This window comes from Scleropages formosus, chromosome 4 (genome assembly GCF_900964775.1).
Source record: "Scleropages formosus chromosome 4, fSclFor1.1, whole genome shotgun sequence".
Lineage (NCBI taxonomy): Eukaryota > Metazoa > Chordata > Actinopteri > Osteoglossiformes > Osteoglossidae > Scleropages > Scleropages formosus.
The window spans coordinates 11,087,931-11,160,019 of record NC_041809.1 but is presented as its reverse complement, the minus strand read 5'-3'; the positions used below and the strand labels follow the sequence as shown (position 1 = coordinate 11,160,019).

Genomic DNA, 72,089 nt, shown 5'->3' with positions numbered 1-72,089 from the left:
GAGTTTAAAGGGCCTGTTTCTGTCATAAAAAGAGGCCACAGTATTCCTATGAGTAAGGCCTTAAAAAGAGAGGTTGAAAACACCATGGCACTGATCCTGAGCATTACTGGATGGGGTTACTATGAAAATGTAAGGCAGTTCACATGTTTAATGCAGCCCTGAGTATGTAGTAGAGCTGCATAACACTTTAGCGTGCTATTTAATACTTGCGGGAATCAATTCCAACTGAAAATGACCTTACAATTTTCATGTTCGTAAAATACAGGTGGTCTCTGATTTACGATGGGGTTACGTTCTGCGAAACCCATCATAAGTTGAAAATATTGTAAGATGAAAACGTATTGAATACACCTAATACACACCTCTGCATGACAGACTGGGAGATGCAGATCGCTGTTGCTGCCTAGCATTGCGAGAGAGTATCCCTCTGTATATTGCTTGTCCAGGAAAAAATCAAAATTCAAAATTTAAAGTGCGGTTTCTACTGAATGTCTCTTACCAGCTCACCATCGAAAAGTCGAAAAAATCAGAAGTCGAACCATCGTAAATTGGGGACCACCTGTAAATGGTTTTATTGTATCGATTCCACCACTATCTGTGTAACTGATGTCAGTAGTCTTGACTTGATACATAGGCATTCCAGATATCTTTCTTTGCGTCTGTAAGTTTTAGAGGAGCTTCACCAAGCATCCCCTTGGCATAGAGGAACCGCTAAATTACTGCTCAATTTTTGGCTTTGAAGATAAAACCTGGGTTTCATACAACAGATGCAGGGCGTCAATGGTCATTCACCACTGATAAAAATTTGTGTATTACAGCAGAGCAAGTAAGACTTGTACTCAGAGGCCCTAGGTTTGAATCCCACCTCCTGATGTAGTACTTTTGAACCAAGGCATTTACCCTGAAATGTTCCAATAAAATTTACCCAGCTGTATAAATGGGCAAATAATTGTAAGTAGCTTAACACTATCTGTCCCTTTAGAGAAAAGGATCAGCTGGACAAAGCTAAGAAAAATGTGCCAAAAGGAGGTGTAGAACGCCCCCTGGAGGAACTTCTTTACATGGCTAGTTAGCACTGGAAAGGTTTGCAAATATGTCAGGACCCTCTTTTTTAACACACACACACAGCATATATTGATATTCTGATGTTGTTAATAAAACTATAGTATACCACATTTTAAAACAGGCTCTTTTTTCTGTGCAGTTATGGGGAATGCATGAATACTTTATTCATTGTTCTTGGCAGAACACATTGAGAAATGTACTTTAGCCTTGAGGACATCGCTCAGCTATGCTAAGTGGTAAATCGTAATGCATCAAAACTTGAAGAAATCTTGGATCCATAGGACACGGATGCTAGCAGTTCGGCTAACAATTCATTTTGTCATATCATGCAACGATATGGCATTTTCTCACAGTAAATAAATAAGCAGAAGAACCAAACTAAGTTTGAAGATCACTGAAAATTGCTGAAAACTGTATGCGAAATGCTAACTGAAAACAACAGATGTCCTCTTTATTTATTGAACATGAGAGTTTGATTTTATTAAATGTATAGTGCTTTTCAAAGAGTTTGCTTTCATGCTATGGGCAGCTGGTAGGATAGTAGTGATTGCTGTTGTCTTAGAATCTGAAGGTTGCAGGTTCAGATCTCATGTACTACTGCAGTATTCACAATCAAGGTACTTACACTAAACTCTGGTTCAAACTTCTCAGCTATATAAAAGGGTAAATTATTATAGGTAGCTTAACACTGTAAGCCTTTTTGGCAAAAAATGGTCAGATAAATGTAAATATAGGGACTGGCACTTGACCCTCGGAAAGCAGTGTGATTTGCAGATTTTAGTTAAACTCAGTTTTTTTTTGCTGAAATATTTACTTTTGTTAAACAGCACTATTATTAGTTTTATTACAGCATAACTTTATGACTGGCGAAGGTTCTGCTTTTCAAGGGAGGTATTTGTGGAATCACATCAAATAAGAATATACTGAGGACTGTAATTTGCCATTACTTTGCTGGTGAATGAGTGCCTAACACAGCTGTGATGGAATGGAGTCCCACCCATAGTGTATTCTGCCTGATGACCTATTCTTCTAGGGTAGGTTAAAATGTGACCATGAGCTGGACAAGTGGCTACTGATGATAATGATGATTGATTATTGATGATAATTATGATTTCAGCCTGGCAAACAGACTCTTGGCTTATAAGGACTTCACACAATCAGGCTGCTCCAGACTACAGAACCTTTTGAGGGGAACTTTTACCCCAGTGCAATGTGAGATGGTAAGAAAAACTAGGATTTTGCATATGTGCACTACATGTGATTCATGAAAATATACCAATAATGAGCCCTGCATGGGTACTTAAGGGAGATATAACAACTCTGAAGGGTTCACAGCATTTCAGAGGGATTTACTTCAGTCTTAGGAAACTTTCTTAATTTCGGTCTCACCCACTCCAACAAGCACATAGCCAAACACACATAAACACACTTCTGACTTGTGCTGCAACTTCCATCATCTCCATTTATCTTATAATACCATATCACTTTGGAATAATGCATATTTTAATGTGGTGTCTACTCATTTTATATAATATGGATTTGGGTTTACACAACTAGAAAACAGGACAATAAAACAGGAGAAAAGTAAGTCAAATTTTGTAAACCTCTGTACATATGACAGTACACACTTGCTGAAACCTGTTGCAATGTAAATCTTTTATGTATGCACTAAAATGACCAAAGATGATGCTGGATATACTCCAAGAAAAGTGTTGTATTTGTAGTTTCTAAGCATTTTCAGCAATTAAAGACATTGTATTTTGCAACAAGGTAATTTACTGAAGGGAAAGGCCACATGAAAAGCTGTATTACTGTAACTAAGAGAATGATACCTGATTGTAGCACAAGGTGGTACTGTTGCTTTACTGATACACACTGCCCCTTAAAACATACAGTACTCAATAAAAACTCAGACAGTTCACTTAATGGCACTGGGTTAGACATACTATAGTCTATTTCAGAAAAAAAAAAAAACTGTATATAAAAAAGGTTCAATGCACATAGCCTAGATTTAGGACTGTGCCCTCAGAGTCTCAGATATCATAGGCTTCTCTATTGTCAACCAATAAAACAATAAAGAAAGTAAAATTGAATATTAATCACACTATATTTAGCCTAGTTGGGGCGCGGTGGTGCAGTGGGTTGGACCGGGTCCTGCTCTCTGGTAGGTCTGGGGTTTGAGTCCCACTTGGGGTGCCTTGCGATGGACTGGCGTCCCGTCCTGGGTGTGGTGTCTCCTCCCCCTCCAGCCTTATGCCCTGAGTTGCTGGGTTAGGCTCCGGTTCTCCGCAACCCCGTATGGGACAAGTGGTTCAGAAAATGTGTGTGTGTGTGTGTGTGTGTGTGTGTGTGTGTGTGTGTGTGTGTGTGTGTATTTAGCCTGTAAATACAGCTACTATGAATATTAAAATATTAACTTAAGGAATTTCATAGTAAAGTAAATCAACAGAGGGGGGTGCGGTGGCGCAGTGGGTTGGACCACAGTCCTGCTCTCTGGTGAGTCTAGGGTTCGAGTCCTGCTTGGGGTGCCTTGTGATGGACTGGCGTCCCTTCCTGGGTGTGTCCCCTCCCCCTCCGGCCTTACGCCCTGTGTTGCCGGGTAGGCTCTGGTTCCCCGTGACCCAGTATGGGACAAGCGGTTCTGAAAATGTGTGTGTAAATCAACAGACAGTTTGGCTTGCTGAGACATTTTTTTTAAGCTCATTGTTTCAGCTTAGAGGGATGCGGTGGCGCAGTGGGTTGGACCGGGTCCTACTCTCTGGTGGGTCTGGGGTTCGAGTCCCGCTTGGGGTGCCTTGCGGTGGACTGGCATCCCGTCCTGGGTGTGTCCCCTCCCCCTCTGGCCTTACGCCCTGTGTTGCCGGGTAGGCTCCGGTTCCCCCGTGACCCTGTGTGGGACGAGCGATTCAGAAAATGTGTGTGTGTGTGTGTTTCGGCTTAACAACTAAAAGCTGTTGATGAAACAGAATGTACCATGAATGCTTCATGATGCTGTTTTGACAGAGAATAGCTAAGTCAATATCATATTTATTAATCCAGTTTTAAAAAAGACCAATTAAGGATTTGTTATTGTTTAGATTTAAAATTCAAATGACAAGAACATTTCATTTCACACACATTTTCAGAACCGCTCGTCCCATACGGGGTCACGGGGAACCAGAGCCTACCTGGCAACACAGGACGTAAGGCCAGAGGGGGAGAGGACACACCCAGGACGGGACGCCAGTCCATCGCAAGGCACCCCAAGCAGGACTCAAACCCCTGACCCACCGAAGAGCAGGACTGTGGTCCAACCCGCTGCGCCACCGCGCCCCCTTGACAAGAACGTACTGTATATATTAAAAGCTCACCTTACCTTTGTTCTGTAACTCTTGGAAAGAAGCAGAGTGGTCAGTGATATCTCTTAAACTGCCTAGGTGTAGGTGTGGGTAGGGTGTCGATGTTAGACATATGAGGTCATCGTTCATACTTAATAAAAATGCATTCTGAAAAATCCAGCTTTCGGTTCCTAGACGTACGGTAAAACAATAAATCAAAAGAGAAAATTGTAAAAAAAAAAAAAAAAACAGTTGAAATTTAAAAAAAAAAAACACAGTGTGCAGTCAGCTAAATGAATCACCCACACACAACATACAAACTCCACACACACTAAGTAGGGATGAAACCCATGTTCTCTTGCACCACCCTGGTGCTGTAAGACAACCACACTACTCACTGTGCTACCATTCTGCCCATGCCTATTTACTTATGTACACAGGTGGGTAATTTCATTTAAGCAATTTAAGGTGAGTACCTTGCTCAAGGGTACTACAGTTAGAGGTAAGGCCCACACCTGCAGCCTCTGGGTGTAAAGGCTTCAGTTCTAACCACTGTGCTACCAGCTGTCCCCAGTTGCTTTACAGCAGAACACAAGGACCAGTTTTCTGTCCTGGCTTCGTTGATGAGCAGGTCCAACTGGATTGATATAAAGTTTACTTACCTCTAGTTACCTCCAGCAGTGTGTTCTCATTAGAAGTCAGACCTGCCAGGCATTGTCCAAATTGCCTGTTTCGCTTTCAGGTGCACAGTGACAGTGATGGATAATCTCCTCCTCCCTTTATATTCAGCACACCTTGTGCAAAACAGTGAGGCTTCCTAGAGTAAATTCTGAGCAGGACGAGCCCCAAGCATACATAATATAGATGAGCCACTTTGCTGTCTGGGCTGCTGAAATGTCACAGTGCTTCGATTCGTGGAGATCCCCTGGTGGCAGGGATAAGAAAATGACAGGAAACCTTGAACCCAGAACAGAGAGATCCTCTTGATCTGTCCTTCCCTGGAATACATACAGTACATAGATGATTTGCATGATTTTACAAATGTGCTTCACAGGCACTGCTCACAACATGCCGTGTTACAAAGGCAATTACAAAAACACTTGTCATCAAGGTGAGAACAAAACTGTTCCAAAACACAGATTCAAACCAAATTAGAGACTTACATGAATCTGATGCTTTCTCCAAAGACTATTATACGACGTAACAAAAATTCTTCTGTTGATTTTTTTTTTCCATTTCCCATTCAGTTTTGTTACATTAATCATACTTTTGACATTAGTTCATACTATGTCTCAGTTTGTAGTAAAATATTCCACCTTCTTGAAATCTGAAAATTATGGCAAATTTTGGCACAGAGTTCCAAGCATCTAATATTCTAGTACCTCTTAGGATCTGATTCTTTCTAGAATGTTATGGTACCTTCCAGAATCTTCCAATGGCTGCACAGTACCAAGCTACAACTGCCACTCCAGAATACCTAGTGTTATTTTTGAAATCAGTAAACTTGAATCAATCATAATCAAAGCAAGAATTGACTTGACTAAGAACTCTGAACATTTTTGTTACCTTGTGTTGTTTACCCATTTATACAGCTGGGTAATCTGACAATAATTTGACAATTAATTCAGCACATGACTGATTCTACCTCTATGCTCTCGCGTTTTGTTTTGCTCAATGTCAGTTTGGATGCGTCATGTTCTGTTGTTTTAACTTGAGACTAATGACACATGAGCTTGCTGATGGTATTAGGGTTTTAGGACTAACATAACACGACCAGTGTTGTGAAAGAAAATCTGGGCTCATGTGCCAAAGCTGGTATGGGCAAAAAAAATAAATAAATACAAAATAAAGCTTGTGACACAGTGTCTGGCAGTACTAGTTTAGGCATTTGATGAGAATGCAGTGTGGCTGGCTCATACATGCACACAACTGGGCTGTATATTTTTTTATTTTTAGAGCCACATCTGTGACTATTGCACAGTTTGCCCTGGCCTCCATGAATATACATATTTGCATTTATTCACTGAGCTGACTCTTTTCTTCAAAGCAACTACAATGTTGTGCTACTTAGAATTTTTTACTTATTTATACAGCTGTGTAATTTACTTGAGTAATTTAGGGTAAGGACCTTGCTCAAGGGTACTACAGTGGGGGTGATTTGAATCGACAGCCTTTTGAGTCCAAAGGCAGCAGCTCTAACCACTATGCTACCAGCTGCCCCATTTACAACTCTGGCTTTGTTTTTTACAGCTCCCTCCGCAATTGATAGGTCCGCTGAATGTTGGGTTGTTTGCAAGTGCTTGAATTCCATCCCCAGTGTGTTGATACCCACCTTCTGGAGATGCATGTGTCTCTCTCCATACTTGTTGCGAGATGTGCTATTCCAAGGGATAGTAATTGCTCAGTCTGGTATCATTAGTACCTGGATTCATTCCTATTTCCTACTGTAAACATACCATTGGAACTGTCTTATAAACAACAAATGGGTAAATAAATAAATATGTTTGCGAGATGTTCCCCATATTTAGAATACATTTTTTTCTTTGATGGAACACATATTGTACCTAACATGAGCTTACAGCATGAGCAACATATGTGTCTAAGGCAATGAAAAAAGGATTAAAGACCACAGAGTATTTTCTTTGCATTTCCACCATCTTGGCCAAAAGACTGGAATCCCTGAGCTCAGGCTGGAGCTTAAATTTGCCCAAAATATGCTAATACAGTTTTATACTGTCATTGCTTTTTTAAAGTCTGTTATTACTCTCATGAAGGCCTTTTTTGGAGAGGGTATTTTCCAGAAAAACAAAGATGACTGACTCACAAGACACTTAGGAAATACTATTACAGTCACAATAATTAAAATGAGGTGCTATTATAATGCAGCATCAGCACTACAAATTGAACAGCACAGTGATAATAATAACATCGAAGTCACCACCTCTGACAATAGGAATACAATGTAGCTCCCATGTTTCTTTGCATACATCTTAAAAAAGGAGGAAGGGATTATTATCTGAAAAATCAGCTTTGCCTTATTCACTAACCCTTCCCATTCCTTCATATTCCAACTATAAGCACTCTACTGGTTATGTATATACAATTTCCATAGTACCCAGATACACTTGGACCTTGTATTGCAAACATCCAAGCTATAAATTTTCAAAGACACGTACTTTATTCAGAGTTTTCCATTGCATTCTATTTCCCAGGATGTCTTTGTTGTTGTGCAAAAATTTCCCGATATTCAGTTTTCTACCTTTAGTCTGCAGTAAAATGCACCCAGAAGGACCAGAGGAGGGGGGATTGGGTTATGGTTAGGCTTAACAGATTTTCCAAATGGGTTACGGTGAAAGTATTTTATGAATCGTATCTCTATCCAAAATGAAATCCAAAAAAAAAAAAAAACCCATTGATTAAACAGAGGCACTTGAAAGTGAACAAAACTGAAAGTGAGCAAATGCTGACAAACATATTTAGTTGATGTCTTGAAGCCAGTAAAATACATTTCTGATTACAGGTGGTCCCCGGTTTACAATGGGGTTACGTTCCGCAAAACCCATCATAAGTCGAAAATATTGTAATTTGAAAATAATACACATCTCTTAATACACCTAATACACACCTCTGCATGACAGACTGGGAGATACAGATCTCTGCATTGTCCAGCATCCCAAGAGAATCTTGCTCTGCATATCACTTGCCTGGGAAAAAATCAAAATTCAAAATCTAAAGTATAATTTCTACTGAATGCCTATCGCCAGTTCCCCATCATAAAGTTGAAAAATCATAAGTCAAACCATTGTAAATTGAGGACCACCTGTGTAAGAATTTTTAAGGTTTTAAAGTGAATTTTAAGTAAAAGTGAATTTTTGATTTCTTGCAACAGTACCTGATGTTTTTTTTTTTTTTTTTTTTCGGAACCTAACCAGTGAATAAATTAAGGAATTAAGCAATTTAATGAGTGTGACATAGTTGGTGAATTTGCATAGAATTGGGCAATTGTTTAATTGTGTAAGTTGTACCTTGCTGAAATGCATACTTCAGCAACCTTTGAATTAAAATATTTTTCTTTATTAAATCTTATTGATACATTGATATTATCAGAGCAGCACTTGGCATGATGGTCTGTGAAGGTATGGAGTTTCGGTTCTTACTTCTGCTGTAGTACACTTGAGCAATGCACTTACCCAGATTTGCTCGATTATAGCACACTGGAAAATGTCTTAACAGTTTTATAAGTGTTCAGATATAACATTGTAAGTCTCCTTGGACAAGATGTCAGGCAAAAAATATTTTCCAATTGTGACAAAATAAACTGTTCTTCTATCTGCATTAGTGTCACATACAACCATTATAATCTACTGACATAAATGCAATGAAGCCCATCAGTTAAGCACAAGAGAACTTAAACATTTGTTAAATGCTTGTTGGGTTTTAATGAAAATGATAATAAAATAAATGTTTTAAATGAACATTTAAAATCAGTGGAGGATGCTTTAATAAGCAACACCGATGTTGTCCTTAGCTGGTAAAATAATACCTATACCTATAGGGTTAGTCTCATTTGCATAAACTGTGGAGCTCAGTTTAGAACAGGTAATTTGGTGTTGGCGGGTGTCCTTAGTCCTTTTCAGTTTCATATGTTGCTGTCTGTCGTTGACTGACTCCCACAAGCAGCTAAAATGGCGGGCAGAGTGCACCGGTGGAGGGAGATGCCTGGTTGCCAAGAAAAGGGTTTCCCTCCCCCTCCACATACTCGGCAGGGCTAATGCAGGGAGACAGGAATTCAAACTGAGCAATATTTGCCAGGGTCAGCACAGCTTAGCCAGGCACTAGGTCCACTGTGGGTGTGAGTCATATCTCGCCAGCAAAACAGAGTCAGGAGCCAGTGCTGAGCTCGATGGAGGAGAAGAGAGTGAAACCTGAAAAACAAAGAAAGAAAGAAAGAAAGAAAGAAAGAAAGAAAGAAAGAAAGAAAGAAAAAAAAAAAGACAGGAAACATAACTGCAAAATCGTGTGATAACGTTTGCAATTTTTTTTAAGCCCTCTTCATTTCAACCATTTGAAATAATCTTCAAAGTGCCACTTTAACAAATACACAGACAACTTGTAAATCATATAATCCAGTCCGTGTGTCTGGACCTCGGCAGATAGACTGTAAAATCCACAAGAAAGTGAGCACACTATGGCACAGAGAATGACTCAGTGCTCCCTAGAGACCCCTCCTGCTGAGCTGTTCTTCTAATCACATTTTATCATAAAAAGTTAAAAACAAACTAACAGAAACTTTTAATGGTTAACAAGGAAACAAAGGTAGACAAGGAAACAAAGACTTCTGGTTTATTTATTTATTCTTTTAGCTACTCTAATCAGTTATAATTGTATATATTAAATACTATTATGCAAAAGAAGGGATATTTAAATACTTATATACTTATATTTCATATGACATCCTTCACCAGTATTTTTGTATGTAACAAATATCTTGATTTGTCTGTGATATGTTATACCCCCATTATGTTTTGACATTAAGCAAACTAAAGCAACTCATTAAATATTTTAGACTGCTTGTAATGCCAAACCTATCATACAAATGTGTAAGACAAATTTGGGTGGTATAAATAAAAACATTTTTGTGCCATTTAATTATTTGCTTTTTTTTTAACAATGTTAATGTGTAACTCTTTTCTACTTTAACAGTGCTATTGGGCAGGCAGTGGAATAACAGCCATTCTTCTATGACAATTTATGATCTGAATGTGAAATTACCTTCCATTTAACTATGGAGAATTATTCTCAGACAATTGAGACAACAGTCTAAAAAGCTACTAGCACAAGCAGACATTTCTGTTAATGTCCATTTGCTTTATAATTGAACAGATTTGTGCTTGTATTTATATCCTTGGGTAATATTAGCAATAACATACTTATGATAGGTTTTTCTAAACTTGACAGAAGTTGAAAGGAAAAATCACATTTGGCATACTGACTTCTGGGGACACACTTTGATTCATGTGAAAAAAAGGTGTAGTGTAGTGTAGAATATATATAAATGTTTATAAAGTCTAATTTAAGGAAGTTTAGAGATGGTGCCTGTCTTTCAAAGTCTCTAGTAGTCTTTCAGGACGTGGAAATTATTAGACATCATTGACTTCTACCAGGTATGGTTCAAGTGCTCCATAACTGAATGAGTCATCAGTTCCCCTGATGAACACGAAAGTACACTGGACAGAGCATATACATTAGGCAGTCTAGTATTTACGGAACAACCAAGGTGTATTACACTGGATGCATCTGTGCGAGTGCACTGATTGTGTGAGCATCTGGGCACGAGAGAAAGAGTAACACTGTGCAAGAACGGATGTGTCTTGGTAGATGGGGTAAGGCATGGGACTGGAAGCTGCACTAACGTGGGCAAACAGCTTCAGGTGGCGCAGATTATTGTGGTTACTTCACTGCGTCCAGACGTTGTGTTATATTCTAAGGGTGAGCAGACTCGGGAACTTTGTAGAGTTAGCAGCATGTCTGAGGATGCTTTTGGAGAGGCATATGAGTGGAAAATCTTAAAGTATGCAGATTTGGTGGTGGAGGCAAGAGAGCGTGGGTGGCGGGCTCATGTGAGAAGAGTTGAGGTAGGTGTTAGGGGGTTTGTGGTTAAATCAGTTACATCGTTGCTGGGGGAATCTGATGTTAGAATCCATTCGTTAAAGGTGGCAGTGAAGGATCTGTCTAAGACTGCTGAGAAGGTGAGTCAGTGGTTAAGGTTGAGAAGATATCAGGGTAGTTAGGGTTGCAGCTTGGATTGTTGGTATGTAAGGAGCTGTGGTTTTGTTAATTGTGATGGTTTAAGTTTGAAGAGTGGTGCATTTGCAGCTTCTGTTGGTGTGTATGGTAGTGTGGGATTATTGAATTTGGATGAGTTTGTGGAGTTGCTGCATTTGCTAGGTGTGGGTCTGGGAGGCTAGACTGCACTGTTGCCCCTTCCTGAGGTGTTGTGGACCTAATTCAACAAAACACAGATGAAGGCAGATGCCCACTTGACAATATTAGTGAAATACCCATGTTGGCACCCTGTGGTTGATGTGGTGGTTGGGGGAGGAAATTAAGCTTCTCCCTCTTGAGTCATGGAGGTGTATGATGGCAATGCTGGATGTTTGTCTCTGTGGCCTCATGGTAAAGTCAATTGGACTGGATCCTTGTGTACAGCCATTGCAATATATGCATGAGATATAACATTTTATCCTCTCTGTGTTGATTGAATGGCATTTCATCCAGTAGGATCCCCATCCTTTTCTTCTTGGAGTAGATTCCTGTCTGTTGCAACTCAGCAGGAACACTTTTTGAGTGATTGGTTACATAAATGACAATATAAAATGGAATTCCTCAATGTAGGAATAATCAAAGGCCATAAAATTTTCTAAAAAGGCCCCTCAAGGTTTCATTAGCAGATAATAAAAGTGTGTCTGAGTGGAAAGTATGTAGTTTAGGTCTCATGGTTTATCAGATGTCAGGCACATGGTGTTAAATTCACTTGCGTATTGTGATATTCCTAATGTTTGGGCCAGCAAAGGAAGCCAAGCTTGTACTGGAGAGATTAATAAACAGTGGATGATCTCCATGGAAACAGTAATACAGCAGGTGAACCAAGCTAGTACTGGAACCTCCCCCCTCGCATGACCCAAATTACACGAAACACACACACACACACACACACACACACACACACACACACACACACACACACACACACACACAGTTACAACAGCTTTACTCTAGAACTTCAGGAAACATCACAGAAGAGATGCAAAATGTTTAATATATTTAATGAAATGTTAATTTTCACAACATTAACTACATGGGAGAGCTGGATTTGTAAAGGACTGGAATTGTCTGGAAACTGAAGGATTCTACCAAAGAGAGTTAACAAAAAATGCAGCTGTCGGTCCTGTTTCCCATTTTCCAGCCATATTCACCGTGCAGAGGTAACGGGCTTATTTACAGAGCTTACTAATTGCAGCCCTGCTGAGAGCATGAATCCCTGAGAACAGCTTTCTATGACAGGTTGGCATCTTCTTGGAAGCTGAAAGTGAGTTCTCTTCCCCCCGTTTTTTTTTTGTCTCGCTGGAATGACATTTCTTGCTCATTGGTGCCAACGTGGCTAATTTGGACATTCTGATTAACGGTGAACACAGCATAACAGCACTGGGACCTGCCAGCCTATCCTCCTGTGATTATCAAGTGCTTTGCAAATAAACTTACATCTCCTATCTATATTTGGATGTAGGGTTATTTCTGAATCAAGTAATTACACACTGCATTTCCAATGGTTGCAACATAGTCATTGTCACCAGTGTTCCTTTGGTTGTGCATCCTTAATCAGAGATACAGAAACTTCTTTCCTCTATATAGTCTGTTTTGACATTTAAATGCAGAATCCTGTCATTCTCAGTTTTACCCATATGATTTGAAAATATTCAGCTAAGTCAATGCACATTTTAAGTGCATGTTTTTGAGAAAGGTGGGAATGCGATAAAGTGTTGATTTATTTTCATAAAATATTTTGCAGTTTTCTGTTGCAATTGCTACAACTGCATGTTCCAAGAGGGGCTGTGGTGAGTTGGAGAGTACCCGATAACACAGGGTGTAAGGTTGAAGGGGCATCCCCTGGACAGGACACCAGTCAGCTCCAAGACACCTCACACAGAGCTCAAACCGCCAGACTTGCCACATACCAGGCACAGACTAAACTCGCCACACTACCATGCCCCTCATTAAATATTTAATTCCTATGAAGGTATTGCACTCATTACACTCATTGTTCACACAACAAAAGTTTTTTTTTTTGTTTTTTTTTTTAAAATCACAGCGAAATCCGATTGTTAAAGTTCAAATTACTCAGTTAATATAAAAGAGAATTTGCATATTTTAAGCATTTTGATTTAAAGTTATATTTCTAGTTTTTTTTATGATTTTCAATATTATTCTGGCTGGATCACCCAGGTGATAAAGAGGAAGGACACAGTCAAGCATATGAAGCAAATTCAGATTTTTTTTTTTTTTTTGTTCTCAAATAAAACTAAGCACTGAGGAGATGTGTAGGTGTTTGTATCTGGTTGAAACAGCATTCAGGGTGTGTACACTGGGTTGAGCAACATTCAGTTCAATTTATTTTTATAGTGTGCTCTTCTCACATGGTGACAGAGGGCTGAACAAAGCAACAAGAAATATAACAGTAATGAGTAGAAGGTGCACTTATTTATATACATTAGACAGTATACAGTACGTTAAATTACAACAAGAACTATGCTAAATATTAAAGCCATTCTATAAAGTCATCCAGCTGCTCACAGAAAAAAAGAAAACAAAAAAGGACAAAATGTAGTTCCAAGTACCAGTGGCTTCTCAACCATCATAGGCATTCTAGATGTTCCCTCTTCTTCTGTCTCTCCTTCCCTCCCTCCCTCCCTCCCTTCTTCTCTACACCTGTTGCTCTGCAAAGAGGTAAAAAGGCACCACTGTAAATACCCCACCTTGCTCCTCCCACCCACACAAACTAGGCGTGCCATAGTTATATTTTCATAAATTCATTCATGCATTAACTACTGTGGACTGTAACTGGCAAGCATAGGGTCTTACAAAACATTTACCTTCTACTAAGAAATTCTGATAATTTTGCCCATGGATGTTTTTCATATAAAGACATAAGGATCACAGGATCATAGCATTTGTCTTTCACACTGTAAAGCTCAGGGTAATTATACCCTTAGCAGTGCTGTGTAGTGGTTAGAGCTGCTGCCTTTAGCTCGAACATTTGAGGTTGAAATTCCACATTGTGCTGTAGGCATGGCATTAAACTGTAACTTGCTCCAAAAATTGCTCATCTGTTTAAGTGGATAAATAACTTTTTCTGGTTTCACACTGTAAGTGACTTTTGAGAAAAGCATCAAGTCAATGCATTGATAGTAGTACCAAAGTTGCTATTCCACTTGTTTGTGACTGTTGAATGTCAGTAAAACATGAAGTAGGACGTCATTCTCTCATGTTGGCTTGTGCTAAGCTCAATAAAATTGATGAAAATAGTTTAATAAACGTATTATGTAATTTTCTTAAATGTTTCCATCCACAGAATGACTGTGTAATAAGCATAAAATAGTATTCTACTGAATCATAAGCCTGTTGTATGAAAAACTTGAATACATTTTTACATGCTGTTGTATGGGACTCTGACATATGAGGACTGAGTGTATATGTTTGTGTATTCTGTGAAAAAGTACAGAAGTCTGCTATACTGATTTTTGCACAAATGTTAACGTGTTTGTCTGAAAACAATGCTTCCAGATGTCTCTAAAGGATTCTTTAGAATCTTGCCACTTGACCATAGTTAAACATAACTTCAAGTCTTTGTATGTCTTCTGACATAGGGCGTCGCTATCAAATACAGAGACATATTGGTTTTCTATAGGCTTTTTCTTTTTTTTTTTTTATCTAATTGCCATGATCAGCTCTAAAACTAAAAATGTGGGAAATCTGAAATATTTCCAGAAGTAAGCAAAACCTACAGTATATTGCACCTGTATTACATTTCATTCACAACTTATAAAATTTCTAACTAAGAACAGTTTGTCCAGGTATTTTCATCAAGGTTTTTTTATTCGTTGTTATTTTTTATGGACTGACATCATTACTGCCTGCAGTCTTTATAGTGATTTCAAAGACCTCAAGTTGTGGTCTCTCAAGGTGTGTGTGTGTTCGTAGGAATAAGCAATGAACCACAGAACAAGAATTCTCTGTTTTTTTTTATTACAGGCCATTTTATACCATCCCTTCCTACTGAACAGGTGCTACTGGTACCATGCCATTACCTGGGCTTTCAAGCAAACAGCAGTTACAAATTATGTTTCAAAGAAGATGACTTCTATTTTGTCAAAGTCTCACAGGTGCTGAAAATAGCCTTCAAATGCATGGTCATATATACTTGTGTTTTAATTTTGCCTGGTGGAAGTGTACAAGAACAATTTTCTGTAAGCTCGTGGTTACAAAGTGGTCTTTTTGGCATTGTTATTATAATCTGCCTTCTATGAAATTTCGTTTTCTTCTAAATTTGGAGCAGCATTTCAAATCCTAGCAATAAACTAAATGTAGGATTTCTGCCTTCTGTGTGCTAGTATCAATGTACTCTGAGGTCATTTGTTACTGAGAATTTTAAGAAAAGGTTTTAATAGAACGGGGGACGCAGTGGCACAGTGGGTTGGACCAGGTCCTGCTCTCTGGTGGGTCTGGGGTTGGAGTCCCACTTTGGGTGCCTTGTGACGGACTGGCGTCCTGTCCTAGGTGTCCCCCCTCCCCCTCCAGCTTTATGCCCTGTGTTGCTGGGTTAGGCTCTGGGTCCCTGCATCCCCATATGGGACAAGCAGTTCAGACTGTGTGTGTGTGTGTGTGTTCTTTAATAAAATGTAGCTGTCATTGATGACGTCTTCACTGAGAGCTTTGCAGAAAAAAGTGGAAATTTCCAAAGCTTCTCTTGTGTTTTCTTTTTTTTCTGAACCGCTTGTCCCACACAGGGTCATGGGGGAACCGGAGCCTACCCGGCAACACAGGGCGTAAGGCCAGAGGGGGAGGGGACACACCCAGGACGGGACGCCAGTCCGCCGCAAGGCACCCCAAGCGGGACTCGAACCCCAGACCCACCTGAGAGGAGGACCTGGTCCAACCCACTGCACCACCTCGTCCCCTCTTCTCTTGTGTTTTTCTCCCAAATTCTTTCTTTGTCTTGGTGTCCATTGTCTTATGCCTGAAGTAATTTTTTTTGGAGAATTCTGTTCATATCTTTCATTGCAGGTCAAAGTCAAGTTTGAAGTCTCTTATTTCTGACATTCTCTTTTATTGCACAGACATAATCACAAATGGTTATCGTGTCTTTGGTAATTCTGTTATAGAAGACATATTTCAAGGAAGCTTACTGCACAACTACCTGTCCAGGCCATGGTGACATCTCGCCTGGACTACTACAATTCTCTCCTGTCTGGCGTTCCTGCTACTGCCATCAGACCTCTGCAGCTGATACAGAATGCTGCTGCCCGAGTTGTGTTTGACATGCTGAAGCATTCCTATGAATCTCCTCTACTTGTTCTTCTGTACTGGCTTCCCATAACTGCCCGGATCAAATTTAAGACCCTGGTTATGGCCTACAAATCATCAGTAGAACTGCTCCCACCTATTTACAAGACTTGATCATTCGCTACACCCCAACCAGACTGCTATGCTCTTCCACATCTGCCCGCTCCAATGCACAACAGGTAAAGCACGGAGGTCCTCGGTTCTGGCTCCGTTGTGGTGGAACGACCTCCCCCTCTCACTCAGAACTGCTGAATTTCTGTCCACATTTAAAAAGGGTCTGAAAACTCACCTCTTCCAGATTCACTTCACTTCACTTGATCTCTTAAGTTCATGTAATGTGTACATTTTCATACACTGTAACTTTAAGATCATGCCCGGATAAATCTTTACATTACTACTCCTGTAATGTAATGTACATGTTTATATATTTCAAAAAGAAAAACAAATAAATAAAATAAAAATTACAAGGAAGGTTATCAGGAATCGTCGATATTCAGATACAGTTTTATGCAGCTACTCATGTGATGAAAATTGGTTCATATGGTGGAAAGAAACAAACTAATTGCACTTAAGAATTACACATCTGCATCTAAGTCTCTCTTGGTGGTGCTTCTTTTGTACTTGCCCTTAACTGTGCACAGGTGTGCCAACCTTTTCCACTAGGGTATGGTCCAGAGCATAACACATCTGTGTTTTTCTTCATATTTTATGTCATTATCAGAAAACAACTTTTACCTCGTCAGGAAACATACCAATATGAACCTGTTTACCTGTAAATTTAAAACGGGTCTACCTGGCCGAGAGGGGCTGGCCTCTTAGGTAACTGCGAACCAGTAACTGGCAGGAAAGAGGGTTTTGCTTCTTTTTGTGGACTTCACATGAATATGTTTAGCCTCACATTAGCAATGGCAGCAGAGTCTCTCCAGTGAAAATAAACTTGTGATCAGCGACAAAGAAACAACTGCTGGTTGTTCAATACACAACCGACCTCACTGTTTTGCCAGACTTCATAAAATGCTGTGACTAAGCATTTATGCTAGTGTACCATGAGTCCCTCAGCTTATAGCAAAGCATTTTATTTTTATTGTCTTTGCACATTAAGGCTGAGTGAGAAAGGCGCAACTATAAAAAAACCTGACAAACTAACCTTTCTCTGCAAACAAAATTCAATTAGTGTGTGCCAGTCATTTTTATCTGAAAAGGAAAGGTTGCAGAAACAAAGCATGGTACAAATGTGTCTTCAGCATCACCTTTTCAAGAGGCATTCATTATGATGCTGTCGAGACGATACTTTGTCGTCTAACCCCAATTCACATATGCATCCAAAATTCTTATTTTAAAACATAAAATTGATAAAGGTATACACTATTTTTTGCTTTTATTTTTACTGTTTAGGTGTTGCTGAAAACATATTTATAATATGAGAATCCATTATGTTACCATGTTATCATTTAGCCGGTACCTTTGTCCAAGGTCACTGACAATTTTAGGTTTGTATCTAAGATGCTTCCAATTATTTACCCATTTATAGAGCTGAAGCAATTCACAATAATAACTTTTCGCAGGGGAACTACAGAAGGAGCAAGACTCAGACCATTTCTGGGCATAGTTCTTGTCACTATGCAACCAACAGCACATGTTTAGCACACACACACACACACACACACACACACACACACACACACACACACACACACACACAGTCCAAAACCACTTGTCCCAAGTGGGGTTACAGCAAACCAGAGTTCTCCGGCAACACAGGGGCAGGGCTGGAGGAGGAGGGGACACACCCAGGACGGGACGCCAGTCCATTGCAAGGCACCCCAAGCAGGACTCAAACCCCAGACCCGCCAGAGAATGGGACCTGGCCAAGCCTGCTGTGCCACCACACCCCCATGTTCACTTTGATAATGTGGCTACAATATTCCAAGTTAAAAATGCAACTATTTGTTGCCGTAGACAGAGTTAAATGAAATGACAGCTGGTAGTGTAGTGGTTAGGGCTGCTGCCTTTAACTTAAAGGGTGCAGGTTTGATCCCCACCTTGAGCAATGTACTTATCTGAAATTGCTTTAGGAAGGTTACCAAGCTGTGTAAATGGGTAAGTAATTTTATGCTTGTAGTAGCTGTAACTGTCACCGGGGGGCATGGTGGCGCAGTGGGTTGGACCGGGTCCTGCTTTTTGGTGGATCTGGGGTTCAAGTCCGGCTTGGGGTGGACTGGCGTCCCGTCCTGGGTGTGTCCCCTCCCCCTCTGGCCTTACACCCTGTGTTGTCGGGTAGGCTCCGGTTCCCCACGACTCCGTATGGGACAAGCGGTTCAGAAAATATGTGTGTGTAACTGTAACTTCAATATTGTAAGTTCCTTTGGAGAAAAGTGTCAGCTAAACGAATAAATGTAATGAAGATCAGTTTCCATGAAGTTCTTTTCTTAGTGAAGAAGATGGAAGTAATTCATATTCAACAGGACCACGCCCATTTACTAACTGTCACACTTTTTGACCTTACCTGCTTTTCATTGCTGTAATTTTCTTTCTCTGAAATGCTCATTGCAACGCATTGTGTACTGTGGCTGTCTGGTGTGTTGTCAACCATATAGAAAAAGTGCAGAAGCTGTAAAAATGGAATGCAATGGTGACGGTTAAAAGAAAAATGGGCCCCCCTCCTGTGAAAATATTATTGACTTGTGATATGCTTAGCCCTCCTCCCACCCCCAATAAGTACTCATTTTGGTTCTTTTACCTGATAATACACACACACATTTTCTGAACCGCTTGTCCCATACAGGGTCGCAGGGAGCCGGAGCCTACCCAGCAACACAGGGCATAAGGCCGGAGGGGGAGGGGACACACCCAGGACGGGACACCAGTCCGCTGCAAGGCACCCCAAGCAGGACTCAAACCCCAGACCCACTAGAGAGCAGGACTCGGTCCAACCCACTGCGCTACCACACCCTCCACTACCTGAAAATAACTTTTTGATATTTATGCTGGAGAAGTCCAAATTTAGTATCTTAGCATGCAGATGTTACATACAGAAATTTAAACACCTTCAATTTCTGAAACGTATATTCGATGTGGGTAGCAGTGTTATGACATGAGTAAATGGTGATTCATATATTAAAAAAAGATTTGATTTTCTTTTTTTGGCATTTGATCATTCTTGTCTGTTGCCTCCTCATGCCAACTGAAACAGAGAGAAAAGAACCTGATATGAGGTTTTCAGAGGTTAACAGAGGGCTCACAGAGGAGTATGAATACAATAGGAACAGACACTCTGCTTATAAACAAATACTAAGCAGTCCTTTTAATTAAATAGAATAATTCTCTTCAATTGTTGGTAGCATGGTGGTACAATGCCTGGGTGGTACAGGAGGACGTGAGTTCGATTCCCACTCAGTCTGTGTAGAGTTTGCATGTTCTGCCTATGTGGGTTTTCTCTGGATACTCTGGTTTCTTCCCACAATTCAGGTGGACTGGTGACTCTAACCGAGCCATAGTGTGTAACAGAGAGAGTGTGTTCCAGTGATGTATGGATGAGTGACCCATTGTAAGTAGTGTATCTAGCAGTGTGAGTCACCTTGGTGAATAAGGTGGGTGGGCTGATAACACTACACAGAGTTCGTTGGAAGTCGCTTCGGAGAAAAGCATCTGCTAAATGAAGTAACGTAATTCACTCTCTTGACATAAACCATGCACACCAGTGCAAACTCAGCAGTGTGACCACTCCTGTCCTCCAGCTTGTGTACTAGGTCACACCTGCAGCCGATCATCTGGAAGTTATGCACTTTGCAGCTCTTATATTTATTTTTAATGTGTAATGTCTTATTTCTGCAAATTTATTCTAAAATAGCTATATACTGCCGTTTATCAGCTGTTTAAAACAGTAGCAGTTACAGAACCTCATAGGAGGGGGAACATCCCCCATCATGCTGTGTGCGGCTACTGACAGCATTCTGGTTCCTAAACCTGACTTTTACTAGACAATGTCTATACTTTGCAGACCAAGAGTTAAAAAAAAAGCATGTTATGTCTATAGTTTAAATATACCTTAGCGTGGGAGTAGATGTCAGTGTGAAACAAGACCAGTTTGCTACTCTAATTCAGATTGCTCCAAATCCGTATTGCCTGTAGGTCTTTTTCTGGCTATAGGGTCTATACATGTTTCTATGGAAACACTGGAGGAAAGTGGAAGTTTATACATAGTGCCAGCTCTGTAAAAATCTTCCATTTAATCATTTAGCAGTATTTGGAACAACTTGTGCTGTTTTTCCACAAAAATGTAAAAATAAAAATCCAAAAAAAAAAAACAAAAACAGTTTCAGATAGTGTTTTTCACTCAGTTTCCTCCTTTGCTCATATTGTTATTTTATATATGAACTTTATGAACGATGGTCTGCTAAAGCATCTGGGAGTGAATTGTATAAAACTTGAAACTCCAGGAAATTCACTTAGAGGGAAAACCTCTCTTTGGGTTGTTTTCTCTGCCTCTGCAAAAGTTCAAGCTGAACTCAGACATCAGCACCACTCAGAGATTACCAAGGCCTATCAATCAATACAGCTCAGTGTGAAAATGCTGAGGATTTCAGTGGCATTTACACATCTCAGGTCACAAGTGAGTTACTTCAATGTCTTGCTGTTATCCACAAAGTAAAGAGCTCTGATGAAATCTAGATATAAAATATTTTACACTTATTGTAGTCTGGGAAAATGTCCCCTAAGGAGGCAATGAATACAAGAATGTATTGTTTACATTGTAAACAGTACAAAATTATTATAAACTCGTGATTATTCATAAGATGAAGAGCAACATGGAAAACTGAAAGAAAAAGTAATATAATTTTTAGTGTTTCACTGATGTAGTAGAAGTATTTTTATTTTTTAATATATTGAAATATTAATATTTGACTTCATAATGTTTGTGGTTGACTCTGAGAAACTAAGCTGAGTGTTTTCATCAAATCAAATTCGTTTCCTTTTTACCCAGGGGCAATGAAAATGTTTGAGATTTGGAGCAGAATGAAAAAAAAAAACAATTGAAAACACTTTTGTTTGCTGTGAAGTAGTGTCTTTTTTTAGTAAACTTTTTTCATAACAATTTTTTCGATAGTGAAATGTTAAAGTCATAAAAACAGTTTCCGGTAAAATGTCATTTTTACTTCTATGCCCTTCGTTACAGGCACACGCATACCCACACACGTACATGCACACTCATAAACACACTCCCATTTTAGAGTCCTTACGCCAGCAGCTGACGTGTAGCACTTCTGGATCAATTCCAAGGCTTTTAGGACATGCAGAGTAACACGGTAATCTTCTCAGTAGGATAGATGTTCTCAGTAGGACTCCGAGCCAGCAGCAATATCTCAGATCCTTAAGGGTTTCAGATGCAGTGACTTGATGAAGCAAACTAATCGGCAAAGACAAGTAAGGCAAACACTGAACAAACCATGCCATTACCACAATGGCTCTTTCTAAGACAGCACTACAATGGCGGGGGGCAGGCCTAGTAATGACTGTTCTTTTCTCAGAACAGTATGAAATGTGTACTGAATCCATGTGGAACCCATGAAAATATCAAGGTTACGCTGCACTTTTCACAACCTCAGTGCTGTTAAGTTAATGCCATGTGCAGCCCTGTAGGAGCCCAGCTGACCGCAGATATTGCTGTATACACAGTCCTGAATCTTCACCATGGGGTATTTGGGCACTGGAGAGGACCCATTAAAGAGGATTTTATCATTCTGAAATTTTGAGGCTTAGCTGATCGTAATTTAATAATTATGGGTTTAATATTGGACATTAAACCATAATTATCCTAAGCAACTGTATGCATCCAGTTGTCCCCTGTTATAGTACTAAACGGGTCAGTGGTGACAATTTTTATTACCTTTCAGTAATCCATAAAAAATTGTTAAGGGATTAACTCTTTATCAGCAAAAAGTATTAACTGATCCATACCTGATGGTTTAAATATAAGGATTTATACATATTTGGTGTGACTGACAAAAACACTAAACTTCACAAAGAAATAGTGAACTTATTCTTAACTCTTTGTGCTTGGTGTTTATTACATCTTACTACATTCATTTCCACATTTTCCCATTCTTACTGTTTTTTAAATCTTTTTTTTTTTTTGCTATTTCAGATGGGGGGAACTACTACATGTTGGTCTAGGTAAACAGATATTTCAGGGTCAACAGATAATATAGCCGTCACTGCAGTGAGAAGAAAAATAACTACTGAAATAAGTGCTTTTCTATATTTAAAATGCACTAATTCTCTTAAGTTAACATATTTTGGGTACTACTGTTAAAAAAGTGTTATGGATAAAAGCAAAAATGTAATGGCTCAGATGATATATGTATATGTATATACACACACACATACATATATATGAATATTGTTTACTCATAGGTTCAGCTGAAGGCATTTTGGCACAACCAATTTCATTATTATGTTGCATGAAGGCCCTTCCCTTTTTTACCCACATATTTGTCCTGACTACATGTTCCAAATACTGACTTCCTAACTCGACAACTTCGTGTTCACAAATAAATAATATGTACATTATATAATAATAACAATGTTATAAAAATGTAATATAATTATAATGTAATAAAAAAAGCGCTCCTCTCCGTTGTGGGTAGAGCATAAGAGCAACAGATGAAAGAAACTGCCAAATGAGTGCAGTACAAACGTAACACTGGACAACACATGTCATCGCATCACGACACAATATCTTAGTCATGTACCTAATACGTGTCAATATCCAGCTGAACAGTATAGTTAAACCAAATTAATAAACAGGTGAAAAAGAAGTGCGTCACTAGAATGACTAAATAATGATCAAATAATAGTTAATTTTTATATTATATATATAATGCAGTAAACATATATAATGAACCTCATAAAGGCAGCCGTTGCTCCGATTTTGGAGACACGCATGTAAATGACATTTTCTAAGATCCTCGGTGACACGGCTCCTGTCGCGTGCTGGCATTCCTCTCGAGGCTCCGTGAAGAACTTGACGTGGGAAGCGCCACGGAACCACTTTGCACGATGAAGACCCTTGTCTTTTCTGCATTTACATTTCTGTTCCCTCTTTCTGTGTCCTCTCTGGGCCCCAGCACATAATCAGCTCTCTCAGTAGCCTACAATTTTTTTCCCCCTTCTTCTTTAAATCTTAAGAGTTTTCAACGCTCGGGATCCCCGTTCTTCTCCAAGCTCCAAGATCTCCGCTGCAGAGGTTTCAACCAGAAACCCCAAAAGGGGGAATCGCGCACCGCAGAGAAATGTCCTTTCCATGCGTTCCAACGACCTCTCCAAGCGCTTCGCGGGCTTCTCCTCATTGACACGCAGCAGACGGAGAGAGAGCGGTGATATGGAGTTAATCACTTGGGAAAGCTCAGGTGAAATGCGGATAGGTCGCAGCTAACACCAGCCTTTCTGCAACAGAGGCTGGCTGCTGTTCAAAATCGCCGCGATCGCAGGTATGTGAGGGGGGGGACCACCATGGACACGGTAGAGGTGATCGTCTCTTTGCTGGTGGTGGCGATAATAGTCGTGTCGCTGCTGTCCAACTTGCTGGTGCTGATCTGCTTTCTGTACAGCCCGGAGATCCGGAGCCAGGTGCCCGCTCTGTTCATCTTGAACCTGACCTTCTGTAACCTGTTGCTCACCGTTTGCAACATGCCTCTGACTTTGGTGGGGATCGTGAACAAAGAGCACCCCGGGGGCGCGTGGTCGTGTCAGACCGCCGCCTTTCTGGACACCTTCTTGACCACGAGCTCCATGCTGAGCATGGCGGCTCTGAGCATCGACAGGTGGATCGCCGTGGTGTTCCCTTTGAGTTACCATTCAAAGATGCGTTACAGGGATGCCCTCATTGGCGTGGCTTACACGTGGCTGCACTCCCTGTCCTTTTCGGCCGTGCCAGCCATCCTGTCCTGGGTCGGATACCACCAACTTTATGCGTCATGCACTCTTTGCAACGCCAAAGCGAACGGCATCCGGGGCCAGTTCGTCATCTTCACCGCGGTGTTTCATTCCCTCACCTTTCTCCTCTCTTTGGTCGTTCTGTGTGTTACTTATCTGAAAGTTCTCAAAGTCGCGCGCTTCCACTGCAAACGGATAGACATCATTACCATGCAGACACTGGTGCTCCTGGTGGACATTCATCCCAGGTGGGTGTTTTGTTCCTGAACTCACAAAACTGCATGTGGATAGCTATTAATGAAAACTTTTTTTTTACTCTTTTGAAATATGAAACATTGAAATATTCTCTTTGACTTTTGAACTGCTGTACAAGTAAGTCAGTGTGTTTTTGAAGCAGCTGTAGGGTGTATTGGGGAATGCTTCTCACAGGCAGATGTCTGGACATCGGACATCGATCCCAGAAAAAAGGCTCCACTTTGCCTTTAATGCAATATTACCATGTCAAGATGATGCAGTGAGTTGTAGACTGAAGAATGTTATGTATGTGTCTTTTGCTTTATTAGAATTCTTAAATGCTATAAACGGATTGAATGAAGAGAAGCGCCATTTTTACGCGCGCAAATTTACGCGCCATTTCTTTTCACGCGCCCTTTGTCCGTAAGGTGCCATTAATTTCACCTAATAAGACAGTTAAATTACAGAAATCCCTGAAGGTGCCGAAGGTCAGTTCTTTAAAAATGGGGACGGAGGCTGTGATAAATCACACTTTTGGATGCAAAACAAAGAAAATTAAGGTTTAAAACAATTAACACTTTCTCTCTCAATTTCATTAAATTTCACCTTTATATATGTGACTATTATAATTTACTTCAGATATACCATTGATTATTTCGTGATTTTTATCTTATAACAAAACAATTTTTTTTTTTCTTTCTGACAGTTATTATAGCTTCCTCTGTTAATTTATATTTAATAGTATGCTACTCTTCATTTTTTGGGTTTTTTTTTTTATGTGATGGAAAAAATGCACACAATCCCTCTTCCATTATCCGCGGACTGTTGCCTTATTAGGTGTGTTACATCTTTGTTTCATCGTCCCTAAGACTGACACTGCAGACATTGTGATATTCTATGCTCTTGCAGTGTTCGACAGCAGTGCCTGGAAGAGCAGAGGAGACGACGGCAGAGGGCCACCAGGAAGATCAGCACCTTCATTGGAACCTTTGTGCTTTGTTTTGCACCCTATGTCATAACAAGGTGAGCTGGCCATTTGGCAGGGGCATCTTGTATGGACACCACAGCTCACAGGGGTCCAGGGATGTGGATGTGGTATTGTCTTTACTGAACCAAGGCTAGCAAAACTGTCTGAATTGTGATGATAGACACCATTGCCAGTGGTACAATTTCAGCATGACTGCAATCTGAGCACAAAAAAGGTTAATGATCCTCATGAGTATAATAATGATATGATGACTAACTGTGAAATTCACATCAGTAGCACTATGTGCTATTTTGTTACAGTGAAGATACAAATGAAAACATGATACTAGAAAACAAATAGGAAAGCCAGTTAATAAATTGGTAAACAAAATAAATGGCACATCTTTGTTAGGGTTTATGATTTCCACACATGAAAGTTTCATGCCATCCTGGGTGTGTCCCCGCCCCCTCCAGCCCTGCTCCCTGTGTTGCTGGGTCAGGCTTCGGCTGGCTGTAAACCCCGCTTGGGACAGGCAATTTCTGACAATGTGTGTGTGATCAGTAACACATTGAAACATAAATAGTGTTGTTTTTTATTTTTCTCCATGTCACAAAATTATTAGTACTACAGTTGGCTAATTAGGAAATAACTGTAACACAGTTATAGCTAATTGAAATGATACATTTCAAGAAAGGAAAGCAGTTGTACACTAGCTAGTGGCTGTGCAAAGATTCAGTCATGCCCTAAATTGTTAATATAATACTTTAAAATGTGCATTTTTGGATGAAAGTTTAATTTCATCCATCTATTATCATTAATTTTTGGTCCAATCCCAGGACACAAGGGTTCACAACCTATCCTGGAAACAGAGGGCATGAGGCAGGGTTCACCCAAGACAGGATGTCAGACCATTGCTTAACAATCACACACACACACACACACACACACACACACACACACACACACACACACACACACACAAACAAAAGGTAGTTTACAGTCACCAGTTACCTGAAACATATCTCTTTGACACACAGGACAAAACCAGAGTACCCCACACAAACACAGGGGACATGAAAAGTCAACACAGAAAGAGCATATCTGAACCCACATATAAACCCCTACACCCAGATTCCTTTTACAAATATTTCAATATATATTCAAGGGAGCGTAGCCAAAGGTTGACAGTAACAGAATGCAACAAGAAAAAAATTTACGTAACAAGCAAACAAATTCATATGTCTTTGTGCAAGGTTTATAATTCATTTGATTGCTCATTCTTCCAGCAACTCAATTATGAGATTAACTGTAAAACTTACGCTCAATCTAAACCACTGGAAGTTGGAAGAGAATGTTTTCACTTTAAAATATGGATAGGATTAAATCCTTTCTTACCCATTTTCCGCTGACAAACTCAATAATGGGCGTTAACATATTTTCCAAGGTATTATTTTAATTTAAGGGGGATGCGGTGGCGCAGTGGGTTGGACCGCAGTCCTGCTCTTTGGTGGGTCTGGGGTTCGAGTCCTGCTTGGGGTGCCTTGCGACGGACTGGCGTCCCGTCCTGGGTGTGTCCCCTTCCCCCTCCGGCCTTACGCCCTGTGTTGCCGGGTAGGCTCCGGTTTCCCGTGACCCCGTGAGGGACAAGCGGTTCTGAAAATGTGTGTGTGTGTGTGGTGTCAGAACTTACTTTCTATTATTTCTATTACTTACTTTAATTCCTTTAACTGCAAGTTACAGGAGAAAACCGGAATGTCACTGTGAATAAGACTGAACCTTATACTTACGGTGGAGTTGAAAACATGGTTATCTCTAGACTGAATATCCGTGTAAGATCAAGCACCACCTAACACCTTGTTTTATAAGACTGCTTTGAACCAAACCCCTCTTTGACATGTGATTAATTGGACTTATGGTGTTTACTTAAATTATCTGTCGTCTTTACTGAATTTCGGCAAAATACAATCGCACACTTTTGTAAGTATAATAACATGCCTTTAGAATTTCAGTGGGATTTAATGTGGCTGAAGTTTTATTTAAATACTTCTAGAAAAATAATTATCTACTTAGTTAAGTGCAGTTCGAACAAGTCTTTAATTAAAAAAAAAACCCACGTACAGAGATTGAGTTTGTTAGATTAAGGTCTAAATGTGAATATTAAATTATTTGGTATTTTGTTACAGTGAAGATACGAATGAAAACATGATACTAGAAAGCAAATAGGAAAGCCAGTTAATAAACTGGTAAACAAAATAAATGGCAGACCTTTGTTAGAGGTTATGATTTCCACACATTAAAGTTTCCTGCCATTGAATGATTCATAAAGACAGTTAGGATTGAATTAATCAAATAAGTATCAGGATTATTTAAAATATTCCAGCAATTTCTGTTCCCCTTAGGTCCAGGTAAAAAAAAAATAAAAATGTAGGACATGTCTGCTAATTTCCTGTTAGGCACAGCTGTCAGCTCAGCTTGTACTGCAGCAATGTTTGTCAGTTTGAATTAAATTTTCCCAGTTTTTTTGTTTGTTTTCAGTTGGCCTTCGTGAATGACTGGTAGATAGAAAAGATATTTAATGTCAGCCTCTGCTTAGTTTTTTCTACTGTAGCTGAGTGCACAGTTTAAGTGCAAGAGTGCAAGAACAGGTATTTTTGACATTCTTTAAATATAATGCAATTGTGATTTACAGGCTGGTGTTTCCCAACCCCAACTCCTCACCATACCCATCTCTCCCTCTTCTGCACTGTGTCATGTTAGGATGGTGGAACTGTTCCCCACAGTGCCTATCGACCCTCACTGGGGTGTTGTCTCTAAGTGCCTGGCCTACAGCAAGGCGGCCTGTGACCCCTTCGTTTACTCTCTGCTTCGGCATCAGTACCGGAAAACCTGCGGTGACATCATCAATAGAGTTCTGAAGCGGCGTTCGTTCGATGATTCCAGCCGCCGGGTCAAGAATGGAAGAAAGAACATCATCCAGGTGGTAGAGTGAAGGCACCATGGTGGGTATGTAGAGGAAAGGAGGGAGGAGAAGAAACTGTCAAGAACACATGGTCTGGAGGTACCAAGAGCCTGTCGGACTTGATGTGCATCCTGTGCTCAGCCAAAAGAGCTCTGCCAGCAGAGATCAGGGTTAGGACTTATTGTTTCATCTCAGTTTTCTACTTTTATAACTAGAGTGATGTACGAATTACATAGCTCAGCATACTATACCACACAAGAGATAATTCAAGGTTGTTTGATGAAGCTACTTGCAGAAGTGTTCAAAACTTACACTTCAGACTTGAATTTCATATTGTAGAGATTTTTCTTTAAATAGACTGGATATGATAAGGGCCTGCATTCAAATATACTGTATGGTGACTATGTCACAATTAGTGAAACATTGTCTGGTAAACAGTTAAGGCAGCTTGGAAGTACTATGGTCTTCTGATTTAAATGCTGAGCGTGTTTTGTTCACACTTCGTGCATCGCTGTCTACCCTGCAGTACCATCTGTCTTCCGATGTAAAAAATATGGTATAAGGTTAACTGTTAAATCTCTTAGTACACTGTTGTCCAGATGTGGCAGTAAAAGTGTAAAGGTTGGCTGTGTGTACAACTCCGTTTGTTGTTTTGCCCGTAACCAAAGTAGCTGAAGCTTTTGAGGAATTTCCCAGAAACTTTTCTGATATTTGCTCATAGGTCTTACAGTATATCAGAATTTTAACAGACCCCTTTGATGTACAGGGAGAAATGCCTAAAACCAGTTTATCTATCAGCCCACAAGTGGAATCCGAGCAAAAATAATAATTGGAAATGGTTTCTGCCCTGGGCAACTGTGGGGTTGCTGCAGAATCCTCACCCCAGGTTAGCTGATCAACTGTGGCATAACTGAAAAGACTTGTTCAACTGTAAAAAAAAGAGGAGCATTTAGTCTACAATACATGATGAGGGCATTAGTTAATTTTTGGGGTAACATACAATCGCCATACATGTACGCTTGTGAAAGGAAGTATTTCTTCAGTTGCAAACTTTTCTTTGAGAAATACTGCCTGCAAAACACATACGAATAATGAACATTCCAGAATCTATTTGTCAGAATCTATTTTTATATATTTCACCTTTTCCTGTGTGATGTTCCCCATATCTGAGAGTAGTTCATATCACAGCACAGTTACTGCCACTATCGGGATTCCAAAACAATCTGGTTTGAAAAGAATTTCATGTTTGAAATTGTTACTCCATGTATAATTAGCAGAGAGGTAGCTAAAGTTGGATGCTTGAAGAGCAGGAGCAGTAGGTCATACTGCTTGACAATCCATGTCATAACTGTGACACAGAGAACCCACAGTAGTCAATACAATTTTTTTTAAAAAAAGGCTGATGTCCAGGATTACATGATGGGCTCCCACCTCTGTGATGAATATGCATTGAAGTGCTTCCCATAAATTTCGTAGCATCAAAACAGAAGACAATAAGGAAGTGTGAACAGTGAGAAAAGTTTTAATATGAATATGGACCCCAGCTTTACACGATCCATGTTGTTCAATTATAGGAGCTAAGTGGTATTCCTCCTGCGTGCTGGTGACAGGTGTTTTCACTTTGGATTCATCTTGAGCGTGCAATAATAGATCCTTCTGTGCTTAGAGCCGGTGGTGTGTGTAATGAATAATGCCCATGATTCTCTTTTCACTGCGTTTTTGCTTGAGTAGCACATTTATATCCTGAAGAATAATAAACGCCACAGAGCACAAACATGAGGGCACTGCGCACCTAAATGTCACTTCCAATCATGCAGTAGCACAAAATGCACGTGTTGTTACCCATATATACTGATTCCTCTGTTTCTTTGTAACCTGGTGTTCATTGATGTGTAAAGCAATTTAAACATGAGGGACATTAATTTTAATTTGTGAAAAGGTGTGTCATCCTAGTTGCACAGATTGAACGTGTACTGTTGTTTTTTTTTTTTTGCTGTAACCTAGAAAATGTTTCCAGAATTTAAGGCAAATTTTATTAAATTTCTATTTATTATTTGTACATAACATGTATATATTATATACAATATCAATATATTTATTTATTATATTTATTTGGTGATATTACACATAATATCAATAAAATGCTGCGGTAACAAGCATTCCACCAGCTCTTTTGTGTTAGAACTCACTTTTATAGTTCTGCTAATGTTATGTTGCTTCATAAATTGCAACAAACTTTGCCTTTAGTCTCAAAGGGTTTAAGATATTGATATTGTGCTCGTTTTCTCTATGACTGGTTGGATGACAAACTGGTTAGTTTACAATGTTGTATTTTACACGATACGTAATGCCTTAAATACATCAGTCTTTCATTTGTTACATTCCACACCTCTTTTTTATACTTCATTAACAAAAAAAAAAATCTCATGAACCAAACTGAAAATGATACAAATGTGATTAATGAATTACTGCAAACTTTAATCTGGATTTTTTTTAATTTCCTATTATTTTCTGTGTGGTAGGAAGCTTAAAAATATATATTAGTCAGTAATGCTAACACATGATATACATGAAACATTGATGTATAGTAAAAAAATGTTACAGACTTGTTTTTTTGTATAACCAATGGTAAAATGCATTGCAGGTGAAGGAACTATCTGTGAAATAAATTTGGACTTGGAAATGTTACTTGTTATGTTTCTTTCTATATAAGAACTTCATGGCATATTTATAAGCAGTGCAAAACTCCTTCATAACCACTACATAAGCGTTCATAAAAATATACTTCAAAACAAAAATTACTCAACAGTTTTAAATGAAAAATTTTGCATTTCGTTTCAAATTTGTAATATTGCTCAACATTCCTGTCGTAGAATTGTCTGGCTTCTGCAAAGAACAGATTGTAATTATCCCTAGCAAGCGAAGACCAAATTGGCAACTGAGCACCTGTGAGCTGGAAATGGTTATTATTGAAATGACTTATTTGTAAGCAGATGTGCTTTCAGCTGTGTTTCGGACAGATCCCAGATCAGCGTTCACTGACTAAGAGCTGTTGCTTTTCCCATGTAGTGTCATCTCTTGCAGAATAAAAATGAATGACATCATCATTAAGTTATCATGTCAAAAGTAGCTCTTGAAAAATTACGTCAAAGTCCAATTTAATGCTTGGCCTTTTTTTGAAGAGGTCAGGAGTGTTTTCAACTTTCATTCATTCATTCATCTTCCTCCGCTATCCGGGGTTGGGTCGCGGGGGCAGCAGTCCGAGCAGAGTCCTCCAGACTTCCCTCTCCCCGCACACCTCCTCCAGTTCCTCTGGGGAAACCCCAAGGTGTTCCCAGGCCAGCCGGGAGACATAGTCTCTCCAACGTGTCCTGGGTCTGCCCCGAGGCCTCCTCCCAGTGGGACAAGCCCTGAACACCTCCCCAGGGAGGCGTCCAGGAGGCATCCGGAAAAGATGCTCGAGCCACCTCAATTGGCTCCTCTCGATGCAGAGGAGCAGCGGCTCTACTCCGAGCTCCTCCCGGGTGACTGAGCTCCTCACCCTAACCCTAAGGGTGCGCCCAGCCACTCTGCGGAGGAAACTCATTTCTGCCGCTTGTATCCGCGATCTCTTTCTTTCAGTCATGATCCAGAGTTCATGACCATAGGTGAGGGTAGGAACATAGATCGACCGGTAAATTGAGAGCTTCGCCTTATGGCTCAGCTCCCTCTTCACCACAACAGACCGGTACAATGACCGCATTACTGCGGACGCCGCACCGATCCGTCTGTCAACCTCCCGCTCCATTTTTCCCTCACTCGTGAACAAGACCCCGAGATACTTAAACTCCTCCACTTGAGGGAACAACTCCCCCCTAACCCGGAGGGGGCAATCCACCTTTTTCCGACTGAGAACCATGGCCTCGGATTTGGAAGCGCTGATTCTCATCCCCGCCGCTTCGCACTCGGCTGCAAACCTCCCCAGTGCACGCTGCAAGTCTTGACCTGATGAAGCCAGCAGGACCACATCGTCTGCGAAAAGCAGAGATGAGATCTCGCGGCCACCAAAACAGACGCCCTCCGTTCCTTGGCTGCGCCTAGAAATTCTGTCCATGAAGATAATGAACAGAATCGGTGACAAAGGGCAGCCCTGGTGGAGTCCAACATGCACCGGGAACAGGTCTGACTTACTGCTGGCAATGCGAACCAAGCTCCTGCTCCGGTCATACAGGGAACGAACAGCCCGTAACAGCGAGCCCCGAACCCCATAATCCCGAAGCACCTCCCACAGGATGCCACGAGGGACACGGTCGAATGCCTTCTCCAGGTCCACAAAACACATATGGACTGGTTGGGCAAACTCCCACGAACCCTCCAGCATCCTAGTGAGGGTATAGAGCTGGTCCAGTGTTCCACGGCCAGGGCGAAAACCGCATTGCTCCTCCTGAATCCGAGGTCCGACTATCGGTCGGATTCTCCTTTCAAGTACCCTGGCATAGACTTTCCCAGGGAGGCTAAGGAGCGTGATCCCCCGGTAGTTGGAACACAATCTCCGGTCCCCCTTCTTAAAAAGAGGGACCACCACCCCGGTCTGCCAGTCCAGAGGCACCGTTCCCGAACTCCACGCGATGCTGCAGAGGCGTGTCAGCCAAGACAGCCCCACAACATCCAGAGACTTGAGAAACTCGGGGGGGATCTCATCCACCCCCGGAGCCTTGCCACCGAGGAGTTTTTTGACTACCTCAGCAACTTCAGCCAGGGTAATGGACGAGTCCCCCTCCAAGTCCCCAGCCTCAGCTTCCTCTACGGAAGGCGTGTCGGAGGGATTGAGGAGATCCCCGCGCTCCGTTTGGCCCGTCGGTACCCGTCAGCTGCTTCAGGAGTCCCATGAGCCAGCCAGGCCCGACAGAACTCCTTCTTCAGCTTGACGGCATCCCTTACCTCCGGTTTCCACCACCGTGTTCGGGGATTGCCGCCGCGACAGGCGCCAGCGACCTTATGGCCGCAGCTCCGAACCGCCGCCCCGACAAGGGACATAGTCCATTCAGACTCAGTGTCCCCCACCTCCCTTGGGACCTGGTTGAAGCTCTGTCGGAGGTGGGAGTTGAAGACCTCTCTGACAGGGGCCTCCGCCAAACATTCCCAACAGACCCTCACTATGCGTTTGGGCCTGCCAGGTCTGTCCAGCTTTTTCCCCTGCCATCGAATCCAACTCACCACCAGGTGGTGATCAGTTGACAGCTCAGCCCCTCTCTTCACCCGAGTGTCCAAGACATATGGCCGAAGGTCAGAAGAAACGACTACAAAGTCTATCATCGGCCTCTGACCTAGGGTGTCCTGGTGCCAAGTGCACTGATGGACACCCTTATGCATGAACATGGTGTTCGTTATGGATAAACCGTGACTAGCACAGAAATCCAATAACAACTCACCGCTCGGGTTCAGATCAGGGAGGCCGTTCCTCCCAATCACGCCCCTCCAGGTGTCACTGTCGCTACCCACATGGGCGTTAAAGTCCCCCAGTAGAACGACAGAGTCCCCAGTGGGAGCGCTTTCCAGCACGCCCTCCAGGGACTCCAAGAAGGCCGGGTACTCTACACTGCCATTAGGCGCATAAGCACAAATGACAGTGAGAGACCGTTCCCTGACCCGAAGGCGCAGGGAGATGACCCTCTCATTCACCGGGGTAGACTCCAACACATGGCGGCTAAACTGGGGGGCTATTAATAAGCCCACACCCGCCCGCCACCTCTCATCCTGGGCAACGCCAGAATGGTGGAGAGTCCACCCTTGGTTGAGAAGAGTGGTTCCAGAACCCAAGCTGTGAGTGGAAGTGAGCCCGACTATATCTAGACGGTATCTCTCAACTTCCCGCACCAGCTCAGGCTCCTTCCCCGCCAGTGAGGTGACATTCCAAGTCCCAAAAACCAGAGTTGGCGCCCGAGGTTTGGGTCGGCCGGGCACTCGGCCCCGACCACTGCCCAAATCACAATGCACCGGCCCCTTACGGTCTCTCCGGCAGGTGGTGAGCCCACCGAAGAGCGTCTCCACGTCATGGCTTCGGGCTGAGCCTGGCCAGGCCCCGTGGGCATAGACCTGGCCACCAGGCGCTCGCATGCGAGCCCCCCCCCAGGCCTGGCTCCAGGGTGGGGCCCCGGTGACCCCATACCGGGCGGGGTAAACAAAAACCTCGATTTCATTTTCTTCAAAGTTTTCAACTTTGCATTCAATTTATTGCTTGTTAGTCACATTTTGTCAGACATACTAACAAATAATAATACAAAACTTTCATAAGGTTTCTCAGATTGCTTCTTTGTTGTTTCTGCATAGGCTCTTTCCCCTTGTTTTCTTCCAGTTTACTCACATTCATTGATTGAATTCTTATTTTTACCTTACAAAACTACAAGTTTGTGGGGATGACTGCAGGTACACACTGAAGGCTCCTGACATTGTAAATGGAAGCCTTTCTATTATCATATAAGTAGCAGGCTGAGACGTGAACTTACAACCAGAAGCAAGCTGGTTCAAATCCCAAAAAGGACTACATGTATTAAGCTAATGAATTATATATTTGTGTATAATATCATGTAATGTGTATAATATGTATGTATGCAAAATATTCCTTTTTCTAGGGATCCCATAATGCACTTCCTGATCCTGCCACATTCTCTCCATTTGTTTTGTGGACCCTGTTTTCCACTTGAGGCCCAACACATTTATGAGTGGATAAGTGTGTGTTTATGGACAGGTCCACAGTGCCAGCTGTGTGAGCCACATTTAGGAAGAAATGCCTTCATTTCAAAGGCTGGAACTGCTTCACAGGAAACTTTGGCCTTTGAATTGCTATCAAGGTCAGATGGTGCCTTTTTCCTCCTTGCGCATCTGTGCAGAATTAGATGTGAAAAAGAATGCATGTCTGGGCTCCTTTTCCTTGTTCTCCAGGTCTTCTGCTGTACTCCATATGGGAGGTAGAAATGAGTTTATGCTCAAAGTAACTTTATTATGTTTTACCACTATAGGTGATTTCTATGAAAACAGACTGCAATATTCAGCAGTAAAGCAGCACAAGTCGGAAAGTGTACCTTTTGTGTTTTGGTCTTTATATTTAGATGTATCTTTTTTTTTGGAATGCTGCAGTTAGATAGCTTATAAAGTGTTTCTTAATTTTGTACTTTTGAATATGAAATGTCATATTCATAAATACGCCGAATACCTTGATAATAAATCAGTTAAAAAACTGATTATAAAACCTGGAGTTTCTTGAGCCTGTGTGAGATATGTTCTTAAATGCAGTGTGTTTGTGTTTATATATATGTATATATATATACAGTATTAGTGAAAATGATAACTTTTAAAATATGTTGTCATTTACTGAATCTACATTATTTAGCCTTTATCCTCTAAACATTCATCATTGCCATAGATATAACTGGTTTGGGGTCCATTTAATATACAGATGTCTCACTCCCTTCATGGTCTTGTTACATCCTGACAAATTACACACTTTTCAAAGAGCCTGGGAAACTTATAACAGCAGTGGCTTTACAGTTTTCTTTTTTCTAATTGCAGTATTGTGGGTTGCAGGACAAGCTATGATAGGGCCAAGGAATTGTGGGTAATAAGGGCCTTTGGTCTTGCTGCAAATTAGGTAGTGCAGATGACAAATGGCAAAGAAGAAAACAACTTTAAATTATGTTATCAGTTTGTTTTCCGAGCACAATGCAAATTTTATAATCAATCTGAAACTATATTTTCAAATAAAAAATAACCATCTGCACATTTATTCCTCTTTTGTCATTGCATGTATTGTGGAGACACTCAAAGTTTTCAGTAAATTGCTCCTAAGAGCTGGTCTCTATGATGGAGAATGAGTGGGCAAGTTACAAAATACAGAATACCTGAAACATTTATTACTGCAAATAAAGATAAGAGATAAAATACTTCAGTCTGAAAGTTTGACAGTCATTTTCCTAAAGTGCAAGCATTACATGGAATATTACAAATATTTGAAAAAAAAATAACCAAAATAATGCATACACTGTATGAATATCACATTAGCAGATTTCTTTCTTCTACTAATGGGGTTTATAATGTGGCACTTCCCAGTGTCATATTTTCAATATTTCTTGTATTTCCATTTTTGGTTTTTTTGACTCATTTTCAAAACCTGTATTACAGTTTATTTCAGTTGAGTGGTTGTGCAGCTAGCTATGAAAAAGAAGACAAAAAAATAATCCATTCTTTACCTGAACGCAATGGCATTGGCAATGTCTCAGCGATCACTTCAAAACAAGCAATATTTTCCTTCTTAGACATGAGATTAGGATGGGTTTTCTGAAAAGTTTAGTTAAACACAAGTTCTAATTAATTCTTGTACTGTAACCTTTGAGAATAAAAGTATTTTCCTGTAGACAAAGTGTGTTTTTGGACAGCAAGATGACAGCTACTGACTGATAATGAATTCTGAATATGAATTATTACATACATTGACATCCAGTATTACAGCTAGTTTCCAGTCATAGATATTATGTTAATATAAAACCAGCAGGTAGTCACTGGGAAAAACAGGGAAGGAATGACTGCTTGTTCTCTTTCTATGAAAAATTACAGTTTTTGCAATCTTCCTCTGTTTCAAAGCAATAGAACTGGGTGGTACATACATGTCACCATAACTTTGTGTGATTTCTCTACCAAAGATTAAGTACACTGTATTAAATGAACATGGAAATGTCACTAAAAATTGTCAGCCCTTGTCAGAAATGTCCAGTTGTCCAGCATACTTTTACAGTGAATGACATGTTTCAGGGTCAGCTGGCCTTTCTGAGCCGGGCTTGCATTTGTCGCTGCCTCTGCGGAGAGCGCTGTGGAAGAGGCCTCAGGGGAGCCCTGATGGGCCTCTTCCCGAACTTTTCCATGATCTCCTTTATACGTGACAGGTTGGTGCGACTGATGGCAAAGTCGCATCGCGTGGCACCAATCTCATAACCCACCTCGCACACCTTGCTGGTTGGATTATAGCCCTCAGCTGAAGCTGTGACCTTGTACTCCCCTGGGTTCAACAAGCGCCAGTAGTCACCATCTGCAGCTGAAATAAAGATGGAGCTTGATATCAGTGTTTGCAGTTTGCCAGGTCTGATTCTGGAAATCAAGCTACCATGTAGCAAAAATGCCATTATTACTTCTAAACTGGTTTAGAAGTCTTATTGAATGTAGAATGCTCAGGAGGGGTGGGCAGCAACTGGCAGTTGGACTCCCAGAGATTTTTTTTTTTCTCCCTTGACTTTTAGTTGAGAGTTTTTTGTTCCTTTCCTCCTTGGCCAGTAGGCATACTTATAGATTTATAAAAGCATTGATATTATATTGTGCTAATATGTAGTCAACTGTCTTATTTGTTTCTGTGTCTGATGTATTTGTTTCTTTGCCTTATGCCTGTGTTCAAGCGGTCTGCGTCACTGCATGAGAATAGCGCTCTATAAAAATTAATTGAATTGAATTGTTTAGTTCTGTACAACTGGACAGAATTCAGAAAAAAGCAAAAGAGTAAAAAAAGTAAATGATGCTTCCAAAAATACTATATTATATCCACCATCCAATTTCTATAACTGTTTGTCCGCACAAGGTGGAGGTATATATTATATGTTCATTTTTTTAATAAAAATATGTAATAATACTTGTAATAATACTAATAATAATATGTGCTACTTGCTGTGCCATCGTGTTTCCTCCAAGGTAATTTCAAAGTTTTCACTCAGTATGGGAACCTTTTAAAAGCAGCTGTATTAGAGTGTACTATTGGCTGTGAACTTTCAGATCACTCAAAGTCAGCACTCAAAAGAGAAGAAGACGAGAAACCCATCATTCCTACAGCTGTAGCAATTGCACATGTCATGACTGTGACCAAAATGATGTTTTGGGGTGAATGCTTTTGAACGCAGGTCATACTAATTTAGTTTGTATGCTACGTGGCATTAGAATGGCACTAGCTTTTGTTTTTTTTTTTTTTTGGCAACCCTTAAGGAGCATAGTCGAACTAAACATAGTTAAAAACACACTAGGCACAACACAGTTGACCTATCTGGAAAGAGGTACCAAAGTATCCGGTCCTCCTCCAGACTGTGCAAGAGTTTCTTCCCTCAGGCTATGAGAATCCTCAACAACATGAACCCCCAGACCATCCGTACACCCATCTCCTGACATAGTTGATTTTTTTGTTTTCCCCACGCATATAAAATAAATCTGCACTTGTCCTGAACAAACCATATGCCACCTTAAGCAAAAAACATACTCAAAGCAGTTATTTAACTTATTACTGCTCCTGCGACTAGCTAATACTAGTGTCTGTAGTCTCTAGTGTCTTTTATTGTTCTCGTTTACAGTTAAATTACATGTCCCATATAGCCTTTTTTTTCTTCTATTTATATTATACGTTAATCTTTTTATAGCACTGTGTACATTGGGTAGGGTATATTGTATATTGTGTACATTGACACCAGACTCTGGCCCGTGTACTGCACTGTCTTCTCATGTTGTATTTATTTTTTTTTTTAGAAAGTGTACTGTATGCTTTGTGTGACATGGAGGTCCAAAAAGAAACGGAATTTTGTTCTCCTGTATGCGTAACTCACCTATAGGCAGAATGACAATAAAGTTGTCATTGACTAAACGTCCCCTGCTACACTGGTCAAACAAAGTGCTTCTACTTAACCCTGCAACAGTATAATTTATTTGTTTAGCTAATGCCATTTTCTGAAACAGCTTACAGTGTTAGTCTTGTACATTTACATTATTTAATTTAGCTGACACTTTTCTCCAAAACAACTTTCAGTGTCAAACTACTTACAATTACTTACCCATTTGTACCCTGGATACAGCTGAGAGAGAATGGATTTGAACCTAGATCCAACAACTGGAAGGCAACAGCTGTAAATTCAACACAAGGTGCTGCCCCATCCATGTAGGATCAGTATGTCTCTTCTTCAGTCTTGGTAAATATCGACTACCGCTGTCACCTTACAGATACTGGGTCTCCATGGCGGGACAAGTAGCATTATTATTATTATTATTATTTTTATTTTTTATAGAGCGCTCTTCTCATGCAGTGACACAGAAAACTTTAACATGGGCATACAGCAAGAAAAAAAAAGACTATACTCACTCCAAGAATAAATTTATATTTTGCCCCATGCCGAAGGAAGATGCCATACTGCTGTCTGAGCCCTTTGCACCTTCTAAAAATAAAAAGTCTGCCAGCCTCCTTGCATAATTTTACCTTTGTGAGGTCAGAATAATACTAGAGACACATTCTGCCGGCTTGAGATCTAAAAGCTAATCTGACCTCATCTGATTAATGCCATTTGTGTCATTTGTAATGCTATTAATTTCTTGGCAAGTGGAGTTAATAGACCCAGTCACTGTCATTTAGATGAAAATAATTGTATTTCATCTTTATTCATTACCAGTGACAAAAGTCAAGACTAATGCCGATGGATAACTACCTGAAGAGAACTATATGACAGCTTTGAGAAGGGCTAGCTCAGTTCAATTATAACCTGTCGAAAGTCTTTCAAAGCAGCTTTATGAGTTGGTTTTTAAAAGTTAAAGAGGTCATTACAGAGGTATCTTCTGTTCTTGGTATCTCAAGGGCTTCACCTACCACAACAGATTCTTTTCTGTAGTAGTGATCAGTGGCACAGTTATTGTGCAGGAACATAATACACATTACAGTGTCCCTACAGTCATTAAATGAACTTGCTGTACTGCTGTGAGTACCTGCTCCTGCAGCATTTGTTATAAAATAATCCGTAAGAAAATCAAGAAAAAGGGGGATAGCTTCAATTAAATGATGGAATAGATTAAATGAGGCATAAATTGCATCTGACATTAATGGAATGGATATAGGATAAACAGTGAAATAACCAGAATCATGCCCCATTCCTACCCACAGGCATAGCATATTTTGACTTTTCCACCATTCATACAAACACTGAAACTCAATAGTATAACAAAGTTTAGCTGTACCTCTGAAACACACACACACACACATCTGAACTGCTTGTCCCATACAGGGTCGCGGGGAGCCGGAGCCTACCCGGCAACACAGGGCATAGGGCTGGAGGGGGAGGGGACACACCCAGGACGGGATGCCAGTCCGTCACAAGGCACCCCAAGCAGGACTCGAACCCCAGACCCACCGGAGAGCAGGACCTGGTCCAACCCACTGCACCACCGCACCCCCCACCACCTCAGAAACAAAAAATTCTAAATATATATACTGAGAGAAGACCTGAAATTTGAATTTTATTTATTGTTTTTAATTACTAGGGGTGCGGTGGCACAGTGGGTTGGACCACGGTCCTGCTTTCCGGTAGGTCTGGGGTTCAAGTCCCGCTTGGGGTGCCTTGTGATGGACTGGTGTCCTGTCCTGGGTGTGTCCCCTCCCCCTCCGGCCTTACGCCCTGTGTTACCGGGTAGGCTCTGGTTCCCCGTGACCCCGTATGGGACAAGCGGTTCTGAAAGTGTGTGTGTGTGTGTGTGTGTGTGTGTGTGTGTGTGTGTGTGTGTTTTTAATTAACAATATAATGACGTATGTTTATGAAGTTACTAAACGCCTTCCCGTTAGTAGACATGTTGACTTCTCCTGACCTGTACGGATGTCATGGTTGATTCCCTCCACAGAAATGATGGCATTAGCAATTCCACGTCCTTGCAGGTCCCTAACAACACCTTTGATCCCACGATGCACCTAGACAGGAAAGGTAACACTGAGGCCCACAGAACATGTTCTCCTTTTTCATTAAAAATGCAGTGAATGCAAATGCGTGGGGAATATGCTCTTCAGTGAACAACTGTTTTTAGTCATTAAAAAGAATCCGAGTAGAAAATAATAGGCATATGAAAGTATGTGTGTGTACATGTGCATCCATGTAAAACGAAATACATGAAATTCAGACTTATTTGTGTAGAAAAGCTAAATGTTAAAGTACGTTTAATAAATGCTTATACAATGATAGAATGCTAATGCTTAATTTCTTAAAGAAAGAAAAGTTTTTGTTCAGTTAATTTTTTATGTACTTTCATACTGGATATTCCCACAATGCAAGGACAGAAAAGCATTCTGACTGTGAATGACATGTCGGTATTCAAAGATACAAGCCTTCACTGGGACAGACTGCAAACTTATATTGTACAGTAAACTGGAAAAGTTTAGTATTCTGTATTAGATCTTTTTATGATGTTTCAGTTCACAAATTTCAGCAGACACTGCATTTCTATTTTATTTTCAAAATATCATGTATATACTGTATGATGTTCAGCTAAGATGCTTTTGGTCAAAGCCAACCAGCAGACTTTATATACACATATATACAGCTAGCTCATAGTGTTATAATATTTGAGCTTTTTTTTATTACTTTGCTGCAAAATGTATAATAACATTCTGATTGTTATTAGTTATTGTCCGAACTGTGTAGCTGTAACTGCAGGAAGGTGTGAATAACACTGTAAAGGTGGATCTGTTCAACTGTAATGTATATGACTTTGTATTACACACACACACACATTTTCAGAACCGCTTGTCCCTTACGGGGTCACGGGGAACCGGAGCCTACCCGGCAACACAGGGCGTAAGGCCAGAGGGGGAGGGGACACACCCAGGACGGGACGCCAGTCCGTCGCAAGGCACCCCAAACGGGACTTGAACCCCAGACCCACCGGAGAGCAGGACTGCAGTCCAACCCACTGCGCCACTGCACCCCCCAATTGACTTTGTATTATGTGAATTCAAAAATACCAAATACCAAAAAAATACAGAATTTGCTTCCCAACTCCCCCAAGCCCCTCAGGGTGAACTAGGGGATTTGTTTGTGAAGTCACTCTCCTGCTCACCTGCTCCATGAAGACAAGTAGCGACTCTCGGTTGTTCTCCCACTCTTCGGGAAGCTCACTCTCGTGAGGAAACTTGTCACAGCCCACATACATGGACAGCTCAAAGCAGTTGGTGTGCAGGTAGCTGAAGTCATTCATACCTGAGAAAAAAAAAAAACAGGTATTTGCCCACTAGTTACTATAACCACATTCAAGCAGTATCCAAATTCAAGTCATTCTGGCAAAATGTCTGTAGAAGCAGAGTTTTCTTCAAAGAAATATTGTTTCAAATAAGACGATGCGTCTTTGGGCTCTACTGTAAGAACTTACAATGTCATTTAGTATATGTTTGGAATGGAATAAATGTTACTCTTAAAAGTTGTTTCCCTTTCTTCGTATTGGTTTAACTGATGAATTATAGAGAAATAGAGAAATAGCAAAAGAGAAACAGTGTAAAAATGAAATGAAAAAGAAGGCCAAAAAGGGAGTCGGTAATTATTGTGTTTGACAGCACAACCCATGAAAGGTATTGGGGTGGACTGGTATACCTGTGCATTTCCCCTGTAAAATATCCAGTTTTAGAAATGGTTAAAATTTGCAAGAAATTATAATTTAAACATTTGGTGAATAAATGTAACAGATTTTTAAAAAAAAGACTTGGAAATCAGCATTTAATAAACCAAGAGATCTAGAGACAGCTATGTTTGAAGAGCTCAACTAACTTCCAGCAGCTGTGTGCCAGGAAGCCCCATTGATGGTGCCATCTTCCTTGGCAAAGTCCTCCGTATGGCACACTCGACGACTAGCATCTGTCATCAGTCGGTGGGTGGAGGCATAGGAGAAGGCTAGCCAACGGAAGACATGGTCATCGGGGGTCGAGCTTGAGTCCTGGATCCTACTCTGAGATCGAGCCTTGTCATAAGGAAAGGTGACTACCAGCTCTCCTCCCTGGAGATTCCCACCGAGCACGAAGGGGATCTTTTCCATCCAGGTGATCAATACCCGTGTCTCAACAGCAACTTGATGTCGCTTTGCAGTATGGAAAACAAACAATAACTCCCTCAAATGTCATTGTTTCTTTGCATTTATTTATATAACAAAAGCTTTTCTGAAAAGCAACATACAATTTAGGATGTACAATGATGCATTTTACAACAGAGAAAATCGTTTAGATAAAGACATAAGAGTCGAAAAGCAATACAAAGCACAGTTTGTTTTCCTAATACTACCCTTTTGTTGGGGCGTGTTACTCAAGTCTAAATAACTGAGTCAGACAGAAAATACACAGAAGATCATGGGAGAGGCTAGGATTCACATTTATATAGCTGAGCAAGAGATGAGATTTGAGACCCTCTGTGAATGCTCAGAGGGATTTAGTAGTTATGAGTATGAGAGGGAGCTCATTATACCATATCAGACCCAAAAACAGTGAACCTACAGACTTTCAATTGTAGACCATTCGTGAATATGTCCACCAAGCATCCAGAGGTGGAAGAGTGCAACAATTTTTCTGGGATAAAAGGACTGAACCTATGGCAAAGGTAATACAGTACAATAATTAGTACCACTGGATCCTAAATTTGGTGAGGTTCACATATGAAGCAGAAATGTACCAAAATAGGAGTGAAATGGTCCAGGCTTAGTTGAATCAGGTTGCTTGCAGCCTGGCTGGAACAATCCAAACTCCTGCTATCTAGCTGTCAGTATGTGTAGCAACCATTTACATCTGTTCTCACTCATTCCCACAGCCCCCGCGTACATGTATGCCTGGGGTAAACTTTGCCAAGTTGACCTGCTGGCAATTCTTCACTGATGAAAGTAACCTTCTTCCCAGATGTCCACCATGTAAAAAAGATGTGATCTGAACCGAACAAGATCTATCAGAGTTTTTTCTCTCATGCATGCACTCCCAATAACCACTTTCTTGTGGTTTCTTTCCATCTATTCTATTTCATCTGAGTAGCAAAAAATGATTAATAACCTTAATCAAACAAATCAATTTGAACAGTTATTAGCCTCATTATTAGACACAATTGGAACAGGACGACTTAGTACCAGATTTAAATTTATTTGAACCTTAAGGCAATTTTGCATGCATTTAGCCTCTCACCAGTGTCACCCATCTTCCTTCACTACCACATTTGTCCATTCAAACTGTGCCTCTATCTTATGCTCACCGTTTCATTCCTTGAGTAGTACCACTCTGGAATCGGCACATGGTGATTGAAGACTTTCCGGGGCACCCACTTTCTGACTTCCGCCTCCCATAGGATGGAGTTCAGGTCAGGGAAGTTGTGATGGATGTCCAGGCCATCCTGACTCCAGCGGCCAAGGGACCACCCACCCAGCTCTGAACCCTAAAGGATGGGTCCAGATACATTAATACGCCTACACATTTGAAACATAAAAAAATCCCAACCTATGTTTAAGGCATTTAGTTTAGTAATATATCAAAATACTGCATTACAGTTGTGAAAACTTGTAATTGTCATTTGACATTTGCTGCAACAAAATCACAAAAATAGGAATTTCTGAAGAGCACAGTTGATAAACAAAGGTGTTGAGTACCAAGAATGTAGTGATGACTCAGACCTACCACTTCAAAAACCTTCTCATAGCCGTCTGGGTTTACGGAGGGCACCAGGTGGATGCGGGTCTCATCCACCAGGTGCCGTATCCGTGGGTTGCCAGAGAGGTACTCCTGGCACATAAACTGCATCAGCAGCAGCAGCAACTCTCGGCCCAGCACCTCGTTACCATGGGAACCAGCAGTGTAACGAAACTCTGGCTCACCTGGACCAAAAATTTTGAACCTTCCAAAACAACATGCACAACTCCAGCAAACACATGCATTACAGTCATTGAGGTATAAGGTCTTGTACAACACTCATAGAGTAATTTACAATTTTTCCACAATAAATAATTTAATGATAATTAAATCTCTTAAGACTTTCAGCATTAAAGAAGAGTGATTACTTTAAAACCTGATCTGAATAAATGCTTTATTTTTCAAGCAAGGTCAGCTTTTTCAATCATTTTATTTTTTTTCTAGGTCAATAGTTTTTCTGGCTTCTCTTACCCAATTCGTGCTCTCCAGGGTTGTCAGAGATCTCAATGGCATACAGCTTCAACCCATTGTGACTCTTCCCAATGTTGTAAATTCTTGTAAAGTTTGGGCACATCTCATTGACCACCTTCATTAGCTGTTAGAGGCAGAAACAGACAAGATACCAGGGAAGGGGAGCCCCTGTTATCAGCTAAGTGTCTGGTAAATAATTCCTACTTCTTTCTGGGACACTACAGAATGCAGAAAATTATCACTGGTGGCATGGCTCACTGTGCACTGAAAGTTTAACAGCCTATTTTCTTTCTGATAACATCTTTCCCCTGCCCCATTCACACATTTCCATAAGTAGATAATGCCAAACCACAATTCCTAAGGTCAAAAAGTAAAAAAAAAAAATTGAAAAAAAACTTTTTTTCTTCCTGAACTATTAATCTTGAGACTATGAAATATTCCTTGAAGTCTTTAGACCACACTTGTCACATTTAATATTATTTAGGTTTCCTTTTTTCCTCCAGTATCTCAGTACAGTGTATTTTTCTGTGGCTTTTTCAATGCTTCTGAGCAACATACTGTATGTCAGTGGTTGGATGTGAACGTGTTATGGTGTCGCCAACTTTGCGACCCTGTAGGTCTTGAAACAAAGTAGCATATTTCTTTTGTCTGAAAATGCCCATGTCACATTACAAATGGACAGAAACATATTTGCTCAAGGGGTCTACTTGCCCCCTCCACTCCCCCAAATGTGGTCTATCTGTAAGACAGTAGAGCACCTACAGATGAGGAGAGAGTGGTCTTATGTGATCCTTGTGAGTGATGAAAGTTCTTCCTAAATCATGAAGGGTCAAGGATGTTGCAGCTGTAAAAAGTCAGTGTTATAGCATGTAACTAAGCCATGACATACGTGTAAAAATGACATTAGAAATGTTCCAACATGATACTCAGTATTTCAAATGCCGTTTTCAGTTCACAAACAATGCTTTCCTTAATAGCCAAACCAAGAAAAACAGTACATAATGAGAAATGGCTTTATGATGAGTCCCTTCTGAACATTTAATTAGAATTTTGCAACAGCAGCTCATTACCCACACATCTGCTTTCATTCAACAACCAGAGACAAACAAAGGTAAGTTCTGTTGCCAACATCAGTTACAAATCAGGGCATCAGTGTATCAGCCAAAGCAGAAAAGTCAAATAAACTCTTCTTGCCTCTGTATTTTTGTATTGCAAATGCGTGAAGGTCTTAATTAGGACCATGAAAATCAAATATATTCTTGTAATTAGATGTCTGGCACCAGACGTTTTATGAGAAAGGATCTGACTTTAACGTAACCATATTGCTTCAATTCACAGCTTAAAGCAGTCTGTTTCTCTCTGCATTTGTTCTTCAGAAATTTAAACAAGTACAACCACGAAAATGCCAGCCATGAAATTAAATCAGCAAAGTGGATTAGGAGGGAATCAGCAATAAATAAATAAACAAACAAATAAATAAATCTGCCAAGACAGTATGTTTAACATCGGCTTAAATTTGCAATTTTCAGTAAAGAAATGGACTTGAACAACTTGATTCCTTGTAAATCAATAAGCCAGTGTAGCAACCCAGACCTGAAAATTACACATCGAAACTAAACAATTTCACTTTTACACCTGTCCTTCATATTAATTCTAAATAAACTTCAAATTAACATTTAAATCATTAATTCAGATTATACCCAAGGCTGATTAATTAGAACATCATTGACTGTTTCTGTTGTGCAAGAAGGAATTGTAATTCAAATCACAGATGTCACAGAGGCCACGGTGCGACACATATCGGGGTCCAGTTCTCACAGCTCATTTAGCTCTCACAAAAAAAGAAGAATATATAATAACCTTGTCATATCAGTGTGGAATTCAATACAAGGTCTCTCCAGGCAGCACATTAGTTTAATATGCAAAACTAATAGCGTGGTGTCAGTCTTTCTTTATGCCACTCATGCCTTCTATTTTCGTTGCCTCACGTTGACTCCCCTCTCTTCATCTTGCAGGTGGTGTGTGCACAAAATGACTCAACATCAGTATATTGGGTTCAGCTCAACTGGGTAATGTGGGTCACCTGGTCACAAGATAGTCGCTGGCAAACGGGTCTGGCTATCGGCAGCGGACCCCTTCTTTGTCAGGACTCTCCCCTCACAACTCCTTGTCAAGGGAGACCCTATGAGGAGCATATCCCTCCAGCAGACATAGCTCCATGGTTCAAGGTTTTTTAAAAACTTAGATTATGTCTTTATCCTCAGCAATGGTCAAGAGCTTTACGTCATAACTAAATGAAAGAGATTATAGATTCAACTGACAAAATGGAGGTTTCTTTGCAGGACTGCTGGACTCACTCCTTGTGACAGGGTGAAGAGCTCCACAGTCCAGTACAGTCACCTCTTCTGCAGATTGAATGGCATCCGTTGAGGTGTTTTGGTTAAGTTGTAAGAATGACCCCTGGTTGGCTCAGACTGTAGTTATATAGGGCACATTCCACTGGGATGAGACCCTGGAGTAGACCAAGAACATGCTTTAGAGATTTTATCTCTCGACAGGCCTGGGAGCCTTTTCAATCCACCAGGATGAACTGGGGACCGTCCATGGAGAAAAGAAAGTTTGTTTCTTTCCTTCTCAACTATCTACCACCATGAGCTTCACAGGCCAAGTCAAAGAAAACTGACTCAGCAGGCTGTATATATGTAAGTGCATCTGACTGAAGCAGTCATTGAAAAATCCCAATTAATCACTATAAATCTCACAAGTAACAGGATATGACTGCTCAGCTCACATACTCACCTGTATTCGGAAATATATTTGCAAACTAATTCATTTGTGACTCTAAAATCTTCAAAAATCTGTAATTTTCCGGTTTGCAACACAAGAAACATTTGTGTAAGGATAATGAGCAATTTATAGTTTGTATTGTCTGATTGTGTTTGCAACCCTTGTACTCACCTGTCTCATCTCTTTATAGCTGTGGTGCTTGAAGTCCAAGTTGTCTGTGGTTGTGATCTCATTCCGTCTATGGTAATAATTATTGGGATCTTAAAAAAATAATAAATTCTAGTTATTAGATGTGAAAAAACTTTACTTACATTCATGCTCATCAAACTGATGTTTCATTTGAAATGGTGATGGGTGCAAATATTTTATACTTCATATACATTGGGGCATTTCTCAAAACCGCTGTAGAATTATAATAATTGTATGGTATCATGCAGTAATTGTAAGTATGGCAGATTTTTTTTATTATTTTTTTGGAATGTTAACAAGACAGTTAACACTTTTTTCTAACAGCACCTTGGTCAAATCATCTGAAAAAGGCTCACTGTTACATAAAGCTGTGACTTGTGACTTTCATAGCGTGTGGGTAGAGATGCATGCAGAAATGGTACAACACAAGAGCAACAGGCAGGTTTACTGATGCAAAAATTGCCTCTAGCACAAAAATGTCATTGTCAGCTATTTCAGATATGCTTTCATGCCTACTTTCCGCCCTTGTCTATCAATCACTTTAGCTCCTATGGTAAGCATCTGAGTATAGTTTCACATGTGAATCTGATTAAATAATTTTATTTAACATTAAAAATAGAATAATACAGTATTTCTGCTTTCAAAAAGAAAACACATACACTGTCTGAAACCGCTGCTCCCAAGCAGGGTCGCTGCAAGCCAGAGCCTAACCCGGCAATGAGGAGTGTAAGGGGACACGCCCAGGATAGGACACCAGTCTACTGCTAGGCAGCCAAAGCGGGACTCAAACCCCAGACCCAGCAGAAAGTGAAACCCGGTGAAGTCCGCTGCAGCACTGAACCCCCAAAAAGTAAGCAGTTTTACAAAAAAATAAAAGGACCCATGTTGTAATATTCAATATCGACCTTAACACACACACACTAGCTGAAACCGCTTGTTTCAAGTGGGTGGCGGCAAGCCGGAGCCTTACCCAGCAACACAGGGCGCAAGGTTGGAGGGGGGAGGGGACACACCCAGGACAGGACACCAGTCTATTGCAAGCCACTCCAAGCAGGGCTCAAACCCCAGACCCACCAGAGGACAGGACCCAGCCAAACCCGCTGTACCATTCACGCCTCCCAAAATTAAACAGTTTTACAAAAAAATAAAAGGACCCATGTTGTAATATTCAATAATGACCTTAACACACACATTTTCTGAACCGCTTGTCCCATACAGGGTTGCGGAGCCTACCCGGCAACTCAGGGCATAAGGCCGGAGAGGGAGGGGACACACCCAGGACGGGACGCCAGTCTGCCACAAGGGACCCCAAGCGGGACTTGAACCCCAGACCCAGCGGAGAGCAGGACCCGGTCCAACCTACTGCACCACTGCACCCCCTATGACCTTAACAATGTTTAAAAAAACTTTCTATTTTCAGTGTTGTGTTCCTAATTTATACTGCAGTGGAACTGTCTAAAATTTATGGCAAAATATTTGTTTTTCTTTTTCAGATTTTCCTCATACCTTACATCCAAGTAATGCAGAAGTTTTGCACATTAAAATGAGATAATCAAAAGCCAGATGAATTGACTAGTCTGAGCAAAAAAAAAACTAGGTTCAGATCACACAACACCAGTTGACTGTTTATGTGTCTTTCCACGTAGCTGACCACTGGAGATACCACATTGGAAGATGTCAAATATATGAGTATTGTTAGAAATTATGTCAATAGAGGTGACAGCAAATTGTTTGAAGAAGAAATGGAAGAGCAGAAAAAGTGCTTTAACCATTGTCCGACCTCATACCTTGAACAGGGGTTAGCATGCCGTCTTAAGTTCTTAACTGATGGTACGTTTATAACTCATGTAGTCCCAAAGTATTGATTAAAGTTCCCAAATGGAACATTAATAACAGCACCAAACCATTTCACACCAGAAGGGGGACAGCTGGTAGCATAGTGGTTAAAGCTGCTACCTTTGGAACCAAAGACCACAGATTTGAATCTTATCTCCAGTTGTAGTTCCCATGAGAAAGGTACTTTCCCTAAATTGCTCCAAGAAATTACCCAGCTGTCTAAATGGGTAAATAACTGTAAGCAGTTTAACATTCTAAGTTGCTTTGGAGAAAAGGGTTAGCTAAATGAATAAATGGGAACCATTTATACTATTATATAATAAGTTATACAGGAATTTCAATGATTTTTCTCAGGACAATCATTTAACTTGATACTACAACACACTACTATTGTAAGTATTGTTTCGTATCATAAGTACAATAATCCACTCTGTCACAACAGGTTTTCCATCCCCAGAAAATTTCTTTATCTTTCAGCCTATCTTTTCCTCATATCTAGAAAGCTTTGTAGTCCATAAGTCCATAAGCTTTAAAAACAGACTTTTAAACTCAGCATCACAAATTACTCATTGTTCTAGCAATGGCTAAATTGCATACTCAGCATTGTACCCACATACCCACTCTTGAAGACTTGTGTTAAAGAGGAAAAAAGTCTTTCAGGGATTGTCGCTGGCTCAGTGCACTGAACACACATGCTTATCAGTGGTAATTAGGTCATTCGGCTACTGCCTTTAAATTAAGAGAAATTATGTCTTTCGGGGGATGAGACTATAAAGATTCTGAGCCAAGAACAGTGATGAGTAACTGTGAATACTGCCAATAAACCAGCTGATTTGCTAGGTAGTAAGGACTAGTACTAGGACTTGACTGTTTGAAGAAGATCGAAACTGGTTAAGGTTAACTTTGGTTAGGGAATGGTAAAGTGGCATGGATATTGAGTTCAACCAATACTGAGCACTGGTGTGGTTTTCTTGGTAAGGGAGGATATGGAAGCCATTTACCTTATTCTGTGTTCATGTCTTCGTGAGCTCAGGGAAAACCCACAATCTCCACAACTCCCCCAATGAATTCAAATCCATGCCAGAAGGAACACCTCATGAACTGTGAGGTACCAGCTTTAACTGCTGTGTCACTATGTTAACTAGGGCCTTTATTCCTACCCAAGACAGTGCTGGTCACTTCAGTCATACCTTTCTCTGCATATCTAACTGGCTTGTTGATGTTTTAAAGCATTGTTAGGGACCTTACCAGGTAACGGGCAGCCGAGGACCTCCACACGCATGCAGATGCCACCCCCAGGGTACCAGGAGCGTGGATTCACGCGGATATAGCGGCCAACCACCGGTGTTGGAAGCCTGTTTAGCACTGGGATCTCCTTCTCGATGTTCCCAGGAAACACCTACAGAGTAGCAGAGTCCAGAACTTTTTGTATCCTGTAGCCCAGCCAAGTTGGTTTCTTAAAAGGAAGCTCAGTCAAACTCATCTAATCAGTGTAAAAGCAGACACAGCAGATGTGACAGCAGAAGGGATGAGAATAAACATATAGCTTCTTCCTGCAAGGCTAATGATAGCATGGTGCCACAATAACACCACTGTAAATTACCCTTGGCAATGACTTACGCAATCTGGAGGATAATTGCTCACCATGTCCTGCGATCTATTTCGGATGGTGACCCATGTATGGCTGTCATTGCTCACCCGCACTTTGTACGACGTCACCCAGTCGCTTCTGAAATCAGAGCAAAGGCTGTGCAATTAGTGATTCTGACATTTCATTAATTGCCTTGGATTTGAAACAAGACACCTATGACCACCAGAATGTACACTGTCTAGTTCAAATATGTAACAATTAAAATAGTTTAACATATTGACAGCTATAGAGCTTAATTAAAAGCTATTTAATGTTTGTTATTTACTACATTTCACAGATGAGAATCCAATTTAGAAATGCCTGCTCAAATCATAGGCGAAAATATTACTTTGTGCTAAATTATGTATCTTATCGTTGACAAGTAATTTCAACACACATTAAATTGAGAATGAAATATAGTGACACACTGACCCAAGCCTGTCAAATACCAGCATGCACACAAATGTTCATACTGTTACTGGCTGCTTTAGAGGTCATTTCAGAGCAACATCAAGGGAGACATAAAGAAAATGACAGTGGGAGGATCCCCACGGGTAGCTGCCTGTCTGCTAATGAACTCACTGGGATGGGTGAATCCCACATCAAGTGTAAAACATCTATTGGAAACTGCTCTCAAATCACCAATTAACTAGAAAACACTGTTTTTATTATATTTTCAATAATTTCAAAGAATATGTTATTTTAAATATTAAAATATAATTATTATAATTATTAATTATATTACTGTTAATTCACACAATGATATAATACATATAATTAATATTATATATATTGTGTTGACATATATATTATACATAACTATACATTATCATATATTAATATATTCAATATATTAATATCTCAACATATTAATATCAAGGACCTAATAAGGAGTGGGGTCACCTTTTGTCAAACACCTTCAATCTTGGAAAACTTCTTGGAACAACAACAGCTTCTTGGAATGCTGTCATACAATTCCTGAACTGTACCTAGCATCATATTGCAACATTCTTCAAGAAGAACAGCCTTCAGTTCTTTGAGGGATGAAGAGGGTGGAAATCTACTTCACACTCTGTGCTCTGTGCTTTTATTGTTTTTAATATATTTTATTTTGTTTGAATTCACAGTAGCTGTTTGGAAGGTCATGCATAAAAGAATAAAATTTACTATTGAATATTTACATTTGTATAGATGCATTTTGCACACATTTTTATCCAAAGCAATATACAACTCACAGTAAACAAACATGCGTTTAGCAAAAGATTATGAACTAAGTATATATTAGTGAGTACATATGATATTCTTGAAAATAATACTACAGCACTATGAAATGATACAAGAACAGTAAAGGCAAAAAAAATTGATTTTGCAGGAATTCAGACAACTTTACACCAATGAGAACTCAGTTTTTTCCAAGTATTTGAGTTTGATACCCCTTAATTTATCTGTTTTTAGTTTGTGTTTAAAGATATTATCAATATTCTCAATACTTAAACCAGGGTAGTAAAAATGTGGATTTTTCTTACTTTTGATTAGGGCTAGTGGGGGAAAAGGTAGCTTTGATGGTTTTGATAGTTTTGATATTTACTCATAGCCATGATTCAGGCAGTTATTTTTAATTGATGACTCAAGCCTAATTTGAATGAGCTCAGAGTTCCCCTTTGTTTGAGCACACAGCAGTAACTGTCACGAATCTTGTAAATAATTTAAAGTCACTGTAACAAATTCCCTTTGTTGAGGGAATATCCTCTCTTGTCTAAGGCTGGCTTGGTGAGAGTGCTTCAATACATGGCTTTTCAAACTATGGAGGGGAACCCGGCTGAGGGAGATCTATATGGAATCAAATAAAAATAGACAAAAAATAAAAACAAAAGGCACAAAATGAAATTAAACTACTGGAACAAAAAGAACACTTCCATTATTGTCTTGGCTTCTTGATGATTCGAGGAAAAGTGATAGATGAGCTGCAAGGATGCTGAAAAAGTAATGCATCAACCCATAAAACTTGATCAACTGCTACACCCCAACCAGACTGCGATGCTCTTCAACATCTGCGCACTTGGTGGTCCTACGCACAAAAGGTAAAGCACAGAGGTTCTGGCTCTTTTGTGGTGGAACGACCTCCCCCTCTCACTCAGAACTGCTGAATCTCTGTCCACATTTAAAAAGGGTCTTGAAACTCATCTCTTCCTGATTCACTTCACCTATGATCTCTTAATTTCAGTTAAGGTGTAAATGTTCATGTGTCATAACTTGAAGATAATGCCCAGATAAGCCCTTACACAGCAACTCCTGTAATGCACGTAAATTTTTATGTATACACACACACACACACAAACACACACACACACACACACACACACACACACACACACACGCACACATTCACTGAAGCCGCTTGTCCCAAGCGGAGCCGCAGCAAGCCATTCCAAACACTCCAAAACATGGTGCCAGCGCCACCAGATCCCCAAACTGCCACGGCGAGTACACCAGCTGCCATGGAAGTGCCCGCTGTTGCCTCCACAGCCAGCCCCCTCCCCCCGCGTCATCAAAGGTTACCCCGTTCCTGACAGTGACGGACCCCCAGCTGGCCATGCCCGAAAGGTATGACGGTGCACCTGAAAAATTCCGGGGGTTCATCCTACAGTCCGAGCTTGTGTTCGCGAGCCAGCCCTGAGTTACTAATCAGATGCCAGCAGAATAACTTATCTGATCTCTCTGCTAACCAGACCTGTGCTGGACTGGACTATGGCTATTTGGCACAAGAGGGAGTCCACCACCTTCGAGCGCTTCCTGAAGCAGTTCTAGGCAGCGTTCGACCACCTGCTGTCGGCGCACATGGCCAGCGACCGCCTGATGGTGATCCGGCAGGGGAATTGGACCATGACTGCCTACTCCCTAGAGTTCTGGACCCTGGTGGAGCAGAGCGGCTGGAACCAGGCTGCCCTCATGGCCTCGTTCCGATCCAAGCTGAACTGGCATATAGAGGGGAGGACTGGACCTTTGATTGCTTTACTGAAAACACAATGGGCATGGAAAACCTCACACGGGACCAGCTACCCCATCCCTGGCTACCCCCCTTGGAGACACCGATGACTCCTGAGGCCCCGGAACTGATGCAGCTGGGACAGGGGCACCTGACTCCTGAAGAGAGGCAGTGGCGCTCTGGGGCCAGCTGTGTCTGTACTGTGGAGATACGGGGCACTTCAGAGCAGACTGCCTGGTGAAACCACCCACCAGCAAACCCCGCCACAGAACAGAGGTGAGTGCCGTCTGCCACACTGAGACACAGCTGACGGTACCGCTAGGGGCGTCCTTGGGGGCCTCCCGGTATCGGGCTCATGCATTGATAGATTCAGGGGCTGCCAGCTACGTTATCGACTCGAACTTTGCTCAGCAACACAAAATCCTGGTGCGGGAGTGTGAGGTCACACTCCGGATCGGTGCCCTGGACGGGCAGCCATTGGGTACTGGGGTGGTAGAGAATCAGACGGTGCTGTTAAGAGTCCTGGTCCGGGCTTGTCATACTGAAGACCTTACAGTTGTTTTTTATTCGATCCCCCGATATGCCGGTGATTTTAAGGTTCACATGGTTGACTAAGCATGACTGGGTTTTCTCCTGGAGCAGGGATGACTTAGTGGCATGGGGACTGCAGTGCATAACCACTTGTTTGACCCTACCCTGCCGGGCTACCTCTGTGGAGAGCCCGGACGCGACCAAGGCCTTTGTCGTCCCCGTGGAGTATCAGGACCTCGCCAAGGTCTTCAGTAAGAGCAAGGTGGCTAACTTACCACCACACAGGACGTGGGGTTGTGCGATAGATCTGTTGCAGGGTGCTTCTCCCCAAGGGGTCAGATGTATCCTTGTCATTACTTGAATAACAGGCACTTCAAGAGTACGTACCTTAGCCTCCGGGATCCTTCAGCCATCCACCTCCCCACCGGCTGCTGGGTTCTTTTTCATAGGCAAGAAAGATGCCGTTCAGCTTGGCCAACGTACCATCCATGTTCCAGGCCTTTGTTAATCATGTGTTGGGGACATGGTAAACAAGGGAGTCCTAGTGTACCTAGATGACATAATGATATATTCGCATACAATGGACCAGCACATTTGTCCGGTGTGACAGGTGCTGTGGAGACTATTGGAGAATTGTTTATAGATCAAGGGGGAAAAATGTTTATTTCATCAAAAGCAGGTCTCCTTCCTTGCATTCATTTTGAGGGCCGATGGCGTGGCTATGGACTCAAAGAAGGTCCAGGCAGTGCTGGACTGGCCCCAGCCCATGTCTGTCAAGTCCCTAAAGTGCTTTTTGAGATTCACAAATTTTCATCACAGGTTCATCAGGAGTTTTAGCTCGGTGGCAGCCCTGCTGACTGCTCTGTGCAAGGAGAGGGTTCGAAGCTGGTGTGGACTGGGGAAGCACAGTATTTCTCGCTCCCATTATCCCTCGCTCCCATTCGTGGTGGAGGTGGAAGCCTCGGAGGTAGGAGTCGGCGCAATCCTTTCACAGAGACAGGGTACTCCCCAAAAACTCCACCCCTGCGCATACCATTCGTGGAAGCTGACTCCAGCAGAACAAACTTATGACACTGGAAACTGGAAACTCTTGGCCATCAAATTAGCATTGGAGGAATGGTGACATTGGCTAGAGGATGCTTTGCACCCTTTTCTCGTTCTGACAGACCACCGGAATCTTGAGTACCTGCAGAAGGCACGGCGTCTGAACCCTCGTCAGGCACGCTGTCCTTGTTTTTTTATCCAGTTTAGATTCACCGTGACTTACCACCTGGGCTTGAAGAACACCAAAGCAGATGCCCTGTGGAGATTGCATCGCGTCTTATTGTGGCCCCGATCAGATGGCAGTTCCAGCAGGAGTTCCAGGAGGCCCAAGAAGAAGATCCTGGCTCTCCGAACAAACCGGAAGGTAAGGAATATGTGCTGGTCAGTCTCCGACCCTTTCTCTTGCAGCGGGCCCACGATTCCCCAGCGGTAGGACACCCGAGCCACCGACGGACCCTCTCCCTCTTCCAAGAATGCTATTGGTGGCTGTCCATCCACGAAGATGTGCAGGAATACGTTGAGACCTGTGAAACGTGTGCACAGGCTTATACCCCCACTCAGAAGCCTGCAGGTCTGCTTGAGCCCCCCCCCATCGCGGCTCGGCCCTGGTCCCATGTGTTGATTGACTTCTTGGTGGATCTTCCCGTGTCCTAAGGTAACACCATTATCCTCATTGTCCTTGACCAGTTCTCAAAGTCCTGTCAGTTGATACTCTTGCCACAACTCCCATCGGCCTTGGAAACCGCGGAAGCCCTGTTCCACAATGTCTTCCACCTCTATGGCCTGCCGGAGGACATCGTCTCCGATAGAGGCCCACAATTCACCTCACACCTCGAACAATACACCGAAGCATGCACCAGCACAAGCACCAGGACGATCACCACCATCGCCACATCTCCTTTCGTCCTGGCCAGTGGGTCTGGTTATGCACCAGGGACCTGAAACTGTGTCTCCCGTCCTGAAAACTCAGCCCCCGGTACATAGGCCTCTACCAGATCATCTGTCAGGTCACTCCAGTCACATATCACTTGCATCTGCCCCCGACTCTCTAGGTCCGTCCTTCTTTCCATGTTTCTCTCCTCAAACCATATAAAGTATTGCACCTCCAGGTTCCTCGGAATGCATGTGGAATTTGCTGCCAATGCACAAGAGTAAAGGTAGTACTTATTTATCTAGTCTGTAAACTATTTTACCTTTGTTCGATACAGCTTATAATGTTAGGGTTGTACAACAACAATGTATTTACAAGTATTTAGCCATTCATGCAATACTGTGCTTTTCACATATGTTTTTTTTTAATTCAAAATAAGTGCCTGCCACGCCCACACCACCGGAGCAATGAGGCACACCTGGGGCTTGGTGGAGACGGAGGCATAAAAGGCAGAGGCAGAGCGACGGTCGACGCGGAACCTTGTTTGCCTAATGCTCACTCACCTTGAGAGTCAGCCATCTTGTTCACTCATCCTTGTCCCAGTCCCGTGTCCCTTCCCTTTCCTGACCTACTATCCTGTCTTCTTGTGTTCTGACCATTTGCCTGTCCCACGACCATGGTTTTTGGATTATCCTGACAACGACGTTCACCACTCAAAGACCCACGCCTGTCCCTGACTACGTTTCTCAGAGCATTACCAAAATAAAAGGCGGTCCACCCTGCACTTGGGTCCGTCAGATCATTTCCGGAACGGAACATGGCAGAGCCTAGCTCAAGGGTACTGTAATAGGAGAGTGAATTTATACCCGGTGATGGCAACTGCAATCTTACCTGGGGCTCCACAAAAAATAAAAATAAAATAAATGTTGCGCTTCTTTGAAATTCCTAAATGGGTGAATTATTTTTCATGTACTAAACATAAAAAATAGTTTAATAAAGGACATAAATAATGTTAATGACAGAGAAATAATGACAAAGTTTGTGTCTTTGGCAGACAGCAGCCATGCCCACACCCCTTCCTGTTCACCCACAGCCACATATTTGTGCATATTTGTTGAAATAAATAATCCAGGTGTAAACTTCAGTTGTAGCATCGCTGAGGATGGCGCAAATCCAAAACGCTTTGTGTTGCTGTTGTGTTGACATTAGATTATATAGTTAGGTTATTTAGATTAATCTTCCTAATGACAAAGAAGGACATACACCAGTTAAAAAAATAAAATGAAATAAAAAAATCTCAAAAAAGACTGAGCACTAAAGAATTATTATTGTATAAATCGTCCCTCATGAACTGTGTCGTGAACTGTGTTTCAAAATTGTGCCAAATTTTGCTGTAAACTCTGAAAAACTAAGCAGGAAATATATTTACTCAGTATTATAACCAAAGCTTGGAGATTTATTTCACTTTGCTAACTAAGACAGCTCAAGTTGTATGGTTTAAAACATACTATATCCATCCAAATTTCAAAGGACTAATGATATTCTTATGCCTGAGTCAAACCCTTAATCGATGTACCCATCTGTACTAGTTTAAAGTTTAATCTGAGTGAAATTAATAAACATTTGCGTAGAGATCCTTTTTATTCTTTGAACAAACTAAATTGGTATTAATTACAGATTTCATTTTTGTTGCAATATATGGTATGAATATATTGATTTAATTTACTAATTATGTTTAAATTCTAATCTCACTAACAAATAAATTAAATATGGGCAATTTAGGATGTACCTTAGATGTCATAAACGTACGTTTTACACTAAGTAAATCCACAAAGTAACATCTACAAGGCAGTCTTTGAGAATATTTTTCAGAAGTTTCCAGAATGTTCTAACCAATACAAATGACTTGGAGGCAGTAACCACTGGTGGACATGTCCATGGCTGTACTCACGACCAGAGGGAATTCCTGCCCTGTGTAATGATTCCGGTGAACATGGTCAGTCGTCTGGCATCCACTTCAAACCACTGAAGGGGGTCGTTTCTCCCAGCACACCAGGCTCCATCATAGAAATCGTCCTCAAACAGTCCGGCCTCAAAAAATCAAATAATTCACAGCACCTATACAGACTGTGTGTGAATACAGCCTGGTATTTAAAGATGTATTTATAGTTATGTACTATGTTGTATAGCACAAATATGTAAAGCATACAATGTGGGGTATTGCAGCTTAATTATGGATATTGTAACAACTGTGGTACAAGCAGGCTGAGAGGGAAAAGCAAAATAAATGCACGATGCATGTGAAACAAACTGTTCCCTGAAGTGATTGCTCTGACTCTCCTTATGAAATCTCCATGAAATCCGAAGTCTCTCATGGCTTGGATATTGAAACGGCAGTCCAACAGGATATTACTTCAGTTCAGCAGTATAAAACCAACTCTTAAAACGGATTAATTTTAAATGCTTGTGCTGAGCAATTATGTCTGAATCTTAAGGGTATCCGTTTCAGCCAGAAGGCATCTCTCAAAACACACAAAAATGTGAAACAATAAAAGAAAGCTTTTTATACAAGCTCTTCTATTATGTATTAAGTTTTGCTTTTAATATGACTTGTGTTGTAATGCCATTTGCTGCTGTTTAAACCTTTCTAGCAGAGGGTGACATGGAAGGGTCAACAGAAAAAGTCAACCTAAGCATGTATAAGTGCAAAAGTTAAACAAACTGTCTCAAACTTCTTGTAAACCTGCAAAAATGTTCATGCCTTGTCTTTGTTTATTGTTAAAGCAGTGTCAGATTTCTTGGAATGCACTGGCATAGAGGAAATTAATTTTCAGGCCAAATCAACGGTCCAACCTGGATGTTGAGCCGACCTCTGTGTGCTCCCAAGCCATATCGTTTGATGGTGGAGGCATGGAGCTGGAAATCATCAATCTTCAGGGTTTCTAGTCCCAGTGGAGGGCAATCTGAGTGGAACAACATGACAACATCACCACACTGGATACACTTTTAGCAGTAGAAGTGCAATATCAAAGTGTCACTACACTGAAAAGGTGAGAACTCTACTGAAAATGGAGCTTTGAATCACCAAGAAAAAAAAAATTAAAGAGATTGTGTTGTATTTTTTAAATGTACAGAATATGCCAAGAAACATTGCCCAAATATATTTCAAAAAACTTTGCCAATCTTCCATGGGGAAACACCAGTTGGCCCTATTGCAACATAGGCACTAAGGCAATCAGGGTTTCGAAACACTTTCCTTTTAATAGTGCATAAGGAAGATTCTAGCTTATTCTGGTGCGACCTGCACCTGAAACTCTTTTCATTGTGCAAAAGACTGCAGAAAATGCTAAATCAGACAGGAAGCCATACATATCCCTGAATACAGGGATTACATGATGTAACACTACATAAATGCAATATGAATGCAAGCACTTCTCTATTTATTTGTATTTATACATTTACATACTATTAGATTGCAGGACAGGATGTGTTTCCCTGTGATTCTTGGATACATCTTGATTGTACATCAGTTCAGTGATGACTGATCACCCTTCTCAATCTCTCTTATATTCAAAGGCTTATATCTGTCTGTTACACTGTAAGAATAGATGTATTTGGTTAAGGTAAGATAAGATTGTTGTTATATGCAATACAATGAAACTTTTTGTGGTGGCCCTCAGAACAACAGCAGCAGAAATAACACTTTAAATAAATAAATAAATACACACACACACACACACACACACACACACACACACACACACACATTGTCGGAACCGCTTGTCCCATACAGGGTCGCGGGGAACCGGAGCCTACCCGGCAACACAGGGCGCAAGGCCGGAGGGAGAGGGGACACACCCAGGACGGGACGCCAGTCCGCCGCAAGGCACCCCAAGCGGGACTCGAACCCCAGACCCACCCGAGAGCAGGACCCGGTTCAACCCACTGCGCCACCACGCCCCCCTAAATAAATAAATAAATAAATAAATAAGAATTAGGGGGTGCGGTGGCGCAGTGGGTTGGACCACAGTCCTGCTCTCCGGTGGGTCTGGGGTTCGAGTCCCGCTTGGGGTGCCTTGCGGCGGACTGGCGTCCCGTCCTGGGTGTGTCCCCTTCCCCCTCCGGCCTTACGCCCTGTGTTGCCGGGTAGGCTCCGGTTCCCCGTGACCCTGTATGGGACAAGCGGTTCTGAAAATGTGTGTGTGTGTGTGTAGATTAAAACTTTGAAGTCCTCAGTCCTTAGCAGCCTTGGGGGGGTGGTGGATGTGGGGGAGTAAGAGGCAGCAGCTGGTTTTTGTCATCAGTTCTCTGGTGGGGCAGGGTGAGTGTGATGGAGGCCACAGCTCTGGGAAAGAAGCTGTTCCTCAATTTATTGGTAGTTTTATGTATTATGTAACAGAATTCCTGCTGCTATGTAAAATATGTACTACATATTTTGTAAGGCACACTTTTAACACAGGTTAAAGATGTATTTTCACGGGCGAAGACTAAGTGATCCTTAATTGTTCTGATTAGCCAGTTTAAATATGACTACCAGTGAATACCAGGTTGAACTACTATAGGCTGTAAAAGCCAAAGTTTAGAGTTCACAAGTTTCAATACAATGCCATTTTCAACCATAATCCTTTTGTATCATATCCATTCATACAGAGTCCAAAATGAATAAATCTCTCACATTGTTAAACAATTTAATTACATATATACCAACTAACATTTGCAAATTTGCTCAACAATTTAAACTGCAGCAGTGAACCCAAAGAAAACGTCAGACATCTGCAATGATACATTTTCTTCCTTGTTATGTTTTGCTGCTCATTCTATTTATAGAGTGGCTTCCATAATCTCGACAGCTGCTATTCAAGAGTCAGTCAGGTGTGGTTTAACGGAAACTGAAATCAACAATGCTATGAGTCACCGCTCTCTCTGTCCCACAACAGTCACACCTTTAAACTCGCTGTCAGCCTTAGTTTGTGAGAAGTGTGACTCAACAGATTCAACTGTCAGATTCTGCCATAGGGTTGTGCTCAATATTTACCATCACCGGGAAAAATTGGCATTATTTTGCATAAAATAAGACAGGATTTGAATCCCAAAATACTCATGCATGAGTCACGTATTAGTCACTACTGTTTAATTAAAAGCTGTTTTATGAATAGCAAGAATGTGTGGTATGAAAAATGTACTGAGTTAAAAAGTAGCAAAAGAACAAAAATATCTACACATCCAAACATATCTTCAGCTAACATGAAGTGGGTTCACCTTTGAAATGTATAAGAATTTGTACTGTTTTTTGTCTTGTGTAATTGCTTATTGTTTTTTATTCTTTTAGAAAAAAAAAAAGAAATTTAAATGGTGCAAGACACAGCAATCATATGCCCATGCTGAATAGTTAAAAATGATCTCCAAAACAAGGGAATCAATTTAATTATACGATAAAGTACTTAGAATTAAATGTGCAAATTCTCAAGTGTACGCTGTCTTCAGAAAGTATTCAGAGCGGTGCTGCTTTTTTCCACATTTTGTCATTTTGTAGATTTTTTGAAATGGATTGAATTTATTTTTTTGCTATCATTGCTTTTCTGCAAAGTGACTTACAATCATGAGATACTTACCCATTTGTAAAGCTAGGAAACTTTAGTGGAGCAATTTACATTTATTTATTTGTCTGGCATTTTACTGCAAAATAGCTTACAGTGTTAATCTACTTATAATTATTTACCCATTCATACAGCCAGCTAATTTTACTGGAACAATTTAAGGTAAGTACCTTGCCCAAGGGTGCTACAGCTTGTGGGGAGACTCAAAACTGCAACTTTTGGGCCCAATGGTAGCAGCACTAACCACTTTACTACCAGCTCCCCCATGGACTTGTTTCTACCAGATTTGCACACCTTGATTTTGACAGTTTCTCCAATTTTACCCTTGCAGATCTTTTCAAACTTTGTTAGATTACACAGAGAATGCTGGCAAAGTGCAACCTTCAGGTCTCAAGAGATTTTTATGAGATTCAAGTCTTGTCTTTGGCTAGACCACCCAACGATGAGGACATTTTCTTGGCTGTGTACTTCAGTTTGTTGTCATGGTGGTCCAGAGTGTGTTTTCTGGAGCAGGTTTTCTTCAAGGAGCTGTTTGTATTTTGCTGTCTACCAATCTCCGAGTCTTTGGCTCTGAGAAGCATTCCACAGCATGATGCTGCCATCACACTGCTTCACTGCAGGAATGGCATTAGCTAAGTGATAAGTACTACCTGGTTTTTGCCAGACATACCGCATCCAGACTAAAGAATTTTTTTTGTCTCATCAGACAAGATAATTTTTTCCACATGCCTTGAGAACTGTTTATATGCCATTTGACAAACTCCAGGCAGGTTGTTGTATAGTGTTCACTCAGGGTACTTTTATCTAACCACTCTACTATAGAGACCCGATTGATTGAGTTGATGGAGTGCTGCAGAGATGGTTGTTCTTATTGGCTGGTTCACCCATCTGTATGCAGGAACTCTGAAGCTCTTTTTAAGTGGCCACTGGATTTTAGGTCATCACCAAAGATGCTTTTTCCTTGACCAAGGTCCTTTTTTCTTAAATACCCAGTTTGGCTAGATCGCCAACTCTAGGAAGACTCTTAGTCATAGAGACAGGTCAAAGATAATTAAAAGGAATATAATACAACAGAGCTCAATCTGGAGTCTCATAATAAAGGTTCTCAACTGTTCAGGTGAATTTTTGAATCCAGGCCAGTCCTTGTGTCTGTTGGGGTTTCTTCCAGGTCCTTTCCTCTCATAGTCCAAAGACATGTGTTTCAGGTTAATTAGTGAATCTAAATTGCACCTAGAGTGTGAAAACTGCTAAAAGTTAAAGCCAGTGAAAAATACAGGGAGACCAATATACAGTCACCAAAAAAGGAAAACACCTCATACTATTTCAACACTGTCAAGGTGGTCCCTCCAATCTAAGCAGCCAGGCAAGAAGGGAACTCCTGCGAGAAACCAATAGGGTAACAAATCTGTGGAGACAGAGCAGTGGCTGAGACAGAGGAAAATGTGCATCTGCCAGCAATTTCTAGAACACAACTTAAAAATAGCTTGTATGACAGGAAGGAAAGAAATATGGTACTGCCAAAAATAAGCCACCTTGAAACTCAACTTTTCATATGGAGCAAAACTTGTTAACACAAATTTAGGCACCTCACTTCACAAAGAGCACAGCAATGATAGAAATTGCTTTAATGAGCGGCCAAAAATGTATTATTTGATATAAGGAACAGCAGAGAATGATTGTCAGCTTTTGAGTACCACTAAGCAAAAGTACAAATGAACAAGTTATCACAGTGCAGTGGCAAAGACAAGATTATGTCTGAATAGGAGAGGGGGATCCTTATAAAAAAAAGAAAAATGCGAAAAATTAGCTAAGAGGTCACCAAAAGTCTGGAAAAAATGGAAATGGCAGTCCACTTGGTGTGCAAGTTCTGCATGTATCATACAAATGTAGTACTTTTGCCAGATGTATGCAAGAAATAATGGCTGAAATGGCATGATAATTGCAAAATGTCCCAAACAGCAGAGTCCAAGTCACTGCTGCCATCTGTCAAGATCGAGAGTGTCACTCCTGGAGCACTACCTCACAGAAGTGACATCACAACAAAGAAAAATCTGCCTATAGAGTCTCTGCTTATTCAATCATGTAATGCCATTAACAAATTATTGTATGCTTTCACCATAAAAGGCTTTAGTGAATACTCACAGTATTAGTCAGTACCAGGTTGTTTGTTTGTTTATTTATTTATTTGTGTGTTTCTTTGTTTGACATTTAGTTAACAGGTTTTAGCAGGATATGCGCTGACATGTCTTCCTAGCTCTTATGCAGCAGTTCCCAGAGATGTAGAACACTTTGCTTGCTGTGCTTTCACCCTTCTTCCTTTCACCCTATTGTCCTTGACAATATGTCTAGCCCTGGTGTACTGAAACATTTGACTAGTACTACAGAGAAAGGAGGCGGGTGCCTGGTGGTGCAGCGGGTTGGACTGGGTCCTGCTCTCCGGTGGGTCTGGGGTTCAAGTCCTGCTTGGGGTGCCTTGCAATGGACTGGCATCCTGTCCTGGGTGTGTTCCCCTCCAGCCCTGCACCCCCTGTTGCTGGGGTAGGCCCCGGCTCCCTGTGACCCCATATGGGACAAACAGTTCCGACAATATGTGTGTATAGAGAAATGTACACATATGTTTATATCTTAACAACAATTATTTAAAAATGTGCTTTTTGGAGTGACAGAGATATGACTTTTGCCCTGGTTTAGCTCATAATTGAAAGCACCTTTGGATAGGGCTGTTTAGTCTGTGTACAGCTCAACCAGAAGACAGGATGGCCGAGAGCAGTTATGTGTTTTTCCCTCTTAGATCCTGTTGTTCAGGCTCCTCTCTGTAATTTACCCAGCTCTGTTTCAGGTCTTAAAGTAAAGCCTCTTGTTCTGACTGTTCATTCCATTCGTTCCGCCTGAATGCCCTGTTCAGCTATTCTTAACACAGATGAGGGACTGCAAAACTTATCCCAGCCCTAGACTTTTACTCCATGCAGTTCTACTGCATTTCTACATGGTAAAGGTCTTCTTGAAGTGTCTGTTCTAGTTAAACTGTGGTTTCCGTTGGGGGTCATACTTTTTTTACACTGTCCCCATGGCAACAACCTCAGAATACTATCTGTCTTCAGGCAACAGCATTGCAGAAAATTTGACTGTCTTCATTTGAGATGCTTCCCTAATGTTAATAAAACCGAACATTAATAAATTCAAACTCACTGGAAACTCGATAGGAATAATATCATCAACAGAAAGGCTCTAGATTTGTAAAATTTTAGATTAGAAAGAGTTGTTTACTTTATTTGCCTCTAAAGTGTTTCAATTCCTTCTTACTCCCAGTACTGGACCTCCAATGTAACATTCAATTATGACTGCTATAATCAAGGGCCCTTTACTGCTTTTCCACACTTTGCCATTTGCTTCCTGAAAGGGTAAGGCAGAGGTATCTGTATATTGTTTCTCAAAAGAAGAGGCTTCTGTAACTAAAGCCACAGTGGATCTTCTCTTCATATTTTAATCTAGACCTAGCCATGTTTGTATGGGGTTCGTTTGTGTGGGGTTCTGATTAGTTTTTGATCGAGCCACATTATAACTTATGCATTCATAGAAAACTTCAGATTTAGTAGTTACTGCAGTATGGATGGATAGGTGGTTAAATGGGCTGAAGAAACAGTTCTCTTAACACCATGGCATCATACAGAATTGAACATTCTCAGAGAAGTTTACACAACAAGAAGCTTCCAGTATGCATTTTCTTCTATTTTTAATTATGGTGGCTAAACCAGATTAAATAAATTAACATTCTTTCTTTTTCTTATGAAAGCATAAAAATGCACATCAGTCATATAATGTTTTTCTTAAAAAGTATGCACATGAGCATGAGCTGATCATGTTTCATAGTCTTTCAAAGATGACAGGACTTTGAAGAATTCTGCTGTAGTGAGAAGCACACACACACACACACATTTTCTGAACCGCTTGTCCCATACGGGGTCACGGGGAACCGGAGCCTACCCGGTAACACAGGGCGTAAGGCCGGAGAGGGAGGGGACACACCCAGGACGGGACGCCAGTCCATCGCAAGGCACCCCAAGCGGGACTCGAACCCCAGACCCACCAGAGAGCAGGCCCGTGGTTCAACCCACTGCGCCACCGCGCCCCCTAGTGAGAAGCATTCGAAAGCAATTTCAGTCACTGGATCCCTACAGCATTCATCATTAATTCATTTCTCCATGTTCTTTAAGCTAAAGCTTTTGTGTTTAATTGGTAAACACTTAAACACTGTTCCAAAATAATTATTTAATTAATTGATTCATAGGGGGCTGTGGTGGCGCAGTGGGTTGGACCAGGTCCTGCTCTCTGTTGCGTCTAGGGTTCGAGTCCTGCTTGGGGTGCCTTGTGACAGACTGGCGTCCTGTCGTGGGTGTGTCCCTTACGCCCTGTGTTGCTGAGTTATGCTCCAGCTCCCCGCGACTCTGTATGGGACAAGCGGTTCGGAAAGTGTGTGTGTGTAATTGATTCATTAATGTAATTAAAGTTTTTAAAAAGAAAGCATTGAATTTTTGTTCTGAATACATAAAGGTGGACATAGCTAGCACACATCTGTAACTTTCTACAGATCACATGAAGTGCATAAATAGAATCAGTCGAGAGATTACAGCTGTGAGCTATATGCGTGTTTGGTTATTATAAGTCATTTATGGTGTAGCAGAACGGAACTGTGCTGTTTCACATGTCATGACGCCAGGAACCCTGTAAGCACTAAACATGCAGGCAGGCGTGAGGAGCACACAAAGAATGTGTGTGGCTTCACATCTGTACACACATCATTACAAAAAGTTGGCTGTGGACTGCCCTGTCATCTCAGTCCAATGTGTTGACTGTTCCTCAGTGTACCACATGGTACAATTTATGTACATGTTGATTCTGCAGTCTGACCTCCAGGACACTTCAGTTCTTCAGTGTTGTACAAATTTTACTGTTGTACCAAGAAATGACCCAAGAGCCACATGAAGCTGCCAATTTACAGGCCCCATTTTAATGCACTGTTTAAAAAGTACGCTTTCTGCATTTTACTGCTTCCTTCGTACAAAGCTTTGAAATTATAAAGCCTCTCCTTAACAACATGCTGTAAGAAAGACAGTACTATCAGGATATTCTCAGAGATGCAATACAATAGATATACAGTATCTTCTACACCACATCATCTGAACCGCTTGTCCCATAGGGGATCGTGGGGAGCCAGAGCCTAACCCGACAACCTAGGGTGCAAGGCTCGAGGGGGAGGGGACACACCTAGGACGGGACGCCAGTACGTCGCAAGGCACCCCAAGCGGGACTTGAACCCCAGACCCACCGGAGAGCAGGATGAGGTCCAACCCACTGCGTCACCGCACCCCCCTGAGTAGCTTCTAGATTATCATAAAATTATATCGAGTTTTTATTTTCCCTGCATATCATCAATAAACCTTTGCAACTTTGATTAAGACAATAAGCTCTCAGTTTTCATCACTGAAATTTAATATGTTCGCAGTATAGTTTATTTTTGGATATACCTTTAAACCTACATTTCTATAGGTTTTAAGATTAATTCTCTGCTTAAAGGGAATACAAGTACGAAAAGGTAAAGAGGCATATAATCTTGGAAAAAAAAAAAATATACATTTATATATATATATTATATTTTATATATTTTAATATATATATAGTCCTTATCACCAAGTTTGAATTTATGTGAAAGTTAAACTTGCCACAGGATCAGCTTATGTATTGTCAAGCAAGGCATGTGTACAGATACTTAACCAAGTCTGTCACTGCAGTACCACATGTTTCAAATTACTTTACTCCAGGCAGCCAGGAGACTGAAGTTATTGCTCTGGAGATGTTCTTCCTAAACCACTAGTGCACCCAATCTCTGTACTAACCATTAAGCACTCAGTCTGCAGCACCAGCGCTTGCTACTGGAAAACAGGTTTCGTTTCTCACGGCACGCCACTGCTTCAGCACATTGGTCTCCCTTATTCATGGGACACGTGTCAGTGAGATGAACATGTTTCTGATGTCCATCACGGTGTTTCTGGTGCACTGATCTTCTTCATTCTGACACTGCTTGCGTAGTCTTCCTATATTTGATCTACACATCTCAGTAAGTAAGAATACAGAGAAAAAGGAATCATTTTCAGTCCTATTCACGTGACACCTTTATTATTATTATTATTATACCTTTAGCCATGACAATTTAATAAAAATAATTCACTCATTTACATAGCTGGGCAACTTTTACTGGACCAAATCAGGATAAGTACCTTTCTTAAGGGTGCTACAACAGAAGTGGAGATTTGAACATGGCTTTTTTGATTGCAAGGAGCTGATGAAATGATAAGTATTTGGTATATGTGCAGTAATGATGTTGGTGTTCCAGTAAACTCCCTAACAAGTAAGTGTAATTGTAAGTGTAACTCTAATGTGTCTAACAAAGAATTTTCTGTACAAAATTGATTCAAGACATTTCAGTGTTACAGGTACTTGTAATATCCAGATGAAACTTTTGCAAAATCTGGAAGGTGTGCTTAGAGTATTACCAAACATGTAGAAAATGTGGCTCAAAGAGCATATTTGCACATTCAAAGAAAAAAAAAAAACGAAAAAGAGTTAGCTTTGATGGCTCGATCGTATTACCCACAGTTTCTATTGGCGTCTCATATCTTTTTATAACATGTCATAAACATTCACATATTATTGTAATGGGTCTGCTTGTATCTACGATACCCATCAGTGTTCATAACTGCAATTTCTGAAACTTTCGCTGTATTCCTTTCTCAATTAGGATTGACAAAAATATTTTTCAGTGTTTTACTGTTCTTAAAAGTCTTATATGATTATACTATGTTTCCAGATGTTATGGTGGCACAGTGATTAACACTGCTGTCTCATTGTGCCTGGATGGTACGAGAGGAAGTGGGTTCAATCCCCGCTCAGTCTGTGTGCAGTTTGTTTCTTCTTCCCGTGTCTGTGTGGGTTTTCTTCCACAGTCCAAAGACATGGTGTTCAGGTTTGCTCATAGTGTGTGAGTCACAGAGAGAGTGTGTTCCACTGGTGTATGGATGAGTGACCCATTGTAAGTAGTGTATGTAGCAGTGTAAGTCACATTGGTGAATAAGGTGTGTGGGCTCATAACACTACACAGTTTGTTGGAAGTCCTTTTGGAGTAAAGTAATGCATGTACATATTCCTGTGTTCTTCTTTATAAGTATTCAATATAATTATTAATCCATGTTGAAACTATTTTGAGTTGAAAAACCAATATTTATTTATTCAGTATTACATTTATCTTTCTGCACCATGATAATTACACACACACACACTTTCTGAACCGCTTGTCCCATACGGGGTCACGGGGAACCGGAGCCTACCCGGCAACACAGGGCGTTAGGCTGGAGGGGGAGGGGACACACCCAGGACGGGACGCCAGTCCATCGCAAGGCACCCCAAGCGGGACTTGAACCCCAGACCCACCAGAGAGCAGGACCCAGTCCAACCAACTGTGCCACCACGCCCCCTTCACAATGATAATTAAATGTTTCAAATTCTGTAAAACGGCTGTAAACTTTAATTAATAAAATTACCATTACTAAACAAGAAAGAGCTTGAATTTGCTAGTGTTGTTTTGTACAGTCACACAAGATATTCATTCAAATGAAACCTGTTCGCATATTAAACCAAAGGTATGATGCGAAACTTTGTGGACACACAAACATCATTTTACTTTTTATTTTCATGCTTGGAAAATATTTTAGCTTATTAAAGATTTCTTGGCTTGCGTGAAACAAATCTGCTTGATCCTCAACCTTGAAAAAGAATTAAAAGTGCCTGGCCTTTAATTATAGTTCAGAAAAATATTTTGGCCAAAGAATCCTGTAATCCGCTCCCCTTTGCTGTCCTGTGCAGTAACAGTAAACACAGTATAGCTGTCAGTGCACTCATATTACCACGGTAGCATGCAAGGCTTTCAAAAACGTTTCAAAAGTCAAGCATGTTGTTCCCTCATAAATTCAGAAAGTTCAACTTATCTTTCTCTCCTTTTCTCTTATAAATCAGAGCCATAAGTGCAGCAGATGGGTTACAGTTACAGGTTTTGTAGAGCTTAACGAAACACACAGGGTAAAATATGTATTTTGGACCTGTGCAATAATTTGCTTCAACTTGCCACACCCTCGTAATTTATAGCAATGACAATGCAATAAAAGAAGGTGAAATTCCTCAAGATCAGAAGAGTTCCATTCAGCAACAATTCAACACGCTACCTGATTTGGGATCAGTGTGCCGTTCCACTTCCTTGTTGCCCGTCGTCTCCTTCTTGGTAGTGCCAAGGATGGGTCGTCCACTCCCCCATGGCTCTTCTTGGGTCCTGGCATTAGGCATGGTCTCTGTGTGTCCTGAGACCCTGTGGTATTGATCCACATTTTTAGTAGCCTGAGTGTGGCCAGAGCCCAAGATCGCTGCAAGCAGTCCTAGCAATGAGAGTGATAGGAGCCCATGGTGGCACACCCTGATCCCGCAGGCAAGCATTGGGAGCTGGGGTCTGCCTCTCAGGGGGCTGCTGTGTGCTGGCAGGGGGCAGTCTGTACCGCTGCAATGGCTTCGCTGGCTGACCGGCCCATCTGCTCCCTACCCCGCCTTGCTCATACTTGAGCTGTGGACTGTTGCAAACTTCCGTAAAAGCTTCCAGCAACTGATATGAGCTGCAGAGCCAGGAAGTCCATAAGAATTTGTGCTCTGGAAAAGAAAAATAAGGAGCAGAGACGGAAGGGGGAACTAGGAGGGTAAAATATTTTTTCTCCTTTTGTTCCTTGGCAGAAAATCCAATCAATAAAATCTCTTTCCCGTCACGGGTGAATGCAGCAAAGCAGTCAGATCAGAACACCAAGCACTGCAACTTTATGGAGATGAAAACAGCAGTCTGACAAAGATATGCTTTCATGTTCACCCCCCTCCATCACACACACACCCACCCACCCCACATAGAGCCCAGCTTCTCTGTAATCTGAAGCATGTTTAATTTTCATTGGGAGACAAGCGAAGGGGTTGTGGGGAGCCTAGACCCAAGTACCATCTGGAGCGGAATCCCAGG

General features: G+C 41.1%; 2 protein-coding genes across 2 annotated transcripts; one reads left to right on the top strand and one right to left on the bottom strand.

The window, feature by feature from the left end:
• Nucleotides 1-24,014: 24,014 nt before the first annotated feature.
• Nucleotides 24,015-28,627, top strand: LOC108932729 (G-protein coupled receptor 26-like). Its single transcript, XM_018749296.2, has 3 exons — nt 24,015-24,685; nt 25,581-25,694; nt 28,396-28,627. Exons 1-3 carry the CDS (start codon nt 24,015-24,017, stop codon nt 28,625-28,627), a joined length of 1,017 nt encoding a protein of 338 aa, XP_018604812.1.
• Nucleotides 28,628-36,541: 7,914 nt separating this feature from the next.
• On the bottom strand, nt 36,542-71,743 carry LOC108932769 (inactive carboxypeptidase-like protein X2). The gene is made up of 13 exons (XM_018749341.2): nt 71,263-71,743; nt 60,246-60,355; nt 59,344-59,483; nt 51,975-52,059; nt 51,579-51,729; nt 48,477-48,565; nt 45,519-45,642; nt 45,036-45,232; nt 44,617-44,796; nt 43,162-43,468; nt 42,461-42,600; nt 41,219-41,318; nt 36,542-37,661 (listed from the first exon to the last, which is right to left on the bottom strand). The coding sequence occupies exons 1-13, from the start codon at nt 71,525-71,527 to the stop codon at nt 37,384-37,386; spliced, it is 2,166 nt and encodes a 721-aa protein (XP_018604857.1). The 5' UTR covers nt 71,528-71,743; the 3' UTR covers nt 36,542-37,383.
• Nucleotides 71,744-72,089: the final 346 nt, after the last annotated feature.

What these genes read in the sequence shown, in the direction of transcription:
- LOC108932729 (XM_018749296.2), top strand. Translation starts at nt 24,015, where the DNA reads ATGGACACGGTAGAGGTGATCGTCTCTTTGCTGGTGGTGGCGATAATA. An exon ending in CTGGTGGACATTCATCCCAG is followed by an intron (nt 24,686 to 25,580) that starts GTGGGTGTTTTG and finishes ATGCTCTTGCAG; the next exon opens with TGTTCGACAGCAGTGCCTGG. An exon ending in GCACCCTATGTCATAACAAG is followed by an intron (nt 25,695 to 28,395) that starts GTGAGCTGGCCA and finishes GTGTCATGTTAG; the next exon opens with GATGGTGGAACTGTTCCCCA.
- LOC108932769 (XM_018749341.2), bottom strand. Translation starts at nt 71,527, where the DNA reads ATGCTTGCCTGCGGGATCAGGGTGTGCCACCATGGGCTCCTATCACTC. An exon ending in CCTCGGCTGCCCGTTACCTG is followed by an intron (nt 48,566 to 51,578) that starts GTAAGGTCCCTA and finishes TATTTTTTTAAG; the next exon opens with ATCCCAATAATTATTACCAT. An exon ending in CCCTGGAGAGCACGAATTGG is followed by an intron (nt 45,233 to 45,518) that starts GTAAGAGAAGCC and finishes TTTTTGGTCCAG; the next exon opens with GTGAGCCAGAGTTTCGTTAC.